Source organism: Miscanthus floridulus, chromosome 3 (genome assembly GCF_019320115.1).
Source record: "Miscanthus floridulus cultivar M001 chromosome 3, ASM1932011v1, whole genome shotgun sequence".
Taxonomy (NCBI): domain Eukaryota; kingdom Viridiplantae; phylum Streptophyta; class Magnoliopsida; order Poales; family Poaceae; genus Miscanthus; species Miscanthus floridulus.
This window is the reverse complement of record NC_089582.1, coordinates 145,797,521-145,868,405: the sequence shown is the minus strand read 5'-3', so window position 1 is coordinate 145,868,405 and position 70,885 is coordinate 145,797,521. Positions and strand designations below refer to the sequence as shown.

The following is a 70,885-nucleotide window of genomic DNA, read 5'->3' as shown; positions in this document are numbered from 1 at the left end:
AGAATAAGCCAGAATTCAATAAGGTGATCAAGGCTTGTGAGTTGTTTGGCCCCATTGATATTATGAGCTTCAGATATAATTGGAATGAGGAAGTGCTAGCCTAGCTCCATGCCACTTTCTTCTATAGTATCTACACTAATGAGATTCACTGGATGACTCAGAGATGGCATTATAGAGTTGATTTTATGACTTTCAGCCGGATCCTTGGTTTTAAAGAGGAGGAGCGGGGCTTCACTTATATTCATGATGAGGCTAGAGCTGAGATCTATGATATTGCCTATATGTGGATTGACAGGAGAGTGTAGATGGGAAGGTTAGTGGCCTGAAGAGCTATTATTACATTCTGAATAATTTGATCAGGCATACTACCAATCCCAAGGATGGAGCAGCTTCTGATCTTAATGGATATGTGAGGAATGTGCTTGCTAGATTTGATCCTAGAGGTGACGGGTTTAATGTCCCTTGCTTCATGTGGCGTGAGCTGAGGAACACCATGGAGGATGGGAGAAAGGGGATACCATATGCTCCTATCTCATGTTTATGATTGAGAGGGTCACTGGCTACATATTTGAGAAAGATAGCCTTCACACTGTCTACAAAAATTGAGAAGACCCAAAGGGTAGGTGCTATCAGGGCAGTGAGACGCTATCCATCAATTGAGGACGTGCCTAAGTCATCCCGCTCTAGGCCTCGTAAGGAAAAGAAGATGGAGAAATTTGGGAAGTGGATCAAGTCCATCTTAACCACATGCACTTATGCAGCAAGGACCGCATATCAGGACCGGTTGGAGAACCGTGAAGCCAACCGAGAGGCTAGAGAGCGTGCAGGGCTGCCACCTCTTTCTCCAGTTTAGTCACCGCTGAGGTTTGATGACCTCCCTAGCCTTTCCGACATAGATTTAGAGGAGGAGGAGCAAGAGCAGCTAGAGCTTGATCCACACACCAGTTTGAGATCCACCTTGCAGTCCATGAGGAGGAGCACTAGGCATGAGCGCCACATTTCGACCACTCATCGCCAAGGGAGGGCGGTGGTGTCTTCTTCTTCCTCCTCTAACGACTATAAGGAAAATGGGCCCTTGGCCCATTTACTTTGGATTTTGGTGTTTGATGACCAACACAATCAAATTGGACTAATAAATTTGCAAGTGTTTGTTTTATAGTTCAATAGGGTGCAAGACGTGACTTGGACGAAGGCGACGTGATGATCCGATGATCAACACCTCAAGCAAGACCTTAGGAGCACAAGAGTAGACCCAAGAGATCAAGCAAAGTCTAAGCATGAAGATTGGAACCAAGCCGTACGTAAGATCATGAAGAAATGAGCTCACTATGGTGACCGGATGCAGGATCGTACGCTGGACAAGCAACCGGACGCTGCGACCGGATGCTGGGCAAGTGGCTCGGTAGATAGGCGACCGGACACTGGACCAGACGCTGGCGGCAACTGACCGGACGCAGGACAACAGCGTCCGATTGATTACAGTAAGGTTCTAGAGCGGCAAACCTGTGACCGGACATGTCCGGTGGTAGGCGACTGGATGCTGGCCAGCATCCGATCAGAGTATTGCCGGCTCAACGGTCGGGACAACTGGACATGTCCAGTCAGGACGATTCAGCGTCCGGTCTGTAGCAGTTTCGTGGGAATTCGATCCCAACGGCTACTTTCTCAGTGGGGCTTATAAATACAACCCCCAACCGGCCATTTTAGTAGAGTGGAGCTGAGGAAACATACCAAGGGTGTTGATATACCATTTTAGTGATCTCCACATGCATAGTGCTTAGTATTTTATTAGGTGATTGGCATAAGTGCTTTGCGAAGTGCTTAGGTTGATTAGACCACCGCTTATGCGCTTGCTCTAGGTGTATGCCTAGTGTTTAGTGAGGTTTGTATACCTCTTGCCACCCTGTGCTTGCGAGCACAAGTGTTGTACGTCAGAGGGGCTTGAAGTCTTGCAAGATCACACCAACCGTGTTTGTGGTGTGGCCGCCACCGTGTACCGGAGGGAACAAGGCCTGCGGCGTTTCGGCCGGAAGCTTGATAGTAAAGACGGCGGGGGGCTTCCGGGAGAGGCTTGCCGAGAGGCACATCAGAGACCCACTTGCGCATGGGGAAGGCCCGAGGCTATCCACGGAGTTACCCGACCGGGAGCTTGGCCCTTACGAGGGATTCCTTGCGAGGGGCTCCAACGAGGACTAGAGGGAAGCTTGCGTGCTTCTCGATACCTCGGTAAAAATACTGGAGTCGTCAACGGGAGTTTGCATATCTCTACCTTGCTCTTTAGCTTCCGCATTTACATAGATTACTTTACTACGTTTGCGGTAGAGATAACAACACACTAGCAAAACCATAATTGCACATCTAGATAGTTTATCTATTGCATAGGTTTTGCTAGGGATAGAAAAAGAGGCCATAGTTTTTAGAAGTTAGATTTTTAAGTTGCCTAATTCACCCTCCCTCTTAGGCGTCACGGTCCCTTCATTTGGTATCAGAGTCGGTTGGCTCATTTTTGGACCCTTGGCTTAACCGTCGTTGAGCCGACACGTTTGTAGAGTGGTTGGGATGGATACCGCTAGGCCTCCATAATTTGATGGTACTAACTTCCTATACTATAAAGCTAGAATGGCTTGCCACCTTGAGGCGGTTGATTTGGGTGTATGGAGAGTCACTCGTGATGGGATGAAACCCATCAAGAATCCCAAAAAACCCACAAAGAGTGATGAAAAAAAAATGCACTTCAATGCTAGAGCTAAAAATTGCTTGTTTGAATCACTTAGTATGGATGTTTTTAACCAAGTATTCACTTTAAATACGGTACATGAAATTTGGTTAAAACTCTAAGAGCTCCATGACGGCACAAGTAATGTCCGTGAGCAAAAACATTGTCTAGCTAAGCAAAATTATGATTCCTTTACTATGAATGATGATGAGCTTGTTCGTGATATGTATTCTCGATTGAATCTAATTATCAATGAGCTCCATTCTATAGGATTATTAAAGCTAGATGATGCGGACATCGTGAGGAAGATCATCTCCGTGCTACCACAAAAGAAATATGCAAGCATCATCACCATCCTTCACAACATAGAGGATTTGAGCAACATGACCCCGAGCATAGCCATTGGCAAGTTAGTGGCATTTGAAATATCACGTAAGATGGGTCAAGAAGAAGCTTCTTCATCAAGCAAAGGCAAAGCTCTCGCTTGTAGCGAGAAAAAGAAGATAAAGGGCAAGCAAGTTGAGACTAGCTCAAACTCAAGTTCCTCAAGTGAAGATGAAGAAGAAGATGAGGACGATGATGATGATGAAGATTCAAGTGATGATGATCAATCTTCCTCCTCCACCTCCGATCTTGATGAAGAATCAATTAAAGTGATCAACAAGGTGGAGAAGATGATCCAAAGGCTCAATGTCAAGGGTGTGCCCATCCAAATTCAAGATTTAGTTTTCACAAATCAAAGAAATGAGCAAAGAAAGAAAGGATGCTATGGATGCGGCGAGTTGGGGCACTTTGTGGAAGTTTGTCCAAATAAGCCCACACCTAAGACAAAGAAGAAGGCATGCAAGAACCAAGCCCTCACATCAATAAGATCATGGGATAATTCTTCAAGTGAAGAAGAACCCCATCACAAAAGGCGAGGCCGCAAGCAATCATCATCAAGCTCTTCTCATGTGTGCCTTATGGCACGAGGTAACGAAAGCTCTTCCTCTAGTGAGAGTGATAGTGATGATGATATGCCTTCTTATCATAAACTTGTGCAAGAAAATCTTAATTATGCTAAAGCTTGCACTAGTCAACAAAAGAAGCTCAAAAGTTTAAAAGAAAAGCTAGATAGTTCACAAAAAGCATACAAAACCTTGCTTGAACAATATGAGAACTTTGCTAATCTCAATGTTGAACTATCTACTAAAATTGAGAAACTTGAGACTAGTGCAACAACAAATGCATGCACAATTAATGATGAGCAACTTTTAAAGAAAAATGAAAAATTAAAAGAAAAGTTAGCTAGCTCACAAGAAGCATATAATAGTTTGCTTGCTAAAATGGAAACCATGTGCAAACATTGTGATGAGCTAACTAATAAAGTTACTAATCTTGAAGCCGTTAGCACAAACCCTACCAAGGCATCTAAAAAGAAAAATTCTATCTTTAACATGTCTAAAAAGGATGCCTCTACTTCTTGTAATGATTTATGTTTAGACTCACCTTTGTGCAACCAAGTTTGTGTTGAGAAAGTTATTGTAGATACATGCACACAAAAGGTTGCAAAGGAGAATGAGCAACTCAAGCAAGAAGTAGCTCACCTCACCAAGGACTTGACTCAAGTAAAAGGCAAGGCAAAGCAAACCCAACTTTATCAAGATAACACCGTCAAGGAAGTGAAGAAGCTTGATGAGGACAAATCGTGGTTTGTTACGTGTGCCACAAGGAAGGTCACAAGTCCTATGAGTGCAAGGTGAAGAATGGGGGAGGAGCAAAGAAGAAGGAGAAAAAGCAAACAAGCAAGCTCTCCAACACCTACACCAACAAGGTGGACAAGAAGGCCTCCACACCTTATCTCTTGAAGAAGAAGAAAAATGACAAGGTAGTGGCCATCAAGGTGAACAAGCAAGCCAACAATGGGGTCAAATGTTTTTGGGTGCCAAAGGAAATCATTTCCAACATGAAGAGCACCAAGAAGGTTTGGATTCCGAAAGAGAAGTAAGAAGTTCGTCGGATCTCGGGGAATTTGGAGACTCGGCAAAGTTTGGGTGCATTTCATGGGGTGCATCATGATGGACAAAGTCATTGCCAAGTACGTTAGTGAATACTATGGACCCAAATTCCCCTTCCCATGTTAGGTAACTAGATGTCATTACTTTCAATTAGTATTCATTTCAATTGGTATTGTTTTTCAACTGATATACTCTTAAAGCATCTAGTTATCTCTCATGCCTAATGTTTGCATTTACATGCTTAAATATTTTGTCATGCATTCAATAGGTATATCATATGGTAGGCTTGCTCGGTTTCATTATCAACCCTTGGAGCAAACCTACATGGTTTAACATTGTTTAGGAGCACGACACATAGCTTGTTTTACAATTAATTATCTAATATATGCCAAAGTCCAAATTGTAGATAATCTCTCCCAAATATCATCTTTCAAGTGGTATTTTGATACTTAAATCAATGTGCACAATTTTTACAAGTATTCAACACTTGTGTGCACAAATTTAGGGGGAGCTTAATCTACAACTTGGATGCTTTGAGACTAGCACTTGTTCAAATGGTATCAATTTTTTCAAACCTATCACATGTGTAGTAGTATCATTGTAAGGAAATTGGAGTCCCCGGAGTTAAGCATCATTCTTCAATTGGCATCTTCATGTTGATTTCATTGCATATTTTTAGGGGGAGCATAGTCTATATAATGTGAGAGTCAAATCTTGTGATCCATTTCACTTTTTACACAAAGGATCATGAAATTTGACCCTCCCTTGTGCTACTAATGTCTTCCTTTTCGGTGTTTGATGCCAAAGGGGGAGAATTTGAAGGACCAAAGACAAGCATTTAGTTACAAGAGGAAATGGTCCGAGAAAGGGAGGAAAGTAAATTATGGATTAGTCTAAGTAATGGGAGAATTTTTTTTAGAAAGCTAGGCTTTAATCCATAATATCATATGGGGACACTTTCAAGGGCAAGACAAGCTTTTAAGTAAAGTTTCAATTAGTATCTATCAATTAGTATCATATAACCTTGCCCTTTGCATTGCATCCTAGCAAGTAGGTAGTTTTTTAACTTCTGAATTCTTATTATTTGCTTGCTTTGGTTGTGTTGGCATCAATCACCAAAAAGGGAGAGATTGTAAGGAAAATGGACCCTTGGCCCATTTACTTTGGATTTTGGTGTTTGATGACCAACACAATCAAATTAGACTAATGAATTTGCAAGTGTTTGTTTTGTAGTTCAATAGGGTGCAAGACGTGACTTAGATGAAGGCGACGTGATGATCTGATGATCAACACCTCAAGCAAGACCTTAGGAGCACAAGAGTAGACCCAAGAGATCAAGCAAAGTCCAAGCATGAAGATTAGAACCAAACTGTACGCAAGATCATAAAGAAATGAGCTCACTATGGTGACCGGATGTAGGACCGGACGCTGGACAAGCAACCGGACGCTGTGACCGGACACTAGGCAAGTGGCTTGGCAGACAGGCGACCAGACACTGGACCAGACACTGGTGGCAACCGACCGGACGCAGGACAGCAGCGTCCGATCGATTATGGTAAGGTTCTAGAGCGGCAAACCTATGACCGGACGTGTCTAGTGGCAGGCGACCAGACGCTGGCCAGCGTCCGATCAGAGTATTGCCGGCTCAACAATCGGGATGACCGAACATGTCTGGTCAGGACTATTCAGCGTCCGGTCAGTAGCAGTTTCACGGGAATTCGACCCCAACGGCTACTTTCTCAGTGGGGCTTATAAATACAACTCCCAACCAGCCATTTTAGTAGAGTGGAGCTGAGGAAACATACCAAGGGTATTGATACACCATTTTAGTGATCTCCACATGCATAGTGTTTAGTGTTTTATTAGGTGATTAGCATAAGTGCTTTGCGAAGTGCTTAGGTTGATTAGACCACCGCTTATGCACTTGCTCTAGGTGTGTGCCTAGTGTTTAGTGAGGTTTGCATACCTCTTGCCACCCCGTACTTGCGAGCACAAGTGTTGTACATCGGAGGGGCTTGAAGTCTTGCGAGATCACACCAACCATGTTTGTGGTGTGACCGCCACCGTGTACCGGAAGGAACAAGGCCCGCGGCGTTTTGGCCGAAAGCTTGATAGTGAAGACGACAGGGAGCTTCCGGGAGAGGCTTGCCGAGAGGCACATCGGAGACCCACTTGCGCATGGGGAAGGCCCGAGGCTATCCACGGAGTTACCCGACCGTGAGCTTGGCCCTTGCAAGGGATTTCTTGCAAGGGGCTCTAACGAGGACTAGGGGGAAGCTTGCACGCTTCTTGATACCTCGGTAAAAATACCAGAGTCATCAATGGGAGTTTGTATATCTCTACCTTGCTCTTTAGCTTCCGCATTTACATTGATTACTTTACTACATTTGCGGTAGAGATAGCAACACACTAGCAAAACCATAGTTGCACATCTAGATAGTTTATCTATTGCATAGGTTTTGCTAGGGATAGAAAAAGAGACCATAGTTTTTAGAAGTTAGATTTTAAGTTGCCTAATTCACCCCCCTCTTAGGTGTCACGGTCCCTTCAACGACGACGATGATGATGGTGGAGAGGAGGACGTTGTAGGTGCTAGTGGAGCTGCTGGTGGGGATGATGTCGATTGGACACCATCCAAGTGGATGAGGAGTGAGTGTTGGTCTTTCTTCTTTTCTTCTCTTTTTGGTGCTTTATGCCAAAGGGGGTGAAAATTAGAGTGTCGATAGAATATCATCGGCAGTCCTCCGAGGGGTATCCCATGAAGATAGATTGATCAGTGGGGGTGCACGTTATTAGGAACCGGATGATGATAGAAGGCGCAGAGACAACGATTTAGATAGGATCAGGCCATCTAATCAACGTAATACCCTACGTCCTGTGTCTTTGGTGGATTGTATTGAGATGTATTCTATATATCTGTCCACTAGGGGACCCCTGCCTCTCCTTATATACTCTAGAGAGATAGAGTTATAAGGAAAGTATCCTATTTAGTACTATACAATAGCTTGCGGTGCACGCTGAGTAGTGCCGTACATGCCTTGATCTTGTGGGTTGGGCCACCTCTGATGGTGCAGCCCATGTCTTGTCTTATGGATACCGAGGGCCATACCCCCACAGCTAGTCCCCGAGCCAAACCGTAGGTGACGTAGTCACGTGGTGTCAGGGCCAGAAAGTAGAAGACCAGCCGAGCAGGCAACCAGTCCCCAGGCATAGCCTTGAGATAAGAAAAGTGCACATTTACTATAAGGTGAAGTGTGCCCACTTAGTCCCTGAGCCTGCTGGAAAATGAAGAATGAATCTTGTGGCTGGGTCAAAGAAAAAGAAGTCCAAAAGCTTATCGATGTCGTATGACATGCGTGTATCAAGACCCTAGACGTGCTGCCCAAGATCAGCACCCTGATCCGAACGGCATGGAGCAGCTTGATAGCACACTGATGAGACGTAGCAAGATCCGACCACCAAGGGAGTCCCCGGCGTAGCTGGCGATGTCCGAGCACCAAGAAGTAAGGAGTCCCCGGCGTCGCTAGCGATGTCCGAGTACCGAGGAGCGATGAGTCCCCGGTGTCGCTGGTGATGTCCGAGCACCGAGGAGCAAGGAGTCTCTAGCGTCGCTAGCGATGTCTGAGCACCGAGGAGCGAGGAGTCCCCAGCATCGCTGGCGATGTCCGAGCACTGAGGAGCAAGAAGTCCCCAGTGTCACTGGCAATGTCCAAGCACCGAGGAGCGAGGAGTCTTCGGTGTCGCTGGCGATGTCCGAGCACCGAGGAGCGAGGAGTCTTCGACGTCGCTGGCAATGTCCGAGCACCGAAGAGTGAGGAGTCCCCGGCGTCGCTGATGATGTCCGAGCACCGAGGAGTCCTTGTCGTAGGTAGCGATATCCAAGCACCGAGGAGTCCCCAACATAGCTAGCGATGTATGAGCGCCGAGGAGTCTCCGGTGTAGACGGCGATGTGCGAACAGCGAGGAGTTCCCGGCGTAGCTAGCAACATTCGAGCAGCAAGGAGTCCTCAGTGTAGGCGGCGATGTTTGAGCGCCGAGGAGTTCTCGGCGTAGCTGGCGGTGTTCGAGCAGCAAGGGGTCCCCGACATAAGCGGTGATGTCTGGGCACCGAGGAGTCCTCAGTGCAGCTATGGCGCAGCTGGCGATATCCGAGCAGCGAGGAGTTCCCGGCGTAGCTAGCGATGTTCGAGCACCGAGGAGTCCCCGACAAAGCTGGCGAGGTCTGAGCACTAGCGTAGCTAGCGATGTCCGTGCGGTGAAGTGTGCCCACTTAGTCCTTGAGCTTGAAGAATCCGAGTGCCGAGGAGTAACCGACGTAGCTAGCGATGTCCGAGCACCGCACCGAGGACCCCCGGTGTAGCTAGCGATGAAGCATGAGCGACGAACAGTCCGGTCAACTGGTCGGCGGTGAAGTGAGCATTGAGTAGAAGCGACCGGTGAATAGTCCGATCAACTAGTCGGCGACAAAGTCGATGAACCTAGCGGTCCGATCAGTTGATCGGTGGAGAAGTTCGAGCTCCAGGTGATCTGATCACCTAGATGATGATCCTGCAATACAAATATGTAGAATGGGTAGTACATGATGTAAAAATATATAAACTCCAGAGAAAAAACAGCAATGATGATAAAATAGCCTATGTAGCTCGGTGATCAGTTGGTGTGAAGATGTATTTATATTTAATATAAACCGCCCGACCAGTTAGTATGTAGCTGAGTCTCTAGCCCTAGCTAGCCCATAGTCCATAACATCGAGCGCGGAGCCCGTGCACGTGTAGGAGGAACAGGCATCACCAAGGAGCCACTGCCGACCACCCAGAACGTAGAGGGCAGACACTCGTGCATGTGTAGGGAGGAGCTGGAGACACGACTGTCTCTAGGGACATCCGAGCATCAACATGACTGTTCAGGAGTTCAGAAAACCGTTTGGAGATCAAACATGGAGAAACACAGCTCGGAAAAACATTATGGTGATATACGGAGATTGGAGAATATTTAGAAGAATATTAAAGCATGACTTAGCTTTAGACAAAAAGTCTGGTCGGTGACGTATGGCGTTATCTGGTCGACGCTGACGGTGAGCACCTGGCGGGCGATGAGTTGTTGGTGAAGACGACCTCGGAGGTGGTTCCGAGATTGGATCTGCTGTCACGGGGGCTGGTGTAGCCAGTGATGAATCGTCATCGTGGACCGACATGGATCTCCACGAGATTGACGACGAGAACGCGTTGTTGATTTGAGGTCCATCTGGCTCGCCATGGGATCAAGCATACACCCCTACTTGGCACGCCAACTATCGATAGAATATCATCGGTAGTCCTCCAAGGGGCATCCCACAAAGGTAGATTAATCGATGGGGGTGCGCGTAATCAGGAATCGGATGGTAACACAAGGCGCAAAGATAACGATTTAGACAGGTTCGGGCCGTTTGATCGACGTAATACCCTACGTCCTGTGTCTTTGGTGGATTGTATTGAGATGTATTCTATATATCTATCCACTAGGGGACCCATGCCTCTCCTTATATACTCTGGAGGGGTAGGGTTATAAGGAAAGTATCATATTTAGTACTATACAATAGCTTGCGGTGCACGCCGAGCAGCGTCATGCATGCCTTGATCTTGTGGGTCGGGCCACCTCTGATGGTGCGACCCATGTCTTGCCTTATGGATACCAGGGAGCATACCCCCACATAGAGAGGTCAACAACTTTTTCGATGCCACGAAGGTTGTTGTAGCTAGAGTCATGTTCGTATCCGTTTAGAGTAGTCTTCGTTAGGTGAGAGTTTGAGTCCTTTAGAAACTCTATTTATATAATAATGTTACTTAAGTACTTTATATATGTGTGGGATATCGACATATATTAATCTATGTTGTCGCTTGTGATACAATTGTGCTAGAATGTATATCTTTATATGTATCACATGTTGTGTGGTGTCTGTTCTGATCTGTGCTGTTAAAGCAAGTTCGGCAGTGCCACACTCTGGTGCGGTAGTGCCGTACCCAGCTACAACAGCAAACCATGTTGCGCATAAAATATTATTTGCATCACGTTTTACATATCTGACACAGTATGCAGCACCCCACAGGAGCATGGATATAGGGGGAGCCCCATCACTTTCACTAAAATATAAATATTGGCTTCTTATGCTAATTTGAGAATTCAATTCTCTATTCACACATTTAGGGGGAGGCTCTACACCCATGGCTTAAAAATCTTAGTATTTAATGTATATCTTTTGTAAACTCTAATTGGGTTATCATCAATCACCAAAAAGGGAGAGATTGAAAGTGCAATAAAGCCCTAATTATGGGTTTTGGTAATAATAACCACGTAATTAGAGAACTAATGAGGTTTATCGAGATGACAAGCAGAGAGTTTATATTCAAGGATGCTACACGAAATAGAGGAGCCCCCAATTACAAATGTAGATGGCTTCAAACTCAAATGAGGTTTAAATTCTTTTATATTTTGAATTTGAGTATAAAAAAAGTTGTACTATAAAGGAGGACACAATGCTTAAGCTAATATGTGCTACCAAGTGCTGAAACAACTATATGCATCCTCAGATTCATAGCCAAGATAGTCTACACTTTACTATTACCCTTGTTGTCTTGCGGGTGTGGCACTACCGCACTTGAAGAGAGGCACTGCCACACTTGAGTCACGACACAAGGAAGTTAGTGTCCATGCTGACTTCCCCGGATGGCTCGAGACGTATTAAAATGTCTCGCTCCACCCTAAGGTCATAGGCTCTGTCTCACCCGACCTTGAGGCCACGGGCTCTGTCTCGCCCGACCTCGAGGCTGCGGGCTTCGTCTCGCCCGACCCCTTGGGTGCGGACTCCATCTTGCTCAACCCCAAGGACACGAGTTTCGTCTCACCCAATGTCGCGGGCTTCGTCTCGCCCGACCTCAAGGCCGTGGGCTCTGTCTTGCCTGACCTTGAGGCTGTGGGTTTCGTCTTGCCCGACCCCTTGGGTGCGGTGCTTGTTAGGGGCTACGGGGTATATATACATTTTCTCGTCCTCCCCAATGGCTCTCTGCCTCTTCTTCCTCACTTCAGCACGCCCAAAATAGAGTAGGAGCTCTCTCTCTCTCTCCCTCCATTGTTGACCTCAAGCCCCCAAGCAAATCTATTGATTTCCTCATCAATACTTGTGGGAAAAGGGTATAAAACTCGATTAGAGAGCAGCTCTATTGATTCCCCAACTCTAAAGAGCATTTAGTTCATGTTTTGCCCGGTGGTTGTGTTTGTTACTCTTAGAGCTTGGCTTCTAGCCGGCTAGAGCGTTGTTTGTGGAGCTTGCCAACTTGTGTGGCAGCCTCGAGAGGTTTGTAACTGTCAAAGACCAATATTAGGGTACCCTAAGAGGAGGAGCTAATGAGCATCCACATTGATTTGACCATGCAATTAAGAGCGTGACTACACCACTTGTCAGGTCCCATGTTGTCTGACCACCGAGACCAGGGGCCCTGCCTCGTCTGCCCCTTGAGAGTTGGCTCTGCCTCAGTGGATGGTGTGGCCATGGACCCCGTCTCACCTGACCCTCGAGGGTTGGCTCTGCCTCAGGCTGACTCCCAAGGGCTGGCTCTGCCTCGCCCGACGTCCGAAGGCTGGCTCCGCCTTGCCTGACATCTGAGGACTGGCTCTACCTCAGCCGATGTCTGAGGGCTGGCTCTGCCTCGGCCGACGTCTGAGGGTTGGCTCTACCACGCCTGACGTCTGGGGGCTGGCTCCGCCTCACCCGATGTCTGCACGCTGCTCCTTCATAACGATGCGCGTAGATAAGGCAGGGCACTCAAGTCAATCCCAAGACCGAGGACCATACCCTGCACGCCTATAGAAAAGTACCATCAGGATATGACAAGAAAGACGCTTTGAGACCTTTTAGGCATGTCAGAGCCCAAATAGTATTGTAGGCACCGACGTGTAACACCCTCGGTGTTACGCCTTAATCAAAATATTAAACCATGTCATAAACATCATGTTTATGTATTATTGCATGTGGTAAATGAGAAATTAAATTTTATTGCACTAATTCTCAAATTAAGCTCTAATTTATTCCTTGTCCAAGTTATCCTTCCAGCACGTCATCTCTCTCCACGTGAGAGCTCCTTAGCCACAAAGTCAAATGATAAATTATTGTCATTCACTAATTATTAGCATACCACTTGGCAAGATTTATATCTCCATCAATCTCGCGATGCGCCACTGTTATCTCTCGTTGTTCTAATTATCCCGCCTTTACTTCGCTTGCTAATCACCTTGAAAAAATTATCAGTGCACGACGCGCTGCCACTGCCATAGTGTGTCGCACACACTACGCATTTATATCACTCACAAGCTCAGCCCTCTGAGCACTCTGCTCACTCACTGCTCAGCCATTTTGCAAATGAAGGACAGGCACTTTTTCCACACGTCGACACTGTAGCAGCAGGGGAGTTTCAATCAGAATGGTACCAGCGTAGATTTTCAACACGACAGACTACAGCATAGAGATTGCTTTGACCTCAGAGCTGCTGAAGTAAATTATTCGGGAACAAAAGGAAGACCTCGAAGAGATTCCTCACATCAAGAAGTTGCTAGCTGAAGGACGTGGACCTCATTTTAGCATTGATGAACTAGGAGTCGTGAGATACAAGGATAGGCTGGTGGTTCCATCCAATGAAGAGCTGAAAAGAAAGATTTTAAAAGAAGCCCATCATTCCAAGCTATCTATCCACCCTGGTAGCAACAAGATGTACCATAATCTACGCCAACTGTACTGGTGGTCTTACATGAAGCAAGATATCACCTAGTTCATTATGGAGTGTGACACTTATGGTAGAGTCAAGGCAGATCATATGCGTACTCCTGGATATCTGCAGCCCTTGCCCATTCCTATTTGGAAATGGGAGGATATTTCCTTGGATTTCATTATGGGTTTACCCCGCACCTCCTCGGGCTTTGATTCTATTTGGGTCATTGTAGACCGTCTCACCAAGTCTGCCCACTTCCTTCCGGTGGACACTAGATATAATGCCAAGAAGTATGCAGAGTTATACTTTGATCGAATTGTGACCCTACATGGAGTTCCTCTCACCATCATCTCTGATAGAGGGTCAGTTTTTGTCTCTCGTTTCTGGGAGAAACTCCAGGAGTGTTTGGGTACTCGTCTTCTCAGAAGCTCGGCATACCATCCCCAGACTGATGGTCAAACTGAAAGGGTGAACCAGGTGCTCGAGGATATGCTGCAGGCTTGTACCATCCCTTTTCCTGAGAAGTGGGATCAGTGTTTGAAGCTGGCCGAATTTTCTTATAATAACAGCTATCAGGAGAGTATCCGTATGGCACCATTTGAAGCTTTATATGGACAGAAGTGTAGGACGCCACTAAACTGGGTTGAGGTAGGAGACCGTGGGTACTTCAGGCCGGATTTCATAAAGGAGGCTCGAGAGAAAGTAAATATAATTCGTGAACACTTGAAGTCAGCTCAGAGTCGACAGAAGGCTTACGCAGACAAACGAAGAAGACCTTTGTAATTTGCAGCTGGAGATTATGTGTATCTCAAGGTATCTCCTTTGAGAGGGGTACATCAGTTTGGTGTCCATGGCAAGTTAGCCCCTCGGTATGTGGGTCCATACAAGGTGTTGCAGCAGTGTGGTCCCGTTGCTTATCGTCTCCAACTCTCTAAAATTCTCTCGGCAGTTCACAATGTATTTCACGTCTCGCAACTGAAGAAATGCCTACGAGTTCCTGAAGAATCTATAGAAATAGAAGGACTTCCGCTCCAACCTGATCTGTCCTACGTGGAGCATCCTATAAAAATCTTGGATGAGAAGGAGAGAGTGACCAGGAATATGGTGATAAAGTTTTACAAGGTACAATAGCAAAATCATTCTGAGGCTGAAGCCACGTGGGAACAAGAGAGTTACCTATTGAAGCATTACCCCCATCTCCTCAATGGTTCTGATAGTTAGTTGCTGCGTCGAAATGTATTTCCTACCTTGTTCTCACACTAGGCACATGAAATCTTGGGTCGAGATTTTATTTTAGGGGGGTAGATTTGTAACACCCTCGGTGTTACGCCTTAATCAAAATATTAAACCATGTCATGAGCATCATGTTTATGTATTATTGCATGTGGTAAATGAGAAATTAAATTTTATTGCACTAATTCTCAAATTAAGCTCTAATTTATTCCTTGTCCAAGTTGTCCTTCCAGCACGTCATCTCTCTCCACGTGAGAGCTCCTTAGCCACAAAGTCAAATGATAAATTATTGTCATTCACTAATTATTAGCATACCACTTGGCAAGATTTATATCCCCATCAATCTCACGACGCGCCACTGTTATCTCTCGTTGTTCTAATTATCCCACCTTTACTTCGCTTGCTAATCACCTTGAAAAATTATCAGTGCACGACGCGCTGCCACTGCCATAGTGTGTCGCACACGCTACGCATTTATATCACTCACAAGCTCAGCCCTCTGAGCACTCCGCTCGCTCACTGCTCAGCCGTTTTGCAAATGAAGGACAGGCACTTTTTCCACACGTCGACACTGTAGCAGCAGGGGAGTTTCAATCAGAATGGTACCAGCGCAGATTTTCAACACGACAGACTGCAGCGCACATTTTCCCAACCACGGCACCGTAGCAGCGCAAAAATCACTGTTCACGTGTGGAAAATACTGTTCACGCGTGGAAAACACTGTTCCCGCATGGAAAACACTGTAGCTCCGCAGAAGGCACTGTCCATCCGCAGCAACCTGTCGTTCTCATGTCGTTTTATTACTTTTAAGCAAGCTAGTTTAGCCACTAACCTTATAACGCGTCGCTATCGCGTCTTTGCTTCTCCATTCCTGCGTCTCCTGTCTTTAAAAGGATACGCCGAGCTATTTCGCTCCGCTGCTCACTTGTTTCTTCCTCTCAAATCAAGTTCTTCTGTTCTTGCCCGAGAGAGCTACGTCTATCGATTTCTCCCCGAGCTATAATCAGCTGAGGTAGCTAGTTTACAATTGATCTTCTTATTCTCTAATGTGTCCTTGACCTGTGATCTCCTCCTCAGTTAATTCCTTGACCTGCATAAATGAACCAGCACCCCACCGCCAAGTACGTTCAGCCCCAAAGCCCACTCCAGTCCTGACATGCTCGTAAGTCCAAGACCACTCAAAGTTCAATCCTTGAATTAATTCTCTCATGACCAAGACCTCACCACCGCACATGGCACGGAGCCAGAGGACAACCCTGCCAACTCGTTTCATGCTTCCTGACTACTCATGACCACCCACGATTAGTGCTATATATGGCTCTGCTCCACTCCACGCAGGGCAGGCATTTGCTAAGCTCTCTGGTGTCTCTCCTCTTGCATTGCCTCCGCACATCGATCACCGTAGGTGGCACTTCATTCAATTCTGAGGTAGCTAGCCTGTAAGAATTCCTTCATTCTTCTTCTTATTTTCTTGACTCGCGGTCTCATCTAGTAATTCTAGACCCACAGTCATGTGCAAGTCAACAAGTTCAATTGCGTGATTAGCCTCCTCCAATAATATCATTTTCTTCATCTCTAGAGCTCATTTGAATTTATTTATTGATTGTGAAATAAATTTTGTTAGATTTCTAAATTCATGATCTATCTGTTAGTGTAATTAGTTCGTATAGTTCAGTGATACCTTTAGTATTACTTTATTATTTTGAAATGCTCGTTATGGTTATTTAGAGAATGAATTTTTGTGATGCATGGTAGCTAGTGCACCTTGTTTATTATATATATAGTAAATTGATATTAACAATAAAGATGCCTTTAGTTGCTAAGATAATACATGAAATGTTTCATACTTGTTTAGTGGGAATAATAGGTAACTTTGCGTATTAGTCATTAGAGTTAGCTTAGTAGCTTGGTAGATGTATTCTTATTTTAAGAGTTGCGGTTGCCTATATATTAATTATTGCATCATCATCACTGCATGCATATAGAGGACGAGCCACTCGAGATCGTGACATTCGGTGAGCAGGAGTACGACGAAGTCATCGAAGAGTACGAGGAGATCCTCGTGCAGGAGGACGTTCCGGAGCCACCCGTCACTGACTTTGCTGACACCGCGCCTACCCAAGGCAAGCCCCGGTGCATAACCCCTATTTTTAAATAATCACTGAATATATTTATATGATATGCATTTACATTACAGGCATTTTATAGAAGCTACATGCATAAATATATCCACCATGAGTCCTACTAGCACAGGTCGAGTAGCTGCTATGCTTAGGATGTCGGTAGCGTGAGTAACCTGTCGTTACTCGCAAATAGGTGTTTAAACTGTGATATCATGATGAAATAATGGAAAGGAAAATGGTGACCGGACAGGGATGTGGATTTGGTACTGGTGGGTGTGAGAGGTTGTGTCCTGCGGCCAACAGGGCATAGCCTGGTTACACTTTTTCCCTGTCTGTGTCGATTAAGGACCGGTCGTTGCATATGACTCTAGGCAAGTCACAGATTATTGTCCTGAGCACATACTTGGGTATGGGCGCAGGGAAGGCTTGCTGCTCTCTTGTCGTGAATCCGGCTCTTTCTGGACCGACTGATGGGAAGAGGAGGTGGTGGAGGTCCTTGCACCGCATTGAGTCCGGGACTCAGGATGTGGGGGCTTGGAGTCCAAGTTTGGACGGGGACCTGGACACCCGGGACAGGAGAGTGGTGGGTTAGTCCTGCTTGTGCCTGGGGTACAAGCGGGGTGTGTGTCTTCGGGGCACCCAGCTGGGCACATTGATTCGTGAATCGCCGGATTATCCGGTACGGCTTGTCTGCGGTTTAGCACCGTAGTAAGAACTGAAAGTTAAAAGGAGAAGAAATGGAACTGATTGCTCAACTCTTGCTTGAAAGTAGAACAGGCTTATATAGATTGACTAGATGAAAACTTAATACGGCTGATGATAATAATGTATCAATAAGGACTCACTATTAGTATTGCTTTTTGCTAAAAGAGAACCAGCAAACCATAAAGCCTAGCATATTCCTTGGAGTCGGGAAAGTATTCCCACTATCGGATAAGTCTTGCGAGTACATTATGTACTCATGGTTTATTTACTCCTGTTGCAGGTGACGCTTGAGGAGTTCCTTGTGTGGAGGATCCATCTGGTGGGCTCAGACGGAATCCTCGTTATCTTATCGCTAGATGTTATCTTTTAATATTCCGCTGTTTATTATTTCGCACTCTATATTTAGTATTGTAATAATGTACTTTTCAAGAAACTCTAATGTATGAGATAGACTTGTGTTGTAACTCGTTTTCATTATTGGATCCTTGGGAAAAATGTGGATCTTTCGGGTTCTCCCTTAGGGTGTGCCCGACGGACACCGCTCGCTGTAGTTACTTTTGGGGTGCTTAGTGTCTGATGGAAGACGAGCGCCTTCGTAAGTACGCTATTTCGGGTGGTTCTGCCACACGATGTTTGTCTTATAGTATTATGGGAGCCACCATTTGCCCTCGGGCATGTATCCTGATGGAAGCTCACGACAACCACTATGGTTCTGGAGGAAACTCACATCAGCTACAGTAATGGACGTGCGGTCACTGCGCCGTCTACTCCCTATATGGCCATGGATCAACATCCTAGTTCACCGTGCTGCCCGCCAAGGTAGGATGGGACATGACAACTTACTGACAATGCCAGGACATGGCATCATCAGCGGACAGATGCCCAGCGTGGCCCTATTAGGATTAGCGGACATGCACCCAGCGTGGAGCTATCCCTAGCATCGCCTGCCATGTCAGCAGGGCCCACATAGAGAAAAAGGAAGACCCGATAGCTTTGAAGGACCTCCTTTGCCTCTAGTTTTTCTTCTTTTTTCTCCCATCTGTAATCCCTGCTCCTCCTTGACCTATAAAAGCGAAAGCAGGGCACCCCGCTAAGGGGATCGATTCAACACATCACGCATCACATCACACATAGCAGAGTAGCAACCAAGCTCTCAGCACCCATTCGACCTTTCCATCAGAGACTTGGGATTTGTCCCTCTCTCGCCCGTTTGTAACCCCTACTATGAACTTTTCAGTGCTAATAACACGAGCAGCAGCCGTGAACTAAACTGTTTACATCAAAATTTAGAAGGAAAGTCACAGAGACCTAGAAGCTCCCATAATCATATCATCAAGGGATCAGTTGCGGGCAGATTAGAAACAGCTAATTCAGACGCGAAATCTAGGAATCAGCTTTCTTCGGACAGCACCAGCAGATAACGACAAGGCTACGATCAATGCCAGGACAAAAACATGTTGGACTCTACAAAAAGGGAAAGATTAGAGTCTAAGTTATCTTAAATTAAGAATATTTTTATGCCAAAGTCTATAACAAATCGTGCTCAAATAGGATTCATGTTTAGGCTTCGGGTATAAATACCAAACCCCGGCTATTGTAAGAGACAACCAATCAATCAAATACAAGTCAATTACTTTTTTCGGCTCCGGCCACCCCTTAGGAGTAGGAGTAGAGTAGATCTCGGCGAGTTCTTCAGCAAGTACGGCTACATCGATCCAGTTGACCTCCACTGCTTGTTGTAAGTACCGTCATGGTTTATACCTCTGTTCGTATGGCTGCATCGATCCGGTCGACCCCCACTGCGGCTCTGGTATAAGCTAGTTATCGACTCTTACCTAATTCAAGTATGGCCTGTGTGATTCTGCCTCACACCCCATTGCTTGAATTAGATCGAGGTCAAGTTATCGGCTCTACCTTTGAATGGCAGTCTTTGGTAGATTCATTAAGTTACCGATATTGCTTATTGCTTTCATTGTTTATCTAATTATAGCAATATCACTCTACCCGATTGAGATTGATCTGGATCGGCCTTATATCTTATTTAACCCATCGTTTGCTAATCTTAAACTGATCTAATCTACATCTTAAACGATGAGTTATGTTTTTATTGGCTGTTTTATATCAATCTTAATCGTGCATAGCGTGTGGTTAAGGCATGTTCGATCTTGAGTAGATCTATTGGTTAGCGAGAACCATTCCATGGCCTATGGGATTCTACCTCTCACCCCACTGTTGGCACCGTGGAGTGGGGATCGTTAGTTGGTAGATCTATTCCTGAGAAGGCATGACCTTAACTATGCGCTATGCCTGAATCGGTTGTTTAGCCGATATCGAATGCTTTCATGAATAGTTCACATCACATGATCGTTGAAGTAGAGATAAGTTGAAAGATGTGTTAGCCCCATGATCTTGTTATTGTATTACGGCCTGCATGATTCTACCTCATGCTCCACTGATATTAGTAATGAGTTAGGGTCATCGAGTCTATTATTGTTTCTATGGCCTACATGATTCTGCCTTATGCCCCACTGGCCATGGCGATAGATGAGATATAACATGTTCATTAAATTTATCTTTATTAGATGGTTGAGCGGTGTTGAATTGTTTCTTTACATAAACAGGAGTTCGGTTACTTGTAATCATTGGCTCAGTATAAACCAATCATCATCGATATCTTATTGTCATTGATTAATGTTTGCTTAAATGATATTTATTTCGAATGATAACCGATTCTTCTTCACACGACCCCATGAGCTCTAACTGACTTATTCTCATGAATATATTAGAATCGGCTATTTAGCCGATTTCCTTCTATATCGGCTCTCATAGCCGTACTTTCAGAACTGTCTGGCAACACCGGCAAGTTTCGCCCTTAATTACTGATGAACTTTCTCTTTTTGTCAATTGTAGGGTCAAATTGACTGCCACGCCTCGGGAGGATTGTGCAGGATCGACCATCCCTACGCTGAAGCTAGGCGGATCTGCTCCATCGAGCGGACCCTTCTAGCTTGCTGCATGTGTCCTTGGCACGGGACAAAATTCTGTGTCGACACACATTTTTAGCACGCCTGGTGGGACACCACAATCGTCATGGCGGTTCACAACAACGACAACATCCTTATGGTATATTATAAAGACCTACCTGATGAAGATATGGATACCATCAACAAAGCTACGGAAGAATTTCAGAAGAAGTGTTTGCTGTCCTACACCAAAACGCGTGATAGCACAATTATTCAAAAATTTCCACTACCTAGAGTTCTACTACACGGACAGACAGATACAGTCGAAGCTGAAGAAAGACGTTTCTTTACAGAAGCCATAGACAAATCTGTTCGTGATGCCCTATCAAGCCGCAATGAAGCTTTCATTGACGCATTTCACAATGTCATGAAAGAGACGATTCATGGAATTCCAGTTAGTCAGGTTGGGTCGACTTGTTACAACATTCTAGATCCGTTGACCCAAGGGACTAATCAAGTCAGTACCAGCCATCAAGAAGCAGCACCAACTGGTAATGGTGAAGTCCAGGCACTTCAAGGTTCATCTGAACAAACTTTAGGTGCTACTACGAATCAAATACAGTATAATCATGGACCGTCAATACAGCATGTGCAACAGCCGGTGGGGAAAAGTCAGAACCAGATGATCAATTTGTGCATATCAGGCCACATACCGTCGTTGGCTTAGAAGATAGCACCATCCATTCAGAAGATCCATAGAGATATAGATCCTTATGTCTATAATCGAAGACTTCAAGTAAGTTAGGAAATTTCTTCGATCTAAGTTTTAGTTTATGGATTTTGAACTGTGATTCGAAGTTATCTACCGGTGCGGTAGTGCCGCTGTTCTGGCCCGACAGTGCCGTAGTCCGATAGTGCCACCCTCTAGAACGGCAGTGCCACAAAGTGAATTTGATAAAAGTTTAAGTGTTTGTTTTGATAGGCTTATTCACCATCTCTAGGCCAACCAGAGATCGTACAGTCGTGTTGCCACTACACTCTCCCTAGCCCTGGCCAACCGCTATCCCCTCTCTGCACTGCACCAGAACGCTGTCGCCTACCTTCCACCCTCTCCACCATAGTTTACCGAGCGCTCACCATTTCACCGCGTTGCCCTCTCGCTGCTCGCCCTTCCCTAGCGCTAGGGCCGCTCACCCGCACAATGCATCCTCCCCCTGCGCCACTGTGGCATTGAGCTTTGAATCGACGAGCCTCCATTCCCGTAAAAAGCAAGGATATGTTATGTTGAAGGCGCGTATTGTAAGCGTATGTTTTAAGTGTTTCAAAGAAATGTTGCAAGTGTTTCGGATGGATGTTGTAAAAGTAAATCAGAATGTTGCATATGTTACAATGTTTTTGTACACGTATGTTGCAAGCACCTATTCCCGATGTTTCATCTGTTCTTCAAACGTATGTTGGAATTATGTGTTATCTCGATATTGCATATGTTTCACTCATATGTTGCAAGTGTTTTATCTCGATGTTGCATATATTTGTAATAGTTTTTCAAGTATTTTTGCAAGTGTTTCAGACATATGTTTTAAGTGTTTCATCTATCTTCTTTGTTCAAAGATCAAAAGTGTTAATTGAAATGCTCTTCGTAGGGCGTTCGGAGAGTCGAACGTTGCCCGTTACCATGGGCCACGATGGCCTGAATGACCCAACTAGAATGTCCGAACTCGCCTCAACTCTATTCGTTCAGCTATCGTCCTTAGCAGTCTCGAGAAGTGTCATTTTCACTCATCGCGAGTTCCTCGCGGCGGCGCGACGTGCTCCACCGTGGCCGCGCTGCCACTACACCCTCCACCGATCTGGCCGACCGCCACAGCCGTTCGCCTTCCACCCTCTCCACTACAGTTTAGCGAGCGCTCGCCATTCCACCGTGCCGCCCTCTGGTCGCTCGCCTTTCCCTAGCGTTGGGCTACTCACCCAGGCACTTCATCCGCCTACTCGCTGACAACTTGTCCCCCCACCCCCCGCCACTCTGCGGCATCGAGCTCCGCGTCGACGAGCCTCCATTCTCCCAAAAACCAAGGAGATGTTACGCTAAAAACGCATGTTGCAAGCGTATGTTTTAAGTGTTTCAGAGATATGTTGCAAGTGTTTCAAATGAATGTTGTAAAAGTAGATCGGGATGTTGCATATGTTGTAATGATTTGTACACGTATGTTGCAAGAGCATGTTCCCAATGTTTTATCTATTTTCCAAACGTATATTGTAATTATATGTGTTATATGGGTGTTGCATATGTCTGCACACATATGTTGCAAGTGTTTTATCTGAATGTTGCGTATGTTTGCAATGATTTTCAAGTATTTTTAGGTGTTTTTACAAATGCTTCAGACGCATGTTTCAAGTGTTCATCTATCTTTTTTTTTGTATGTTGTAAATGTTGCATCTGGATATTTCAAAAGTAGATCGGGTGTTGCACATGGAAAGTGGCTGGCGGCGTGGGCCCACTGTTGAGGCGCTCGGTCGCAAATCCGATGCTACTGGGGCACGGGCTCCTCCTCTTGCGTGCGGGTACCGTCCGACGCTAGCTCAGGATCCGACGTCCGGGTGCTATCAAGTCCCATAAAACTAAGGTGAGGAACCTCTAGCTAAGTTTGGCAACCAAATGTAATCATTGTTTTTCATGAGCCACCCGACGACCCGCTCCGAAAAAAAGAAACTGGTTTGACTCGTCCTGATGTCTTCTGAAATGAAAAGAGAAAAAAAAGAGCAAGATGGACCTGTCTGAAAATGGAAATTAGAATTGGAAACTAAACGGACTGGTTTTAACATGCTTCTAGCAAGGACACATATTTTTCCTTTTGTCTTTTGGATAACTTGCAAGGGCAAATGTTACTGCAATATTGGAGAGTGGAGACACAAATAGTAACCGCTTTTTCAGAATCCTGCATCTGCATGTTGAAGGCTCAGTGCGGAAGTTATTCATCAAAATTTAACTGCATCAGATGCCAAGGTAAATTGATTTCTTGAAACTGGTGATTCAGACACGAAATGCATGGTTGCAGATAGCACGTTGATTGATCTTAACTAAACAAATCAGAAATATCTCTTCAGATTTGGGAAGAGGTCGTCATCTACTCATCTGAGCATTAATCTGACAGTCGCAACTGACCAAGCGACCGGACTCTCCATAAGAATGAAACCTTTGTTATACACGAAAGATTCTTCAGAGTGTATGCCAAGAGCTGTTGCCTGGGAGATCTTCCATCTACTACTCGCCACGCTTGATGGCCAACAACATAAGAAGGGATGAGAGGCACCCAAAAAAAAAAAAGAGCAACCATCGTGCGTAGAGAGTCGTCACTGTTTGTCAAAAAGAACAACGATTGATTGCTCCCGAGTCCGAAAGCGGATTTGACGCGGAATCTTGCCACGAAACGGCCGAGCTCCTTCCTCTTCAGTTTCTTCATCACACGTCAGTGGAGCTGGGCTGGCAATGGCAAAACTTTTTCTCAATCTTTTCCATTAAAAATTCGTAAAGGTTGAGCACGCTCGCCGGCGCAGCGACCTTCCTCTCAGGGTCAGGGTCAGGTTCAGGCTTTCAGCTCTCACATCACATCCAATCCAAGCCAAGGCCGCGCTCCACCCCAGCCCGGCGATGGAATCCGCCGCCGTGGCCATCGTGACGGTGCCGTTCCCGGCGCAGGGCCACCTGAACCAGCTGCTGCACCTATCCCTGCTCCTCGCCGCGCGGGGGCTCCCCGTCCACTTCGCCGCGCCGGAGCCGCACCTCAGGGAGGCCCGCTCGCGCCTGCACGGCTGGGGCCCCGACGCCGCCCTCCCCGCGGCGGTGCGCTTCCGCGCGCTGGACGTCCCCGCGCACGAATCCCCCGCCCCGGACCCGCGCTCCCTGTTCCCGGCGCACATGCAGCAGCTCTTCGAGGCCTACTGCGGCGGCGCGAGGGCCCCGCTGGCCGCGCTCCTGGCGGAGCTCGCCGCGACGCACCGCCGCGTCGTCGTCCTCCACGACCGCATGGCGGCGTTCGCGGCGGCCGAGGCCGCGCGCCTGCCCAACGCCGAGTCCCTCGGCGTGCACTGCCTCGCCGCCTCCTACAACGTCGGGTGGGCGGACCGGGAGCACGCCCTGCTGCGCCGCCACGGCCTCGTCTTCTACCCGCCCGACGCCTGCGCCACCCCGGAGTTCGTCGCGCTCGCCAGGCGGATGGGGCAGGAGCGACGGCGCGCGCCCGGCGCCGGCATGGTCGTCAACACCTGCCGCGCGCTCGAGGGCGACTTCCTCGACGCGCTCCAGCGGATCCCGTCCTCCGACGGCCGCAGGCTGTTCGCCATTGGGCCTCTCAGCCCGGTGCTCCTCCCACTCCCCGGCGCCGGCGCGAGCAGCGGGAGCTCGCGGCGGCACGAGTGCCTGGACTGGCTGGACGCGCAGCCGCCGTCGTCGGTGCTATACGTCTCGTTCGGCACGACGTCGTCGCTCCGCGCGGAGCAGGTGCGCGAGCTGGCCGCCGCGCTGCGGGACAGCGGGGCGCGGTTCGTGTGGGTGCTGCGTGACGCCGACCGCGCGGACCTGCGCGGAGGGGAGGGGGACGCCGCAGCCGAGACCCTCCGCGCCGCCGCTGCGTCCGAGCTCGGACCCGACGGCCCTGGAGCCACCGGTGTGGTGGTCACCGGGTGGGCGCCGCAGCTGGAGATCCTGGCGCACGGCGCGACGGCGGCGTTCATGAGTCACTGCGGCTGGAACTCCACCGTGGAGAGCCTCAGCCACGGGAAGCCCATACTGGCGTGGCCCATGCACAGCGACCAGCCCTGGGACGCCGAGCTCGTGTGCAAGTACCTCCGGGCCGGCGTGCTCGTGCGCCCCTGGGAGCGGCGCCACGACGTGACCCCCGCGGCCGCGATCCGCGACGCCATCGACAGGGTCATGGCCTCCGATGAAGGCGCCGAGATCCGACGGCGGGCCGCGGCGCTCTGGGAGGCCGTCCGCGGCGCCGTGGCCGAGGGCGGGTCATCCAGGCAGGACCTGGACGAGCTCGTCGCGTACGTGACGAGGTGATCCATGGTCCAGGCGGGTGCTGTCTGCATTAACGATTTGATGCTAGTATTTGTTTAGCACACTCTATTTGAGTGTTACGAGATGAAACCGAAGGTTTTGGCCAGGTTATGATTTTCATTTGGGAGTTGGGACCTGTCAGGTGTCACTTGTGCTGACTCGAAAATCGACCAGCAAATTATGAGCTTGATGCTTGAATGTGGGAGTGGGACTGTCTGTAATAAGAGCACCGATTTGGTGGATGAAAGCAACCTTTTGCCCCCCAATCATTTCTGACCAAAATCTCACCAATTTGACGAAACTTTGGTAGGATATAACGGACTAAAAAGCTAATAAAATAGGAGTATCAGATTTTTCATAGCAGATGAAAATATACGCACTCACTCTGTCTCAAATTATAAATCATTTTACTTATTTTTCTTAGAGAGTCAAAACATCTTAAATTTGACCAAGATTATATACAGAATAAAAAAACATGACATCAAATAGGTATATACTATAAAAATATAACAAATAAAGATTCTAATAATACTTATTTAGTATTATTTTACTGAGCTGCTAGCGTCCGGACGCTCGCACCTGCTGCGCCCGTTCGCACGCCTACGCCAGCTTCACGGGGGGGCACGCGCCGCTCCGTCCCCCGTGCATACGCGTGCCTACACAGGGGCCGCGTTTCGGTCTGCGCTCGCTTTGTTTCCCACGCCTGACACTCGCGCCCCCTCCGTTGTTCGCTCCCACACGCGTGCACGAGACCCAGTAGCTGCAAGTACCTATGGCAGGTGAGTCCCGCTACAACGTGTGCAACATTCAGATGAAACATTTATTACATATGTCTAAAACATATAAAATATTTGGGACATACACTTGAAACACCATTGTAATATGTCCAACATCCCGATCTACTTTTCAAACATCCAGATGCAACACTTGCAACGTACAGAAGAAGACAGATGAAGCACTTGAAACATGCGTCTGAAATACTTGAAAAAACACACTTGAAAACACTTGAAAAGCCATTGCAAATATATGTAACGTCCAAATAAAACACTTGCAATATATGTGTACAACATATGCAACCTCCACATAAACACACTTGCAACATACGTCTGCAAAAACAGATAAACATTAGGATAGATGCGCAACATACGTGTACAAACCATTGCAACATATGCAACATCTTGATCTACTTTTGCGACATCCATATGAAACACTTGCAACATACATCTAAAACATTTTAATCGTACACTTGCAACATGCATCGTATCCCGGTGTGGCCTCCTCCGTCGTCTGCATCGGGGCATCGGCTGCGCTGTAGCCATAGCAGGAGGCGAGTCCGGAGGGTTTTCCGTGCCTAGGGCCCGACGCTTCTTCTTACTCTGACAGCAGCTTGTCGACGTCATTGAGTGGGGCGGAGCAGCGGAACCGGAGCAACGGGGTGGGCACGCAGAACAAGAGCAAGAACAACGGTAGCCGGCGGCGCGTGGTGCGAGGATGGAAACCGCGAAAGGATGCGACCGATGCAAATAGAGAAAATATCGCTCTTTCTTTTTCTTTAATAAACCGTGTACTCCGTATGCCGTGGTGAGGGGAGTATGCCTGTGGGCTGGTCCACAGGTCCCAGCTGGAGCGTCTAGACGGATGGATGCGAGATGGACACCTAAGGTAGAGCATTACCAATTATTTTATTATATAGATTTAGTGAAACTTAAGATATTTCTCAAGAAAGTTAAAATAATTATAGTAATTTGGAACGGAAGGGTTACATGCCTAACTAGAACGTAGCTCCCATGATGCCCCCGACCAGGTCGTGCCGGAGCTCGACGTCCGGGTGCGCTCCCAGCTCCCGGCCGTGCTGTCGATCGGTGCAGGCGCCGGCCTGGCGCTCGGCATCTCCCTTCACCACGCCGTCGCCTACATCGTCCACCCCCGCGGCGACGAGATCGCTCATCGCTCGAGCGATTCTCGACAGGGCGGCGCCAAATCTGCTTGTGGTGAGTAGCAGCTAGCTTTTTTAAAAAAAAAATAAATAAACAGAGTAGCACTAGCTGGTTAGCTTCGTGTCGTGTCCGGCGAGGCAATGTTGTTTACCACATATGCATGAAAAACGTTGCTGAAGAAAACTGTATTTCAAGAAATGGTTATTACTTTTGGTGGACCGTCTGCTTTTCAAAATATGCGCTTTGATGGATAATTTCGTGCCGGGTGTTTTCCTTTCCTTTTCCTCTCAATTTTTCTTTTCTTTTTTTTTTCCGCACATACGAAAAGTGCCGAATCTGCTCTAGCTTTCCTGTACGAGGTGCATCTCTCCGTCCGTATGTCGTTCGACCCGTCATCCACTTTGTGATCTTAAATTTTGTGTCAAGATTAATGCTATGTATATGGGTAAAAAAAGGGCTTTTTAGACACACCATTACAATATTTTAAGTTTAGAAATACGTCATTACAATTCGTCTATTTAGAGAACTGTTATTATAATTTTTTTTTGCCTTCATGTATGCCATTTTCAACACGTGCAGTGTATATAGGCTCACCGCCAGACACGTATGCTCTCGGACACATCGATTTTTGCTTATAGTTAGCGCTGGTTTACATTGTTTAATTACAGATACTCTGAAGCACACTCGGTCATCGTAGCATCTTGCAGATAAAAAGTGTAGACCGGCTTTATTAGATTTAAATAATTTTTAAAAATGGGACTTTGAGCAGAATCATCAGCAGATACCCTATCTGCCCAACTCCGTAGCGTGACCAGAGTACCAGACTAGCAGAGGCCGCAGCAAATCAGGAACGCAAACGCCCCAGCCGCAAACAGCAGAACCCCCGGCTCCTCCCGCCGCCGCCGGGGCACGCCGGGATGCCGAAGCCAGTGGCCTCCGTCGCTTCCCTCCTCCCGCAGCTATGGCACCGCCCCTTCCGTCGCGCTCCCATCCTCCCCCGCGCCCGCGGCCTCTCCTCCTCCTCTGCGACCCTCACCGCCCACTCGGCCCCACGCCGCCGCTCCGTACTTCCCCGTTCCACTTCCACTCACCTCGCCGCAGTGTCAACCTCCGCCGCCGCCGTCGAGGCCCCAGCAGCCACACCGTAAGCTCCCCCTCCCCCTTCCTTCTATTATCCCAACAGCTGATATCCCCAAGTGATGCACTGCACCCTGGTGTTGATGTATGCCCTGTGATGCAGGTACCCAGTGTACGATCGGCTTCTGCCGTGCCCCTTGCAGGACGACCCTCCGAGAATCGAGCACCTCGTGGCTCGCGAGGACGAGGTGGCAGCCGATTTCATCTCCAGGTCGCTCGGCCTGCCTCCTCTGTAAGCACACCTCTCCCTCCTGCGCTCTCTTTCTTGAACGTGGACTGAATTGGCTGCCGTAACAGTGAGCCATGCCTAACATTGTGGGTGTGAAGGTATGCTGCAGACCTCATCAAGTTCGGTGCTGTCTACTACGCGCTCGTCGCGCCGCAGCCGCCTCCCTACGCTTCTCCGGAGCATTTTAAAATCTTTCGGGAAGTCACCGAGCCTTCCATCCTGCGCCGGAGGGCGTCCATTAAGGGGAAGACGGTGAGGGAGGCTCAGAAGACGTTTAGGGTGACGGACCCCAACCAGCGCCTCGAGGCCGGCACGTACCTGCGGGTTCATGTGCATCCCAAACGGTTTCCAAGGTAGGATAGGATGGACGCTGTTCTCTCTTATCTGCTGTGGTGAATGACTGGATCAGCTTGTTTGGCTTATGAGTATGTTCCCTTTACTCGATCCTGCCACAGGTGCTATGAAATTGAGTGGAAATCCAGAGTAATAGCAGTCGCTGATGAATATGTTGTTCTTGATAAACCTGCCGCAACATCGGTATGCTTCTCTTATCTTCCACTTTCTCATTTGTTGGTGCTCGTGACTTTATGGGCTCTAAATTTCTTTGACCTTACATGTCATAACCCAGAATGTGTGTCTGCAACATTGGACATCCACTTTGTTGAACATATTGTTCATGTCTTTGACTTGATGTCATTTGAATTCCCTATGAATATGATAGTGATTTTAGAGTATTTTCACCATTAGGTTACCTTCGCAGAATAAAATTCACATCCACTAAAATGCGTATGCACTACCAATGCAACATGGGATGAAGCCAGAAGCATGGGGCTATTCATGAAATAAGATTTGTTTTATTAAGTTCTTGTAGGTGGCGAAGTTAGAAATGTCCAGACAGTCGCTAGTTTATGGTTGAAGTTTCTGAGTTCAAATGGTAACAACCGTTGAATTTTCAACCTTTAGGTGGGCGGAGCAACTGATAACATCGAGGAATCCTGTGCAGTGTTTACTTTGCGTGCATTAGGATTGGAAACACCATTACTGACGACTCACCAGATTGACAACTGCTCTGAAGGCTGGTTTGTCACTTTACTTGATTATACTCAAATGTGGAAAATAGGTAAGTAATGTCATCCTTTTTCAAAACTTTGCAGTGTGGTACTATCTAAAACGAAAGAGTTCTGCTCAGTTTTCCATGGACTGATAAGGGTATGTTACTACGTGACTGCAGTGCAGTGTGTTTTTGCTCCATGAACCTATCGGCAATGATCCCTACTTTTATTTTGTATTTTGTAACAGGAGAAACAGGTTAAAAAACTTTATCTTGCACTTACTACAGCACCTGTGTCAACAGGAACGATTACCCATTATATGCGTCCAGTTAATCGCGCTCCTAGATTAGTTTCTGAAGGTAATTTTGAACTGAAATTTGTTGCTTCTATATTGTTACTAATTCGGCCAATTTTGTTTCGTCGTTTGATGCTGGCACTGTTGTCCTGACTTCAAGCGTGCATATATCTGGGTCAGGAATATTATTCGTTTTTGGGTGAAACTGTGAACTTATGTGCACACTGACCACCTTTTGTTAAGTTGTGGCCATTACTGAAGATAGTGAAATGTGAATCAACAGTTTATATCTAAAACTCGTCCATTCTCCACCAATCGTCTGTGCGTTGCCTTGTTATTATGTTCTTAACCGCTGTGTGGATGTTAATAAACTCTAGAAGATGAGTGCTGCATAAGACATGAATGCTGGAAGAACTCATGGCCTGAATGCTTGCATCAGAAGTTTTAAATAACCTTCTTGTTTTAGTCTATTGGATCTTGGTTGTTACTTACATTCAAATCCTTTATTAGTACATTAATTAATGTTTTCTTTCTTCTTACCTAACCAGACTGTATTGAAAGATGGCATCTCTGTCAAATGGAGGTACTCAACTGTAGAAAGGTACCATGGCCAAGCTCTTCGATCAGGAAAGCTTACAATGTAAATGGTTGTGGGTGGCCACAGCAAGAAGCTGCTTATGAATGTAAAATCAATCTCTTGACAGGGAAAACCCATCAGGTATCATGTGATTTCGGTCAAATATACATCACCAGAGGCTTGATTATTCCCCTTCTATAATAAAAAGGTTTCTGAGCTAATAGCCTGCCAACTTGGAGAACCTTAAAGCACTGTTTGCTCATTTTGTCAACACTGTTTTTAGTTGAATGAGCTATGCATATGCAGTTTTTTTTTTTTTTTGAGGAATCAGGAGGAGCCAGTGGCTCCTACTGCAAATTTATTAAGACAAAATAACAGCAAAGTACAGAGTTACAGAGATTGGAGAAGCAAGAAGGAAGCTATGCATACGCAGTTGTTTTGTTTTGCGTTTTAATCGTTGCCAGTAATGTGATTGCTTGCTTATAGTACATCACAATAGGATCTAACTTGGAATCGATTATGTTGCAGATAAGGGCACAGCTTGCTGCTATAGGTGCTCCAATTATAGGGGATTCTGCATATATGACTGCAGCAATGGCAGTGATGGCCAACCCAAGCATAAACCCATTCGGTAGAGAGAGGCTTAGTTACAACAGTGAAGAGGAGAAAGAAGCCACCATTGAAGCATGGATTGCCTCCCACGGCAAGGAACCAAAATCCGTGATTGGCCTGCAAGCGTCGGAGATCTCTTGGGATCACGAAGGCGAGCACCATTCTTACAAGGCTAGGGTTCCGTGGTGGCAGCAGGATTCTGTGGAGTCTGACTTGGTATGAGTAATGGTAGATGGGAGTTCCATATGGACCCTGAAATTCTACCCTCTGAAAGGTCAAAGGTTTTTGCCCTCTGGTGAACCTTGTCTCCCTGTCGAAGAGGAATGTCTGTCCAGATTTATTCTACTGTTATTACAGCGATAGCATTTTAGCATGGGATGACTGACAAGCACCAACAGGAACCTAACAAACAAAAAATGTTTAGACAGAACAGAATTGTCGAGGAGGAACACCCACTGATGTCGGGCATGTTACTGTTCCCTTATTGTTTTTGGAGTTTTGTCGGATTTAGACAGGTGATGTAAATTATGTAAGTGCTTTCGGCATCATGCTCTGTACACTGTACTTGCCTTTTTAGAGGACTGAGATGCTTTTCTACTTTGTTCTGAGTGCTGAGCGAGACTGAGAATTTGAATATGGTTGGTTGCTGCGCAGAAGTTGTTGGGCCGCCCGAATGGCCAAAACTAAATTTGGGCTTTAGAAATGAAACGAAGCCCAAGTCTGAACTCGGCCAGGAGCCCATGCCAACATGATCAGATTGAAGGCGGTTCACACGAGGCAACATGGCACAAAGCACTGCTTATGTTTTGCTGTTCATTCTAGGAATTGCAACATCTTCTGTTTTTATATGGCTGTTTGGTTGTGTGCAAGGCTTATTTTCTACTCAGACATTCGGCAATCAATCTACTCAAATCCTTTTCTTATAACAGAACAAAAATCAATCAGCTGTTCAGAATTGATGTTACAACAAATGCTTTCCACTCAGCCAAACAGAGAAACGCACCCTATATACCCATTCGCCGGAGCCGGGATTCCAAAACTGAAAATAGATCAGAAATCCCAGCAGTCCAAAACTGAAAATTGATCAGGAATCCCAGCAACCCATTCGGCACAGCCGGGATTCCAAAACTGAAAATAGATCAGAAATCCCAGCAAAGGAGCAAAACTTCATCTGCGGCAACGCCTCCATTGTTCAAAAAGATTGTTCAATTTGCTAAGCCGCGCAGCTTGTTCCTCTCAGCCAGAAGAGCATCCTTCCATGCCTCGTACAACACCCAGGTGATGCCGGAATGTGGCATGACCTTCAGGCAGCTTGCCCCCCACCCACGGTAAAGCCCCAGGAAGCCCTCCCCCCGGATCACCTCTGACAAAGCAGCAATCATGTTTGGCGGGCACTTCCCCTGCAGGGCGCCGACCATCAGCCGCTTCCTTGCTACCTCCAGCGGGAAGCTGATTGTGCTTGCAGTGAGACCTGTGGATCCAACGGATGTCAGTCCTGTTTGCTCAGACTCCAAGTAACCATTAGACGGCATGGCCCTGACTTTTTTATCTCGTCGTCAGTTTGAAGACAAAATGTTGAAGCGGTAAGCAACAGGTGACCGACTGAAACTAGATGCAATGGGATGCTGATTCATTTACCTGAAAGAGCCCCGATAAGTAGAAGCTCAGGGCGACTCAAAGATGGCTTCTTATGCAAGCGGCAGTAAGAGGTCTTGATTGTATCATACATAAAAAAGTAGCATGTGGTGTAAGGAATCATGCCAATTAGTGTTGGACAGAGGCCAGCATAGAAACCACCTATACCATCAGTCCGATAGATCCTGCTGAAGGCAAGGTTAATGCTTGGATAAAGCTCTCGATTGATAGTCAAGCGATCCTGTCAGAAAATCAATAATGTGACATTAAGTAACAATGTAATATGACTTTCACAGTTGATTGTGAGGATGAAGAAATAGCGCTGACTGTCAACAAGGCCTCAATTCAGCAATTACCTTGATAACTTCGAGAGGATGGCACGCCAATGTGGCAGCTATTCCAGCAGCAGCACCGGCAATAGCAACGGGAGATAAGAAGTGAAGTGGAAGCTCGATTTTCATATTACCAAGCTGTATCTTTGGGTATCCGTCCTTTTTCCATTTCTCTTGTGCTTCTGTCATGCTCCTCTTGACACATTCAAATGTTCCGAGTTCAACTGCTTGGGTTGGAATAACACGGAGCATATTGATTGTATTTCCTGCCCAAAGCCCTTGCCACCCACTTTGTTCGATGATCTCCACCAAACTACCAAAAATATGCCTAGATCCTACTCCTACAACCATTCTTGTCCTGAAATTTGTACACAATGATATATGTGACCATTCCTTCTGCTTTACTCACTAGATAATTATGAAACTATTCAGCCATCAGCATTTGTTGAACTACATGTTTCAACAGCACAGTTGAAATAAGCTTGCATAATTTTTAAAAATAATATATTCTGCTGCGCACAAAACAAAATAATATATTTATACACGTCAAGAAACTCCTCCCTTTTCACTGATATCCCCTTCATCCTGAAATAAGGTACTGAAGCATTCAAATTTGTCCCAAATTATAAAGGATTGTAGGTTAATTAACTCCCCCTCCTCACTTATCCCCAGGCCCCCAATCACATGCTTACCTGCCATTAATGTCTATTGTCAACCCAACCATTAGGCTCAAAGTACGGTAAGCACAATCAGCCTGTTCGGGAGGCCGTATCGTATCGTGGATTATTTACTGCTGGCTGGTTTGATGTGAGAGAAAAACACTGTTTCTGGCTGGAAATTTACGATCGTTTACGAGCAAGCGAACAGGCTGAATATCTCCCCACGATTAAGGGAGGTTGCATGCGTTATTTGTTTTACCCCATAATCTCAGGATAGAGAGAGTATAGAGTTTTGGTTATATGCAGCAGTAATATAATGAGAAACTGCATGGAAAGAGAGAGAGAGAGAGAGATAGTTGTTTTCCAAATTCGATGTATTAGGGGACCAATACCAGAAAAATCTGTAGCACATCACTAAGGTAGTGCTCTGGAAAAACTAAGTAATTTGTGAATCATCAGTATATGTCATATTCAGAACACGCCATCATGCAAAAGATAAATGTGCTATGGGTAATTATCTGGTTGGTGGGACATCTCATCTCTGAAGTGCATGCAACCTCGAATAAGAAGCAATGAAAACCAAGCGTAAAGTTTCAACGTTCTGCAAACTAGCTGTAGCATTTGCATCTACAGTGTAATGTGTAAATAAATTAAAATGGACAAGTGCAAAGGTTAAAAGTAGAGATAAAAGTTAGTGACTACCTGAGAGTCTCTAGAGGGGCAAGGATAGCCTTTGACATAGCACCAGCTAGTGCCCCACTGGCAAATTCTCTGGCCTCTCTGCTCTCCAAAATAGTCTGTGGTAAATTGGATAAAAGGGAAGCCCTCAAACAATCAGTCAAAAATTCATCACTAGCTTCAAAGTTTAGATTCATATGGCATCTATGAGAATTGAAATTGAAGCAACTTCTCTAGGTAAAGCGTACCTGCAACTGCAAGTGCTTTGGCATTGTATGGTTGTCAATGTACCGAAGATTACAGAGTAAGATGCTTCAAGTTACAAAGTACATTTAATAATTCTTATTATGTTTTTCAATAGTGTAATGAATTAGCAATCACATTATCTAATCCATCATATAAACAAAAAACATTTCAGTATTTATTAAAGACACCATACATTATAGTGTAATGTACATTGAACTATGTGCTTCTGTAGGGGCCCAGAAAATACCACATCCTATAGCCCAAAGGCTGGTTTCACAGTTGCAAAGCGGTGGAAAATTTCTCGCTTGATCAAACACAGTTCGCGTATTAGCACTTTAGCAGCAAAAAGGCTTGTCCTTGTGACAAAACATAGGAATCTGAAACTCTGTGACGAATCATCACATCAAAAACCTGAAACTAAACCACGCGACCAATTGGGGAAAGCACAGTACGTCAGTTTCTATTAGTTCAACCAGCCAAAACCGAAAGCCGCGTCCCTTTCATTGCCCAGACGACATCAAATCAGGTGGAGATTTCCTTACCCTTACGGCCCCTCCGAAGTCCGGTAGCCTGACGCCGATGGCCTCCGCGACCTTGGCGCCGTCGAGGCCGTCGTCCTTAGGCAGCGCCATGACGAGAAGCTCCTTGTAGCCTCCCACTCCTACCTCCGTGACCTTGGCGCCGTCGAGGCAGTCGTCCTTAGACAGCGCCATGACGAGAAGCTCCTTGTAGCCGCCCCTCCTGCCTCCACTCCAGGGCCGGAGAAGCCCACCTGACGAAGCTTGCCGCCGCCAGCGGCGGACCCAGAATTTGCTCAAAGAGCAGGGCCTCTACCTAGTAGAGGTATAAACTACTCATTATTATGCTCCTATCAGTAGCGACCCGTTAATTTCTACATGAGTACAGCTACAAATGGATCAGACATTAGAGAAATACCAGAATGGAGTGGCAGGATCCAGACTCCAGAGGGATTGAGGCTGAGGGAGGGCGGGATTGAGGGACGGCCGGGCCGCCGGGCTAGAATTGCCTCCTCGGCTGCTCTGCTCCCACCACCGTGCAGCCGTGCCCGTGCGGACGAGTGACGAGGGACGAGCGGAGCCATCGAGCCTCACAACAGACCCTCCACATAGCCCAAAGGCGCACCACACGACCCGGGCTCTGAAGAAAACGAAGTGGAATTGCATTTCTCGTGGTGCAGGTTTTTGGTGGATTATTAAATAGAAATTTCTATTCATTTGTCGGCTGTTTATGTTGTGGACTGGCTTGGTTTTTCGGAAAGAAGGTTTTCTCCGCTTTACTGAGAATAAAGCGTTCCGTAACATTTAGGTGTCGGATGGCTTACATGCTTTTACATGTATATCATTAAGAAAGTTTGTAATTACATATAAGTTATTAAAAAATTTGACCGCACACGAGTGTCATCGTTCTGAACTTCTTTGCTCTCCAAACTATTCCGTCGGTGTTCTGTTGGGCCCGGTTAGTCAAAACGTCCATAATACCCCTCTCATCCCTGTCCTCTCTCTCAAACTCTCTCACAGCAATGTCCAGCATGGCACCCTCACGGCGGACCGCGCGGCGGCGCTACTGGTGGGCTGCGCGTCCGTGCGCCGCGCCTCGGAGCTCCACGCCGCGGCGGTGCGCGCCGGCGAGGACCAGGACAAAGTTGTGGCCTTCCGTCTCCAGCGCGCGTACGCCGCGTCCAGCCGCCTGGACCTCGCCGTGGCGCTGCTCCGCCGCACGCCCGACCCGACCGCCGTCTTCTACACCTCCGCCATCCACGCGCACTCCTCCCGGGGCCTCCACCGCGCGGCGCTGGCGCTCCTCTCCGAGATGCTGCTGTCCCCCCACGGCCTCCTCCCCACTGCGCACACCCTCTCGGCCTCCCTCCCGGCTTGCAGCGGCCTCGCGGTCGGGCACGCGCCTGCACGGGTACGCCGTGAAGCTGGCACTCTCCGGCGAACCGTACGTGGCCACCGCGCTGCGGGCATGTACGCGCGAGCTGGGGACGCCGTGTCGGGCGCGGGTGGTGTCGCTCGCGGCCGACGAAGCCTCGGGCGCGCGTTTCGCGGTCAAGTCCGCGCCCGCGGGGACGGCGGCGGCCGAGCACCTGCAGTGCGAGGGGGGCATCCTGTCCGCGCTCCGATCCCCGCACGTCGTCCCCTGCCTGGGCATCCGCGCGCGCGCCCGATGGGGGCTGCCAGCTGCTCCTCGAGTTCGTGCCGGGGGGCTCGCTCGCGGACGTGGCCATCAATTTGGACACCGAAGACGCCGCGCACGGCTGCGAAGTCGTCCGCCGTGAAGTACGGCGCGAAGACGTAGCCCGGCACGCACCCGCGCCGCAGCGTCCTGCACACCCCGCACGGTGCCCCCGCCACCGCCTGCTCCTCGTCGTCCGGCATCTCCTCCTCCGCTCGCATCCACGCCCGCGCGAAGCTCCAGCCGCCGCGAGCGCGGGCACGCGCGGGCGAGCTCCGCCCCGGCCAGCCGCCGCGGGCGCGGGTGCGGGCGAGCTCGGCCCTGGCCATCGCGGGTGCGCGCGGGCGAGCTCCGCCCTGGCCGCACGCACGAGAAGAGAGAGAGAGTTTGAGAGGGAGAGGATAGGGATGAGAGGGGTATTATGGACGTTTTGATTGACCGGACCTACTTGTCATGACTTCCAAACGGTGAAACGAACAGAACACCGACGAAATAGCTTGAAGAGCAAAGAAGTTTAGAACGATGGCACTCGTGTGCGGTCAATTTTTTAATGGCTTGTGTGTAATTATAAAGTTTCTTAATGATATACATGTAAAAACCTCTACATCTAATTAGGCTTAAGAAAGAACCACTCTCAAGCCAGGCACCAGTAAAACGCAGAGCGTAGTCGTTTTTTTTAGAGCCAGGCTTGATTTAGCAACGGTGGCCGTTCTTCTCACCTCCTATCTCACCCGCACTCACCCCTGCAAAGTCATCGACGACGAGCTCCGCACCTACTCCAACTCCGGCGGCCTGCATCTGCTCCTCCTCCGGCAGCCCGCATCTGCTCCTCCGGCGTGCTCTAACGTATGCCGTCAGAAAAGAAATATGGCCTAAGTTCACAAGGATTGAGAGATCAGATAGCTCCTCTACTTTCTCACTAATATGCCGAGTTGCAGCTGCTGAATACTGAGCATTCAATGATTCCACCTTGACGAGCCCGTTATCCTAGGATTTGTCCAACATATATTCTTGATGGTTGGTTCGCTTGCACTTCCAACAACTTCACCAACGTGTCCACCTAGTCTCCGGTTTCCTAATGGTAAGAAGATCATATTTATCATAATTGATTTTCATTCCAGACATGTGTTCACAACAAATAACAACAATTTCAAGTTATTAGCTTTTTCAAAATTGTCCTAAAAAACAAGAGGGTATCATCTGCATATTGGAGACTGATAATACCACCTTCAGTAACTTGAGGCATCAAACCTGAGATGAGATTATGTCTAGCAGCTTTAATAAGCATTCTGGTGAAGATGTCAGCAACTAAATTAAAAAGCAGAGGAGATAAATGGTCTCCTTACCTTAAACCCTTATCATGTTTGAAATAAGCACTATATTCATCATTGATTCTCACACAAATAGAACCCCCTGATTAACCTCAAAATCCAACTTATCCCCTTTGTCCCAAAACCCCTAGAATATAACATATCTTCCAGAAAAGACCAGCTAACTCTACCATACATTTTTTCATAGTCCAGTTTCAAACTAATCCCACTCTCTTCGTTCTTATGAATGTCATGAATAATTTTAATGGCAGCCACTCCACTTTCCAAAATAAGCCTAGCTTTTAAGAAAGTTGTCTAGTTAGTAGAGATTAATCTATCTGCTACCTCGACAGGTCTATTATTAAGAGCCTTGGCAAAAAATTGTGGGCTGGGTTGGATTGTCACTGTAGGTTGTCTCGTCATTCAACCCAATTATTTTATGAGACTATGTGCTTTGTTATCGATCTAAATCCATGTTTGAAGAACCTGTATCCCATTATTATTTTGAAATATGCGCCTCTAGAGTTTGCCTCTCTTTGTTATCCAATTCTCTCTCTGCCTCTCTCGAAATATCCAGTTGAATCCGTCTCTTTGCGCTTTGCTGTTCATCTTCCAGATTCGGGGGAGGCGCTAGTTGTCGGATAGCCGCGGGAGCACCTCTCCTCTGACCACCAAATCGAGTTTTGGATTTTGTCATTTTCAATTTTTCTGTATGTGTTATGCTCGCTATTGATTCGTCGCCTGATTCAAATCGTCCGGTGGAAGAGTTCGCTCGTATTGTTGTTGCGGTGGGTGCTCCTCCCTTACCCTAATGCTATATGAAGGTCATTGTCCTTCGTTCAATTCTGTTTGTTATCTGAGTGGATTGTGTTTTCATTTTCCCCATATGCAGGCATCGTTTTCTTCATTTGTTTTGCAGTCTTCTATCGTTTAGAGCCTTGATTTTGCAGGTATTTGGTCTCGATCAGATTCTACAGGTAATTGGTCTTGATTCATCAGATTTTGCAGGTATTTAGTCTTGAGTTGTCAGATTCTACAATTATATTTCGTGCGCTTTCAAAATTAATCACTTGAGGATGAGAATCACTGACATATGTTGACATGTCGTGTGCGAAAGTTCCTCATTCTACTAATCCGCTACAAAGTTTTGTTTGTTTATAAGATTTAGAAACGTTTATTCATCCCCTCTAAGCGATATCAAGTTCCTTTAGTATTTATGTCAATCTTCTTTGAGGAGAACGTGGTCTATCCAATTGATGAATATGATATATCCACTGAAATCATTGTGGCAGTGCCAAGCTAGTTTCCTTTTTTTTTTGAGAAAAAATGTAACCCAGAAACTAGGTGGTTTTATTAAAAAAAACAAAACATGAATTCAAATTCGAGTCAGAGAGGGGACCGAGCCGTAGCTCGGTTGGTGAGCGCTTCGGGTGCGGACGCCACCGGTCGCGTGTTTGAGCCTTGCTCGGCGCGTGATTTTCCACCGGGGTTTTCCCCAAAATAAATATTAGCGTCCTCTTTCGTGTGGAGCCACAATAGGATTGCGACGTGCCCGTCGTCTATGAAGCCATGGATAGTCTCGGTGATCCTAAGAAGGACGCGGTTGTTATCTGTGTGTAGTTGTAGATCTAGTAGTGCACATGTGGTGTGTGTGATGGTGTGCGTGCATAGCGTGAGTGTGTATCTGTACATGAACATATGCTACAACTGTACCTAGATGAGAGGCTTTCAAAAAAAAATTCGAGTCAGAGAGAACTCAAATTTGCATGGTTAGGTGTATGACCGTATCTCTCACCTAAACAATTGAGTTATGCTCACTTCCTATAATTTTCCTCTGAACACTAGGGCAATCGATATGATATGAGTAAATGCTCAAAGTGGGATGCATCTCTCTGTGTGACTGAAAGTGCATCTATCCTGTTTATGGGTTTTTGATGGATTGAATGACAACATAATTAAAGGTCTAATATTAATTTTATAATTTTGTTTTGGACATTGAAATAGGATATGGGTAAATGGTCAAAGTGGGTTACATCTGTTAGTCGAACTGAAAGTGAATCTATCCCTCTAGCAGGTTTTGGTAGATTGAATGACAACGTGATCAAAGGTTTAATATTTTGATAACTGCTGAGCATGAGATTGCCTTTACCTATTTTCAAGATATGCTTTATTGAATAAAACACTATAAATCAATTCTCGATTGTATGGCAAACAAGAATGATATTCCATATGTGATTAATATTATGATGAAATGGCAAATCAATGTGTAGAAAGGAAAAGAGACACGATTTTGTACAGACATGTGGTATCATTGCATCGAGTCATCTTGCGGCAAGCTGGTGAGGACATGCAAGGTCGTCGCCTTGGGGGCCGTCTGTCTATGCGCCTCGAGAGGTTGCCGACTGTCGGTGTTTCGAGTAAACACCAACGAGTAAATTTCTAATATTGCGCGTCTGGCTCGGATGGTGTGCTTAAAGGACACGAGGTTTATACTAGTTCGGGCATAATGTCTCTACGTCCAGTTCGTCGCCGATGCTCGTATTACTAGCACTGAAATTTTGCAGTAGGGGTTACAAACGGGCGAGAGAGAGGGACATGTTCCAAGTCTCTAGTGGGGAGAATGAATGGGTGCCGAGAGCTCGGTCGCCGCTAAGCTGTGTGTTCGAGGTTCGATGGGTTCGTTGGTCAGATGATCAGATGAGTCGATCGTCCGTTGATCCGATCCCCTTAACGGGGCGTACTGTTTTCCCTTTTATAGTCCAAGGGAAAGCAAGGGTCACCGTGGATGAAGAGAGGAGAACGAGAGAGAGAAGAAGTCCTTTAGGGTCGTCGGGTCCTTATTTTCCTTCATGTGGATCCCGCCGCCCCTGTAGATATCAACAGGGACAGCTCCACGTCGCGGCCTTGTCCATCACTGGCGCCATGCGCAGGCATTGTCTCCTAGTCGTGGTGCTCCACTCCGTCCTGGCGGACATCATGGTGAACTGACGCGCCTGTCGGTGTTCGTACAAGGGTTAGGCAGAACAGTACCGGTACGTCCGATGCTGTTTCTGATGTGAATCCCTAGGTATGGCCTATCACGCCATAGGTTATATCGAGGCATGCCAGTCATCTCCCTGGTGTCAGAGCTTTAACCCAGGCCCATTCGCTGTGACCTGGAGTGGTTGGCGGTGGTATGGGTCTCCGTCGGGCAAGATAGATCTCCCGACCTTGGGGTTGGGCGAGGCGGAGTCTTCCCCGGAGGCCGAGCGAGGGGGAGTGCAAAGAGCCAGTCCTCATACGTCGGGCAAGGCAAAGCTAGCCCTCAGTCATTGAGCGAGGCGGAGCCTACCCTCAGACATCGGGCAAGGCAGAGCCAACCCTCAAACGTCGAGCGAGGCAGAGCCTGCCCTCGGACGTCGAGCGAGGCGGAGTCTTCCTCGAAGGCAGGAGCGAGGCAGAGGCCACCCTCAGATGTCGGGTGGGGCAGAGCCCTCCCTCAGACAGTCAGCTATCAAGCAAGGCGGAGCCAGCCCTCAGACGTCGGGCGAGGCAGAGCTAGCCCCCCCGAGGTCGGGCAAGGCAGAGCCTACATACTCGGGGTCGGTTGGAGCTGTAGTCACACCCTTGACTACCTAGAGGAATTAATATTTAATGACCATTAGCCCATCCTCTTCGGGTATCCTAGTATTGGTCCCCGACAGTAGCCTCTGAGCCTTCAGAGGAGTAGAATACTCCTTCGGAGGCTTTTCCAAACGAGCGGACTCTGAGGGCCTTGGCCTTCTTTTGTCACCTACGGCGTGACCCGAGGACGGTGATTCTCTTTCGTCGAGATAGGACCCTTCACGGGTATGGCTGTGAGATTTGGTGGGTTTGGAAAAGGTCTTTCCTGATTGGGGCCCTAGCATCCCATTCGTGGGGATCCAGCTAGAGTCAGTTGGTAACCGACTCCAGATTCTCAGCGGTCAATCCATATAGTTCTCGGGTCTGTTCGAATCGGTCCTGAGGGCTCTCTGTCTTTCTTCAAGGAAAAACTATGGATCGTATCCGCCCGAGATTTGAACGTGGGCCAGGATGCCCGCAGCGCTTGTGCACCTAGGTGTTGGTCGCTAGCGCACCCATCCCTTTCCACTTCCTTACCTTGGAGCTGCCCGGAGCGGTTGTCAAACCCGTCGATGGGCCAACCTTTGAACTCATGGGCCCAGACAGGCCATAGAGGTGTTTTTAGATCCGTATTCCTCGCACTTGTGATGAGTCATGGCCCGTCCGGAGAGGCAAAACATCCGGTGAGTTTTTTGAGGGAATGGACAGAGATTGCGTGCATGTGTCCCCGCAGCGAGACATCATGGTGGATCATGGTAAGCGTGGAGATCTAGGTGGGCGGTTGGTTTCCTCACGCCCATCGCCCCTATAAAACCAAAATGGTTTGCCCCCTAGGTTCCATACCTTGCCTCCGCATCTACAACCACCGTCGCCAATCGCTTAGGCTTCCTGCATCCATGTTCTCGCCACCATCGAGCTCGCAGACACCTGCCCCTATCTTCCAATGGATCCGTGGTGCCGCTCTGACATCGCCTTCCAGCGCATGGAGGGCCTCATCCATCGTGGTCTTCTCCGCGCGTGGACCACGGCTGAGGAGTGGCTGCTGCCTAGTGAGGAGGACATGCCATCATCGCCCGATGGCTACATGGTGTCGTTCACCCACTTCCACGAGTAGGGGGTTCATGACCCCCGCCCACAGATTTCTTCGGGGGCTACTACACTACTACAAGATTGAGCTACAACATCTTAACCCCAATGGGATCCAACACATGGTGGTGTTTGTTGCCCTATGCGAGGGATTCTTGGGGGTCAGCCCCCACTTCGATCTATGAAGGCACTTCTTTGCCATCACCCTCTATAAGAAGAGGGACAAGAGCGGCAGGCAAGAGCTACACATGCTGATGGGGTGCACCGGCATCTAGCTCCGGAACAACCAGGTCGGCGAGTACTCACCGATGCAGCTATCCATGTCCAACAAGGGGTGGCATTCATAGTGGTTCTATCTCAAGAACGACGTCGCCGCCCCTCTATCGGAGTTCATCAGGTGCCTGATCGAAGAGGCCCCAGAGTCGTGAAGGAAGTGGGACGTTCTGGAGAAGGACAAGAAGAAGATCTGAGACCACATTACCGCCATCCACATCCTGAAGGAGAGTGGCCTAAAGGGATCGGGCATTATCGGGGCCTACCATGCCAGGAGGGTGGCGCCATTGATAATGCACGCACTCCCACTGTACGTGATGGCGCCCGAGGCGTCATTCGATGGAAAGGCGCTCACTGAGGGGTGTTCCCCAACTCTGAGATCACGCAAGGCATCAAGGAGGCAATGGAGCCCTCGTGGGACAACGCGAGTGCCCCCCTCGATTTCATCTACCTAGTGCCGGGAATCCTTCAATGCGACCAGAACTAGGCCACATCGTCTTCGTAAGTTTCTGTTCTCATGCCTTCTCTTCAATTGATTTCCTGACCTCTTGATACTAACTTTTGAGAGGGGTGGGACCAGCCGAGGGACCTCATCTTCATGGATCACCTGGCTCCATTGTTGAGGGATTCGTCTGTGAGGGTGGTGAATCGTGCTGAGGGAGAGCGGCTGAGGAAGGCAAAGGAGGACAAGAAGAGGAAGAGGCAGCGGAAGCTATAGGCGTGGGAGCGAGGGGAGAACACTGATAGTGATCATGATGATGACGATGATGATGATGAGGTAGCCGACGTCATTGAGTGGGATGACATAGAGAACTAGAACGTGCTGATAGGTATCGGTCCATCCTTATAGGAGTCGGGACCCTTCTCGTTCCACGGAGGGAAGGGCATGTCCGAGGAGCCGGCGGAGGTGGGTCGTACCATCGGCCTGCCCAAGGAGCCAATGGGGGCGAGTAGCTCTATCGCCGCACCCCAAGAGTCAAGGGGAGCGAGCCCCTCTACCCAAAAGCAGGGGGTGGGCTCGAAACAGCCTCATCCCTCAATGAGGCGAAGCAGAGATCGGGGGGTTCACCCCCCAAACGTATATGTCGCCTAATGGCGCTGAGGTGAGTCATCAGTTCCCCTATTTTCTCTGTTTTTGGATGGATTTCATCGTGACTTATGCTTTTTCGTCTCTTGCAGCGTTGGGAGGCAGTGTAATCCTTTTGGCGCTGGTGTCGAAGAAGAGCATCGCCCTTCAAGCGAGGCGACATTCGTCAGCTGACGCCACGCCCGTTTTGGGCGGGAGCGACATCGGTGCGACTATGTCTCCAGCCAGACAAGCACTGCCCTCGGCGACGCCCGTGCCCTTGGTAGGATGAGTGGATGCGGGGGCTCGAGGGGTGCCTTCGGAGGTCACCGAGCAGCCAGCGATACTACTGCCGATGATAGGGCAGACGAGGCTACCGACCGCGCTCATGGCGCTGACTATGGTGGGAGCGACGTAGCCAACCGAGGCCCCACCGATGTAGGTGGAGGTGGCTGTGGCTATGATAGGCGGACCACAGTTGGGCGCAATCGTGGTGGCGCCTGAGGCACCGGCATGACCCACGCCGTTAGCGGCCCAAGCGACGGCGCCTAGCATGGGTCGGATGGAGGGGGACGTGATCGAGGGGTCCCCAGACATCGTGGTGCTAGGAGAGGGGTCAGTGTCCATACCATTGGCCCCTTTCATCATCGGAGGGACTGCCCCGACAGGGAGGTCACGACGAGAAGGGTCAGCGACGCTTGGAGCCGACGGGGAGCCATTCTTGGCCATGATGTCGGTGGGTAGCGACTCACCTGTGTGGGGTGAGCCTCCGCTTCGGTGGACAAATCCGTAGGAGTCGATGTCAATGCTTTTCACCCTCGATGATGCCACTGAGAGCATGGAGCAGGAGAGCCTTAACGTGGGGGGTCACATCCATGCTCGAAGCCCTGGACCATGCCAAGGGTGCCTTGCACGACATTGCCGTTCCCACCGACCGGGTATTTGTTTGATCCTGCTTTTCACCCTTTCCTTTCTCCATATGTTTTTGTATTCTGACCATTGTCTCCCTGTAGTCCCTCATCGCTCGTAGCCGGGGGAAGTCTCGGTTCCTTCATGAATAGAAGGAAACCTAGGACCACCTCATCGAGGAGGCACGACTATGTGGGGAGGTGACCGCTCAGCTTGTGGCTGCCCAGTAGAGGGTGGCCGAGCTGACCCCCCTCGCCAAGGATGCAAATAGTCTTCGGTCATGGGTGGCCAAGGCCCACCGGCATGCTAACGAGGTTGAGAGGGCGTTCGAGGCCCTATCAACGAGGTCGTAGAAGGACAACGAGGAGGCCACCAAGGTTAGAAAGGAGCGGGATGAGCTACTCCGGAAGGACACCAAGGCTTGCCAGAAGATCCTCAACCTTTTGGCCAAGGATGAGAAGGAAAGGGAGCTAAAGCTGGGGGCCAAGGAGAGGCTCGTGGCTCTAGAGAAGAGGGCGAGCCTAGATGCCACGGTGGTCGCCCGGCTGTGCAAGGAGCAGGATGAGCTGCTCCAAACCATAGAGAGGCTCGGCTCGGAGCCTGGCGCGGCTCGTGAGTTGGACTAGGCCATCTGAGAGTGTGACTAGGCCTACCAAGAGTGCAACGACGCACAGCAGAAGGTTGGCTCCCTCCAGCTTGAGCTTGGAAATGTGACAACCCAGAAGCTGGAGGCCGAGAGTGTTTCTGTTGGGCTAGCCATGGACCTCGCCGAGGCGAGGAGGAATCTTTAGGCATAGAGCGATGCGCTCAGTATCCTATGCACTACCCTAGGAGTGGTCTGCGATGGCCTCGAGGTGGTATGGTCAGAGGGGACCAGCTCGCTCACGGCCCGTGCTATCGAGATCATGGCTCGGGTGCGCCAGCTTGAGAGGAATGCCCTTCGCACCGGGGTCAATCAATCCTTCGCAATTGCTTGTTCCCATTATGGGGACAACATCGATCTAGAGATGATGAGCCATGGCTTCGTGCCTAGCTATGAAGCCCATGAGCTAGAGGAGATGGAGACGGCGGTGGCTCCCCTTTTGCAGGACCTGACAGACAAGATAGAGAGCATAGTTCTCCCTTAGAGGGGTTAGTTAGCCAGATAGGTTGGACAATCATTCTTGTAACAAGCGGACAAGTTTTGACCTCTCTATATTATTTGAACAAACTTATCATTTTATTTTGTTTGATCGAGTCTGAATCTGTTTTTTTCTCCCTTTTATGTGTGAAAGGGGTTCATGTGTTCCAACCCTTCCATTTGTTAAGACCATAGAGCTTGAGGTGTAGGATGTAAACTCTGATCATGCTGGTAAGCAAGAGTGTCATAGCCGCTGGGGCGTAGGTTTCTTGTAGTCCGACTAGCCTTGCTCAGTTGTTTGTTTCCATAGACCTTGTCACTAGGTTTAACGTGAGGAAGAGGCTGGGCGCTATGATTGTTTCAGAAAGGGTGTATATATACCCTTATCAGCCCCCGAGTGAGAGACGATCCCTTGCCATTGCTGGGGTTAGGTGTCACTAAAGATTGAGGAGAGGCAGTGGAATTAGTAGGAGAAAACATCTCTTGTTTTCGCTCGTACCCCCTTCCTAGGATCTGAGCCATCGTTCTGCGACTGCGCGTTTGGTCTCCTTGTGAGTCCAACTTTCCTCGAGCCCCAGCGCATAGCAGGGGTTCGGTTGAGGGTTGGCTCATCTTTTGTATTTGTTGCCCCATCCACGGTTTCCACAACCGAAGGGGTTAAGCTAACGTCACTTGCCTCAATGGCTCGAGTGACGTGCTCGGTGAGCTCGCTAATGGGCATGTTTGAGTGGAATCCAGGTTTGTCGTTCATGACAGAGTTGGCATAGCCCTCATGTGGCATTCCACTGCTCCTTAACCTGCCTCCCGATAGATGCCCGTGTCGCTCTAGAGAGCGACTCAGGTGGCCCGCTGGCCTCTCCTAGATGGAGATTCTATGGGTTTGGCTCGAGGTCAGGATCGAACGAGAAGGTCGAGATGACCATGTCCACTTCTAAGTGGGTCGGGCGAAGGTCGTTGGGGCTCATCTGCGTTTTCTCCCCTGGCTCTGGTAGACGCAAGGCGGCCTCGAGCCCTTCGCGGGTCAGCCTTTGAACCTCAGTCTAGTGGATTCCCGAGTTTGGGTTGGGCGGCTCGAGCCCCCAAGCCCCGTGGGGCTCGGTAGGGGTCAGCCAAATTTCATGCATCACCCCATCCTCGATTTCCGCAATTGGAGGGGCTGAGCTAATGACACTTGCCTCGATGGCTCGAGTGTCGCACTCGGTGAGCTCGCTAACGGGTATGTTCGAGTGGAAGCCGGGTCCATCATCCGCTGACGGGGTCGGCATAGCCTTCATGTGGCATTCCACTACTCCTTAACCCACCTCCCGGTAGATGCCCATGTCACTCCAGAGAGTGACTTAGGTGGCCCATTGGCATCTCCTCGATGGAGATTCTGTGGGCTTGGCTCGAGGTTAGGATCGAACGAGAAAGGTCAAGACGTCCTTGCCCGCTTCTGAGCGGGGTCGGGCAAGGCCGTTGGGGCTCATCTCAGTTTTTTCTCCACTAGCTCTATTTGCTGCGAGGCAGCCTCGAGCCTTTTGTGGGCCAACCTTCGAACCTCGATCGGTCGCTGCTCATATTGAATGAGACGGCTATCGCTTCATGATGCGACGCGAAGCGTTGTGATGTAGTAATTGCATATGCAATGCTTGGATGTATGGGATGAATGTATGATGAATGGATGAATGAATGAATGGATGAATGGATGAATGAATGTTCATGCATTGGAAAAGAAAAGTGGGGGTTGGTAAAGTTACCTCAATGGCTCGAGTGACAGGTTCGGAGAGCTCTTACCGGATATGTCCGTGTAGGGTCCGGGTCCGTCGTTCATGACAAATGTCGCACCCAATTTTGCATAGCAAAATCAAGTACTCATATATGTGCGCCCAGGATGTCCAAACACATACATACCATCAAATTATAATAATATCAAAGTAAAGTACTTTATTACATCGCATATCTCATCATACTGTTATCACATAGTCTTGCTCATTGGCAACATTATTACACGAAGCGAAAAACTAAGCCCAAACTGCCATAGGGACTCCAACTGGTGAACATCAATCTAGTAGTCCTAGACATCTTCTGGAAACTCTTCATACACGTTATCTATTACCCATCCAGGATTTTCATTGAATGTAAAACAAGTGTAAGCTCACCATGTGTCGGGTTCATAAACCTAGGGTCCCTCATGGACCAGCTTCCCAATAAAATCTCAGCCCAACAGACAACGTTGCGAGCAACACGCAACTTATGGGCTAGCCCAAATACCTAGACGATAGGCCAGAAGGACGATCCAATATCCGATCAAAAGGCCTGGCCGAGGAGGAACGGCGCCCGTTTCTGACTCCGGCCCACCTCTCCGACCAGACCACTCTCTTCGGTCTCTAGCCCGCCTCCAGACAGTCTCTTCGACCAGAAGGCCTAGCCAAAATGCCGCTTTCGACTCTGGCCCGCTTCTCTAACCAGGAATGTACCAGACCCCTACCTATGGCTCCTCTTCGACTGGCGCAATCAGAGCTGACTGGGACCAACCGACTGGAGACACCCGCTCGGTAAGGACCAGGAAATAGATGGAGAAAGTAAGGCAGCACACTCAAGTCAACTGTAATACTAAGGACCATACCCCGTACACCTACAGGACAGTACCCTGCGACCTCCCTGATATGATAGAATGCAAGCAGTGTTGTAGGCGCCGACATTTTCCCTACAGTGTTGTGGGCGCCATCAACTCCCATACTAGACCAGTACGGTAGGGCTCCCCCCATGTGCCTCTGAGGCATCGACAGTGTTGTGTGTGCCAGCATTTACCATGCCAGGTGAACATGGTAAAAGACCCCTACATGCCTCTCGGCATCAACAGTATAGCAGGTACCGACATCTGCCATACCTAAAGAAGACGACGTAACCTCCCACGTGCATCTGACATTCAACAGTATTGTTGGCGCCTACCATCATCTTATACCCGCCGATGTGGGTAGCAAGACTTAGTAGTAAACGTACTCCCTCCCTCTCACTTGTAAGGCAATCCCCTTCATCTGTAAAAGGGGATGCATTCTCTTCCAACAGATAAGTTCATTCAGATAGATCAGTTCACTAGTTCACAACAACAGAACCGCCAGGTTCAAACCACAAGCACACGCTCGAACACATAGCACATAGTGGATCTCTTATCACTCTTGGCCCCTCTGACTAGAGTCCGACCGGACCTCTTGTACCCCCCATCTTTCTCCTTCTTATTTGTAACCCCACTGCAAACTTCGAGCACCTGGGCTCAGGAATAAAGTCACCGACCGACTCAAACTGGACGTAGGGCACATTGCTTGAACTAGTATAAACCCTATGTCATTGAGTGCTAGGCCACCTCTGATCACAACATATGGCAAAACTATAAATATTTACGTGTTGGTCACTTTCTGCATCGATAGTTGGCGCCGTCCGTAGGGAAGATGTTGTACGTTCAACACTTTTTGGTCATCAGATGGCCCACTTTTTCACCACCTTCGCCATGGCGGGCTCAAGCGATACAACTCGCTTTGGCTCACTGGAGTTTCCCGCACTCCCACCTATTGGGATGTGGGTTCCACCCATCTTCGAGCCATCCTAGGCCTTCCTCTTCGGAAGTCTGGACTTCGTCATCGACCGACTCGGCATACTACACCTCCGCAAGGAGGCACTCATTCCGACGCCCATTAGAGGGGCACCCTCCATCGGCTCTGGGATGCATGATGACTTCAACGATAAGGCATTTGTGCTTCATTCCGAGCAAACTCTCTGCTCAAACCCAACTATAAGTAATGTGTATACTGTTATTTACTCTCTATTTACTATCTTCCGTCAATTATCCAGAGGGACCGTATTGTCCGCACCATAAACACCGTATGATCGGTTCCCCTATGGCCTCGTGTCCCCTATGGACGTGTGCGCTTGGAGGCTCCAAAGGATGCTAGCGCCATCCCCTCTCACATCCGAATTCGTGGGAATGGCGAGCTATGCTCCTACCACTTTCCACGAACTCCTAGATAACGAGGGTGAGAGCGACGGCTCTAGCATCGGTGATGTTGCATATTGCCACCATCCGTCCCGGGAGTACGCTATGGCGAATGCTTTGGGATAGTCATCGGTGGTTGTGGAGTCTGTGCAGACTCACACCGCTCTAGACCTATGTATGGAGGCCCTCGCGCTCGCACAAGGGCACGTCGAGGAGCTACGACAATGATGGTAGAACCAACCGCCGCCTACGCCGGCGTGCTCGGTGCAGCATGTTGCGCCCCATGTGCATGACCTGGTGGGTGGCGCCTGGGGTCACGCCCGCTAGGTCCAACATGACATCATGAACAAGGGGAACGACCCCCACAGTTCACTTGGGCTAGCCAGAACAACACCGCTGTGGCAATGCTTCTGCGCGGCGTTCCCGAGCTCATCAACCCCTAGGAGCGGGTGGTCTACCAGAACCTCCGGGCACTAGTAGAAGCCACCGCCGTTCAACAGGCAGAAAGCTCCACATCGCGACTCTGACACACACCATCTCTCCCTACTCAGGGAGCGGAAATGTGCTAGACGGATAGCTCCATCCGATCACCGCTATAGCCACCGAGCACGGCTCGGGAGGCAGCTGCTGCGCCATGGTCTGACCTGACGCCTGCTCTACACCGACCGCTGGTACGCGAATAGCCTGGTCTACACCAAGACGCTCACAGCGTCATTAGCAACCAGCATCAGGCCCGGCATAATGATGACATCCATCGGGTGGCGGTGAGGGCAGGCGACATGGATCCTGACCAAACCATCGAGGGGAGCGGTGAAATGCGCCCCAGGCATGGTCGCCAGCCAGACAACCGGAGTCCTTGCCCTAAGGGCCTGGGACCATAGGCCTTTGACCGGCATATCCGGAGAGCACTGTTCCCACAGCGCTTCCGACCGCCCACCAACATCACCAAGTACACCGAGGAGACAAACCCTGGTATTTGGCTCGAGGATTTTCGACTCGTCTATCGAGCCAGAAGGGTGGATGATGACTATTTCATCATTCAGTATCTCCCCATCTGCGTGGGGGAACATGTTTGGGCATGGCTTGAATTCCTCCCATACGACAGCATCCGCATCTGGGCGGACCTCAAGAGGGTCTTCGTTGGAAATTTCTAGGGGACGTATGTTCGCCCTGGTAACTCATGGGACCTCAAGAGCTGCCAGCAGGAGTCCAGCGAGTCCCTATGGGATTACATCTGTAGGGTCTCCCAATGATGCAACTCCCTCTCTGATGTCGTCGACGCAGACATCATCAGTGCATTCCTCTCTGGGACGACCTGCGAGTCCCTAATCCACAAGCTAGGTTGCCTGAAGCCTCGTACCACCCACGACCTACTCAACGTCGCCACTAACCATGCCTCCAATGAGGAGGCGGTTGGAGCGGTCTTCAACGGAGGCCAGTATAAAGACAAGGCCAAGCGCATGGACCAAGACATGGGCCCCTCCATATAGAGGGGCAAGAAGAACAAAAAAGATTGGTGGCGATCGAACAACACCGCGTTAGTTGCCACGACTGATCGCATGGGCAAGCAGCCCCAACAGGGACTGCCTGACCACTTCAACAAGCTCATGGATAGCCCATGTACCAACCATGCCTACCCCATCAAACAACTCTACAAGGACTACGAGCTCCTCAAATGTTTCCTACGATAGGTCGGTGGGTCGAAAGGAGACGACAAAGAGGCGGCAGCCAAGAAAGGAGGCGCGGTGGGCAAGGACAGAGATGGCTTCCCCAACCTTGAGGAATGCATCATGATCTTCAGCGGATCCGATGCCATCTAGTCCAAGTGCTAGCATAAGGTGCGCTATAGGGAGGCATGCACCGCCGAGACGGTCATCCCCTCCTTCCTCAGCTGGTCAGAATCTCTGATCACCTTTGATTAGAGGGACCATCCCTCCCACATTGCGAGACCAGGACGTTACCCGCTCGTCGTTGACCCCATCATCCGTAAGAAGCGCCTCACCATGGTGCTGATGGATGGAGGCAGCGGCCTCAACATCCTCTATGTCGACACCCTCAACGCCATGCGCATCCCCTAGTCGGAACTCCGCCTTGCAGGCTCTCCCTTACATAGGGTAATCTTAGGAGCATAGGCATACCTGCTCGGGCAGATCGACCTGCCCGTCACATTTGGAAACCGAGCCAACTTCCGCTTGGAGGTCCTCACCTTCGAAGTGGTGGACTTTCCAAGGTCCTACCACTCCATCTTGGGGTATCCATGCTACGCCAAATTTATGGCAATCCCCAACTACACCTAGCTCAAGCTAAAGATGCTGGGACCGAACGGCGTCATCACCATGAGCAGCACCTTCCCACATGCCTTCACGTGCGACCGCGAGCATTTCGAGCTCGCCACCGTAGTCATCAACTAGTCCAAGCTTCTACGGCTCGAGAAGTCATCGACCCTAGCAGTCCTAGACTGCAACAAACCAAACTCCTCGATGGCCTTCTGGTACCTCGAGGAAACCAGGGCGATGGGAATCGACCCCACCAACCCAACCAAGATGGTGCAGATCGGGACCCAGCTCCTGGTCAAATAGGAATGCGAGCTCATCGATTTCCTGCACACCAATTGCGATGTCTTCGCATGGAAGCCTCTGACATGTCGGGCAAACTGTGGGATGTTGCTGAGCATGCGCTATGCCTCATCCTAGGCTCAAAGACCGCTAAGCAATGCCTGCGCCATTTTGACAATGAAAGGCGCAGGGCCATAGGCCAAGAAATCATCAAACTCCTAGTAGCCAGATTTATTATAGAGGTATTCCACTCCGACTGGCTTGCTGACCAGGAAATGGAGAATGTGCGTTGATTATACTGGCATCAATAAGGTGTATCTAAAGGATCACTTTCCTTTGCCACGCATAGACTAGATAGTTGACTCCACCTCGGGTTGTGAGATCCTATCCTTTCTGGATGCCCACTCGAGCTATCACCAGATCATGATGAAAGAGTCCGATCAGCTCGCAACCTCGTTCATCACCCCGTATGGTTTGTACTGCTATGTAACCATGCCTTTCAACCTAAAGAACACTGGCGCCACCTACCAAGGGTGCATACAGCAATGCTTCACCGACCAAATCGACCCGCTCGATCAGCCTGATCAAGCCGAGCGGCCAAAACCAACAATCGCCATCTATGTCGATGACATAGTGGTCAAAATGGCTTAAGCTTGCGACCTGATCGCAAACTTGGCTGCAACATTCATGAACCTCCGAAGGCTCAACATCAGATTGAATACCAAGAAATGTGTTTTCGGGGTTCCAAAGGGGAAGCTGTTAGGATACATTATATCCGAGCATGGCATCGAGGCCAACCCCAAAAAGATCATGGCCATCTCTAACATGGGCCCTATACGCAACATCAAGGGCGTACAAAGGCTCACTAGCTGTCTAGCCACCCTGAGCCGATTCATCTCCCGGCTCGGTGAACAGGGGATGCCACTCTACAAGCTCCTCAAAAAGACGGACGCCTTCATCTGGACTAAGGAAGCTTAGTAGGCTCTGGAGAGCCTCAAAGCGTCCCTGACATCAGTCCCAATCCTCGTCGCTCTCAAATGAGGAGAACCACTCGTCCTCTACGTTGCGGCAAGCAACCATGTGGTGAGCGCCGCCCTGGTCGTCGAAAGGGAGGAGCTAGGACACCACCTTAAGGTCTAGTGGCCTGTATACTTCATCGAGAAGGTCCTCAATAACCCTAAGGTCCAGTACCCCTAGGTGTAGAAGCTCCTATACATTGTGCTAATGGCGACCCGAAAGCTCCTGCACTACTTCACCGACCACGAAGTCGCGGTCGTCACTTCATGCCCGCTCAGAGACATCGTCCGCAACCGCGACGCTGCGGGATGGATCTCCAAGTGGGCACTCGAACACATGGGCCACAACATCAGGTATATCCCCCGTACCCCATTAAGTCTCAAGCTCTCGCAAATTTTGTTACCGAATGGACAGAGGTCCAGCTACTGACCCTAGATGTCACCCATGAGTACTGAACAATGTACTTTGATGGGTCCATCATGGCGCTCGGATCATGGGCTAGAGTGGTTCTGATCTCCCCAGACAGGAGTAGGCTCTGCTACGCCATCCGCTTCCACTTTTTGGCCTCAAACAATGCCACAGAATACGAGGCCCTCATCAACAGACTACGCATCGCTATCGAACTTGGTGCTATGTGACTCTATGTTTGCGGCGACTCAGAGCTGGTCGTCGATCAGGTCATGAAGGAGTCCTCCTGCAAAAGCTCCCTCATGGTAGCATACTTCCAAGAGGTGCACAAGCTCGAGGACAAATTCTAAGGAATCGAGCTGCATCATGTCTCCCAAAAAGGACAATGATGCCATCGATTTTCTCACAAAATTGGTCGCCAGGCGGGATCCATCCCCGAGCAGGATCTTCATCAACGAGTGTCGTTGATTGGGCACTAGAGCGGGTAGACTATGGTGGTAGTGTGAGCTCGAGCGTGGACGAGGAAAAGGGAGAGAGGGAGGGGCTCCATGGTGGGTTTTATAGGTGAGCGGTCGTGGCAGAGATGGGAAGCAAGCGCGGCGCTACGAAATCAGTGGATTCCGAATCCCTTCCCTGCCTAGCGTGGTGCGGAGGTGAGTTGTCGTAGATGGTAGCACCATCACCAGGACAAAGGAGGAAAGTGAGACAAGCGGCTGATGAGCGGGTCTCGGTTGCCAGAGAAAGAGGAGGGAGAGGCAGCGCGCGATGTGGGCACGGGTAGGCCTCCACCTAGGCTTAGCAGCGCGTCGAGCTGGGCCACGTGTGTGAAGGAGGGAAGGGAGGGGAGGCATGGGGCTAGGCCGCCAGCAGGCCAAGGCCAATTCCGATGCAGGAAGGGGCTAGGCTAGCTCAGGAGTTGGGCTAGAAAGGGAGAAAGAATAAAGTTTTTAAAAGGAAATACTTCCTGTTTTCAAAGCTTTGAAAATTGATCAAATTCAAATGAAATTTGAATTCAACCTCAAACAACCTAGCCCTACACTCAACCAAAAACAGTACGCTTTGGCATGAATGCAACAAACATGTTTTTGAACCTTATTGTTAATTTTAATTAACCAAAATTTATTATTTTGCCTAGGTTAAAATGCATAGAAAATCAAATAAATGCTCAAATTTAATTACTAATTTGCAAATGAAATTTTTGGGTGTACAACAGAGTTGGCATAACCTGCATGAGGTATCCCACTGCTCCTTACCCGTATCTCGGTCGCGACCCGAGCCGTCCGATCAGCCTCGGGTGACCTGCCGACCTCTCCTCGATGGAGACTCCGAAGGTGGGCCTCTCCAAATCCTTCCTGGGAAGGTGGAGGCTAAAGTTCGGGATGCGGGGACAAAAACTCTGATCATGTTGGTGAGCAAAGAACGCCATAGCCACCGAGGTGTTGGTCTCTCGTAGTCTGACCAGTTTTACTTAGTGTTTGTCTCCTTATACCATGCCTCTAGTTTTTTTATCATGAGGAGGGGTCGGGCATAGAGAATGTCTACTGAATAGACACTCTTGCCAGCCCCCAAGCGAGGCCTGACCCCTTACCATCACTAGGATTGGAGGCTCAATAGCAAAATTAATACGAGAAAACATGCATAAAGTAAGAGTGACCCATCTCTCGGCAGTGGCCCAAATCGTTCGATCGACTTGGGGTGACCCGCTGGCACAAGACTTACCCCGATGGCATGAGCGATGGGTTTGGGGAACTCTTACTTGATAAGTTTGGACAAAATCTAGGTCCGCCATTCGTGACGGGGTTGGCATAAACCGCGTGGGGCATCCTGCTATTCCCTACCCGTCCCTCGGTAGCGGCTAAGCCGTCCGATCGACCTGTATGACCTACTGGGATAGGACTTACCTACGGAGATAGAGGATGAGAACATACCATGCATGATTTTAGTTAGGCAGATAAGCCAGGTGGCGAACTTGCAATAAATGAACAAGCTCTTAAATTTTGTTATGGCCAAACAACTTTTTAGCCCTTCTCCCCTTTTCGTATAAAAAGGTTAGTGTGTTCTGACCTTTTCCATCATTAAGGCCATAAAGCTTGTAGTGCGGGTGAGCAAATTCTAATCATGCTGATGAGCAAAGGTGCCATAGCCACTGGGGCATAGGCTTCTCGCAGTTTGACCAGTTATACTAAGAGTTTATTCACATGACCCAAGCTCCTAGGTCTTAATGTGAGAGGGGTCGGGCATAGAGAAAGTTGGCTAGGTGGATAAACTCTTAGACGCGCATCGACACTTCTCGTAGCTAAGGCCAAAAAGTCTAGGGTGTGGAAGAAACTCTAATCATGCTGGTGGGCAAAGGCATCGTAGCCATTGAGGCATAGGTCTCTCGTAGTCCGACCAGTTTTATTCAGCTTTTGTTTCCACAAACCTCGCTTCTGGGTCTTAACGTGAGAGAGGGTCAGGCGTAGAGAATGTCTACCGGATAGGTATGCTCTTATTAGCCCCCGAGTGAGATCCAACCCCTTACCGTGTGCTAGGGTCGGGTGTCACTAAAGATTGGGGAGTTCGACAGCGAAACTGATAAGAGAAAATGCGCGTTTAATAAAGGTAGAAGCGATGTAGCTGCTCGATGTTCTAGGCAATAACGAAGACTTCGCCATCAACGGTTTTGAGCTTGTAGGTGCCTGGTCAGAGCACCTTCACGATGACATATGGTCCCTCCCATGGTGGAGTGAGCTAGTGGTGATCCTTGTTGCTCGGGACGAGGCAGAGCACCAAGTCTCCGACATTGAAGGCCTAACCCCACACTCGACGGTTGTGGTAACGGTGGAATGCTTGCTGGTACTTGGCCAAGCGGAGGAGGGCGAAGTCATGCACTTCGTCTAGCTAGTCCATGGCATCCTCGAGGGACGCCACAGCTCCCTGTTTGTCGTACGCCCTGACCATTGCCACTCCATAGTCAAGGTCGATTGGGAGGATAGCTTCGGAACCATAGACCATGAAGAATGGTGTATAGCCGATGGCCTGGCTAGGGGTCATCCTCAGGCTCCAGAGCACCACGGGAAGCTCCGCGACCCATCGCGCACCAAACTTGTTCAACCGATTGAAGATCCTAGGCTTAAGGCCTTGTAGGATCATGCCGTTTGCGCGCTCGACCTGCCCATTCATGTGGGGGGCACTACGGTGGCCCAATCGATGCGGATGTGATATTTTTTGCAGAATCAGAGGAACTTCTTACTGGTGAACTACATGCCGTTGTCCATGGTGATGGAGTTTGAGACTCCAAAGCGATGGACGATGTTGAGGAAGAACAACATGGCTTGCTCGGACTTGATCACGAAGATCGGCCGAGCCTCTATCCACTTTGTAAAGTTGTCTACAGTGACAAGCAAGTGGGTGTAGCCCCCGGGTGCCCTTTTGAGGGGTCCAACTAGATTGAACCCCTAGGCCATGAACGACCATGTGATAGGGATCATCTAGAGCGCTTGGGTTGGTAGGTGGGTATATCAAGCATAGTACTAACACCCTTTGTAGGTGCGCACGATGTGCTCAGCATCGGCCACCATGGTCGGCCAGTAGAAGCCCTATCAGAATGCATTTCCAACTAGGGTTCTAGGCGCATCATGATGACTGCAAACCCCTCTATGGATATCACTCAGCAATTACTTCCCTTGTTTGATGCGGATGCAGCGCTGTAGGATCCCGATGTGGCTTCGCTTGTAGAGTTTGCCCTTAACAAGGACAAAAGACTTGGTGCAATGAGCGAGCCACTGAGCCTCCATCTTGTTTGTTGGCAGCACCTCATGGAGGAGGTAGTCGAGGTAAGGCGCCCTCCAGTCGACTAGAGGGTTAGGCTCTATCGCTGGATCCTCGTTGAGCTCCATGACTTCAGGGTCGGATGGAGCCAACGGCTGGTTAGCCCTCGAGCCCTAGGCAGGCGGTCCACCACCGGCTTATTCTAGCTCCTCGTAGCGAACCGAGGGCTTGTGCTGATCCCTGGCGAAGACGCCTAGACGCTGCTTTTGCCAGCGCATCGGCCACCTCGTTGAGACACCATGGGATGTGATTGAGCTTGAGGCCGTCGAACTTGTCCTCTAGCTGGCAGACATCTCGGTAGTACACAACCATCTTGGTATTGTGGCAGCTTGACTCCTTCATGACTTGGTCAATGACCAGCTGGGAGTCGCCTCGGACATCGAGACGTCGGATGCCCAACTCAATGGCGATGTGTAGGCCATTGATGAGCGCCTCATATTCGGCCACATTGTTGGAGGAGGGGAAATGAAGGTGAACCATGTACCTCATGCATACCCCAAGGGGCAAAACAAAGACCAGCCCCATGCTGGCGCCCTTCTTCATCAGCGATCCATCGAAGTACATCATCCAGTACTCTTGGTCAACGACCGTTGGCGGTATTTGGACCTCGGTCCACTCTACAATGAAATCAGCCAGCACTTGGGACTTGATGGCCATCCGGGAGGCATACAAAATGCCTTGACCCATCAGCTTGAGTGCCCACTTCACGATTCTTCCCATGGCATCCTGGTTTTGGATGACCTCACCGAGAGGGAAGGATGTCACGACCATTATCAGATGTGACTTGAACTAGTGGGATAGCTTCCTCTTGGCGACGAGGATGGAGTACAGGAGCTTCTAGATTTGGGGGTAGTGGGTCTTGGAACCACATAGGACCTCGCTAATGAAGTACACGGGGAGTTGTCCTTTGAGGGCGTGCCCTTCTTCCTCTCGCTCCACCACCAGGACGATGCTGACTACTTGCGTGGTGGCCACAATGTAGTGCAGAAGCGGTTCTTCGTCAGTCAGAGGAACCAGGATCAGGGCCTTCGTCAGAAGCTGCTTGATCGCGTCATGTGCCTCCTAGGCCTCGGACATCCATTCAAAGTGGTCGGCCCTCTTTAGAAGCCAATAAAGGGGAGACCTTGTTCGCTGAGGCGCGAGATGAAGCGGCTGAGCATGGCGAGGCACTCGATAACTCACTGTACCCCCTTCATGTTTTGAATCAGGCCCATTCTTGTGATGGCCGAGTTCTTCTCCGGGTTGCTTCAATGCCACGCTCGGAGACGATGAAACCAAGTAGCATACCCCTCGGGACCCCGAAAACACACTTCTCAGGGTTGAGCTTAATGCTGTTTACTTAAAGTTTTAAGAAGGTCTACTCAAGGTCAGCTATGAGCTGGTCAGCCCATTTGGCATTGACTACGATGTCGTCCACGTAGGCCTCAATGGTTCGCCCGATGAGGTCCCCGAAACACTTGAGCATGCAACGCTGGTACATAGCCCTAATGTTTTTAGACTAAACGACATCATGACGTAGCAGAACAATCCAAATGGGGTGATGAAAGATGTCATGAGCTGGTCGGACTATTTCATCGTGATTTGATGGTACCTAGAGTATGCATCAAGGAAGCAAAGGGTTTCGCACCCTGAAGTAGAGTTGACTACTTGGTCTATGCTTGGCAAAGGAAATGGATCCTTTGGGCATGCCTTGTTGAGACCCGTGTAGTCAACATGCATTCTCTATTTCCCACTCTTCTATCGTACAAGAATGGGATTGGCCTACCACTCGGGGTGGTATACTTCCATGATAAACCCGGCCACCAAAAGCTTCGCGATGTCCTCATTGATGGCCCTACGTTTCCCCTCGTCGAAGTGACATAGGCACTATTTCATAGGCTTGGAGGCTGGCCTTACCTTCAAGGCATGCTCGGCGACTTCCCTTGGAATGTCTAGCATGTCCGAGGGTTTCCACGCGAAGATGTCTCTATTGGCATGGAGAAAGTCAATGAGCGCGCTTTCCTATTCAGAGGAAAGCGTGGTGCCAATGTGCACCACTTTGCTCTTGGAGCCATTGGGTCTATGAGGACCTCCTTGGTGCCCTCCACTAGCTCAAAAGATCCGACCGACCGCTTAGGGTCGGGTGCTTCATCGATGACCTCTTTCCTGATGGTCGCAAGTTCCTTGGAGGTGACGATTATCGTAGCATGATCGTAGCACTTGACCTCACACTCATAGACGTGCTAGAAGAAGGTGCCGATGGTGATGACCCCACCTAGGCCTAGCATCTTCAGCTTTAGGTAGGTGTAGTTGGGGATGGCCATGAACTTCGTGAAGCATGGACGTCCTAGGATGGTATGGTAGGTTCCATGGAACCCAACCACCTCAAAAGTGAGGGTCTCTATCCTATAATTGGATGGATCCCCGAAGGTGATAGGTAGATCAATCTGCTTGAGTGGCACAGCCTGCTTTCCAGACACAATGCTGTGGAAAGGCACTCTGGTCGGTCGAATGCGCGATCGATCGATGCCCATAGCATCGAGCGTCTCGGCGTACATGATGTTGAGGCCACTGCCTCCGTCCATCAGTACCTTGGAGAGCTGCTTCGTGCCGATGATCGGGTCAACCACGAGCAAATATCTCCCTGGTTGCAGGACTCTCTTCTGGTGGTCAGTTCGATCAAAGTTATAGCGGACTCTGACCACTAGAGGTAGGTAGGCGAGGCTGACTCGGCCATATAGACCTCACGGCGCGTGAGCTTCTAATGACGCTTGGAGTCATAGGCCACCGACCCTCCGAAGACCATGAAGCAGCCATCTGACATCGAAAAGCCACCGTCATTCCCCTCGGCATCATCCGCGATCGGGTCAAGGTCCTTCCCGTGCTCCCCTTTGTTGGAGCCTCCGAACAAGAACCACTTTATGAGGCCGCAGTCCTTGTACAAATGTTTGATGGAGAAGGCATAGTTTGGGCATGGCCCCTCAAGCAGCTTCTCGAAATGGTTCGAAATACCCATCGTGGGCTTCTGACCCCTCCTACGGTCGGTGGCGGCCACGAGTAAGCCCTCATGCCGCTGCTTGCTCTTCTTCTTGCTAGGACGGTTGGAGGCGCCTTCACCAGCATCCTTGTCCCACTTCACCTTGCCCTTAAGGCGGTCAAAGATCTCCCCAACTGCCTCCTTGCCTCAGGCATGGCTGGTGTCAATGTCAAGGAGCTCCTTAGTGGTTCGCGAGCCCTTACGTCATAGCTTGTGAACCAAGGACTTGCATGTGGTCCCAGATAGGAAAGCTCCTATAACATCGGCATCGGCGATGTTAGGCAACTCGTTGCACTATTGGGAGAAGCATTGGATGTACCCATGTAGGGGACCGTGACGCCTAAGAGGGGGGGTGAATTAGGCAACTTAAAAATCTAACTCCATAAACTATGGCCTCTTTTTCTAACCCTAGCAAAACCTATGCAAAAGATAAACTATCTAAATGTGCAACTACGGTTTTGCTAGTGTGTTGCTATCTCTAACGTAAAAGGAGTAATACAATCAATGTAAATGCGGAAACTAAAGAGCAAGATAGAGATATACAAACTCCCGTCCATGACTCTGGTATTTTTATCGAGGTATCGAGAAGCGCACAAGCTTTCCCCTAGTCCTCGTTAGAGCCCCTCGCAAGGAATCCCTCGCAAGGGCCAAGCTCCCGGTCGAGTAACTCCGTGGATAGCCTCGGACCTTCCCCATGCGCAAGTAGGTCTCCGATGTGCCTTCCGGCAAGCCTCTCCCGGATGCTCCCCGCCGTCTTCACTATCAAGCTTTCGGCCAAAACGTCGTGGGCCTTGTTCCCTCTGGTACATGGTGGCGGCCACACCACAAATGCGGTTGGTGTGATCTCGCAAGACTACAAGCCCCTCTAATGTACAATAATGGTGCGCGCAAGCACCGAGTGGAAAGAGGTATGCAAACCTCACTAAACACTAGGCCCAACCTAGAGCAAGCGTATAAATGGTGGTCTAATCAACCTAAGCACTTCGCAAAGCACCTACGCTAATCACCTAATAAAACACTAAGAACTATGCAAGTGGAGATCACTAAAATGGTGTATCAACACCCTTGGTATGTTTCCTCAGCTCTACCCTCCTCAAATGGCCGGTTGGGGGGTCTATTTATAAGCCCCACTGAGAAAGTAGCCATTGGGGATGAAATCTCGCTTTTCTACTACTGACCGGACGCTGATCATGTCCTGACCGAACATGTCCGGTCATCCCAACCGTTGGAGCCGTGAACAACTAATCGGACGCTGCCAGCGTTCGGTCGCTTGCCACCGGATGCGTCCGGTCGCAAGTTCGTCGCTCTGGAACCTCTCTGTACTCGATCGGACGCTGTTGTCCTACGTCCGGTCAGTTTGCCGCCAGCGTTCGATTGCTGCTGCTGTTGCCGAGCCTCCTGATCGAAGCGTCCGATCGCTTTCCATCAGCGTTTGGTCCAGCGTCCGGTCGCTGCTGCGAGCTCATTTCTTTGTGATCTTGCATGCGGCTTGGTTCCTATCTTCGTGCTTAGACTTTGCTTGATATCTTGGGTCTTTTCTTGTGCTCCTAAGGTCTTGCTTGAGGTGTTGATCATCAGATCATCACATCGCCTTTGTCCAAGTCACGTCTTGCATCCTATTGAACTACAAAACAATCACTTATAAATTCATTAGTCTAATTTGGTTGTGTTGGTCATCAAACACTAAAATTCAAAGTAAATGGGCCTAGGGTCCATTTTCTTTACAATCTCCCCCTTTTTGGTGATTGATGACAACACGACCAAAGCAAGCAAATAATATAATTTTGAAATTTAAAAACTACCTACTTGCTAGGATGCAATGCAAGGGGCAAGATTATATGATGCTAAAAGATACTACTTGTAAGACTATATAAAAACTTATCTTGCACTTGTAAATGTCCCCATATGGTATTATGGATTTAAGCCTTACTTCCTATAAATTCTCCCCATTACATAGGCTAATCCATAATCCACTATCCTTCCTTTCTTGGACCATTACCACTTGTAGACACCACTTGTAGACCATTACCACTTGTAAATGATCTAGCTTTTGGTCCTACTTGTTAATGCTTGCTTTTGGTCCTCTAAATTCTCCCCCTTTGGAATCAAACACCAAAAAGGAAGACATTAGTAGCACAAGGGAGGGTCAAACTTTGTGATCCTTTGAGTGTAGAGTGAAGTAGATCACAAAATTTGACTCTCACATTATATAGACTCAGCTCCCCCTAAATATATGCATACATATGGTAGAAGACAAAGCATAATTGGCAAATTTTTTGCTCAAGGGAATTTAATCTATATAATGCATGGATAAAGCATATAAATATTAAAATGAAATCAACATGATGATATTGGTTTAGAAATACCACATGTAGAAATCAATTTGATTTCTACCACTTGCAATCGGTGGTGGATATTTGAAGTATGATGCTTAACTCCGAGGACTCCATTTTCCTTGCAATGAGACTGCTATACACATGATAAGCTTGAAAAGGTATTAGTCTCAAAGCATCCAACTTGTAGAGTAACCTCCCCCTAAATTTGTGCACACAAGTATGGAATACTTGTAAGAAACATGCACATTGATTTTAGAATAAAAATACCACTTGAAAGATGACATCACATGAATGTGAGAGTCATTTTCGAAGGCGATATTCAGGAGAAATTATCTACAATTTGGACTTTAGCATATATTAGATGAACAATTGAAGAACAAGCTATGTGACATGCTCCTAAACAATTTTAAACCATATAGGATTGCTCTAAGGAATAAGAATGAAACCGAGCAAGCCTACCATATGAAATACCTAGTGTATGAATGACAAAATATATAAGAATGCAAATGTAAACCTAGGCATGAAGAGTAACTAGATGCTAAAATATTTCAATTGTAGGAAAATTTAAATCTAATACCAATTGAAATAAATTAAATCTAGTTACCTAACATAGGAAGGAGAATTTGGGTCCATAGTATTCACTAACCCACTTGGCAATTCTTTTGTCCATCATGATGCACCCCATGAAATGCATCCATACTTTGCCAAGTCTCCAAATTCCTCGAAGTTCATAGAACTTCTCACTTCCCTTTCGGGATCCAAATATTTTTGGTGCTCTTCATGTTGGAGATGATTTCCTTTGGCACCCAAAAGCGTTTGACCCCATTGTTGGCTTGCTTGTTCACCTTGATAGCCACCACCTTATCATTTTTCTTCTTCTTCAAGAGATAAGGTGTGGAGGCCTTCTTGTCCACCTTGTTGGTGTAGGTGTTGGAGAGCTTGCTTGTTTGCTTTTTCTCCTTCTTCTTTGCTCCTCCCCCATTCTTCACCTTGCACTCATAGCACTTATGGCCTTCTTTGTGGCACACGTAGCAAACTATGGTTTGTCCTTCATAAAGCTTCTTCACTCCCTTGATGTGTTATCTTAATGAAGTTGGGCTTGCTTCGCCTTGCTTTTCACTTGAGTCAAGTCCTTGGTGAGGCGGGCTACTTCTTGCTTGAGTTGCTCATTCTCCTTTGCAACCTCTTGTGTGCATGTATCTACAACAATTTTCTCAACATAAACTTGGTTGCACAAAGGTGAGTCTAAACATAAATCATTACAAGAAGTAGAGGTATCCTTTTTAGACATGTTAATAATAGAACTTTTCTTTTTAGATGCCTTGGTGGGGGTCGTGCTAACGGCTTCAAGATTAGCAACTTTATTAGTTAGCTCATCGCAATGTTTGCATATGATTTTCATTTTAGCAAGCAAACTTTTATAAGCATCTTGTGAGCCAGCTAACTTTTCTTTTAATTTTTCATTTTTCTTTACAAGTTGCTCATCAATGATTGTGCATGCATTTGTTGTTGCACTAGCCTCAAGTCGCTCAATTTTAGTAGATAGTTAACATTGATATTAGCAACGTTCTCATATTGTTCAAGCAATGTTTTGTAGGCTACTTGTGAACTATCTATATTTTCTTTTATTTTTCCGAGCTTCTTTTGTTGACTGGTGTAAACTTTAGCATAATTAAGATTTTATTGCATAATTTCTTCATAAGAAGGTATTTCATCATCACTATCACTCTCACTAGAGGATGAGCTTTCGTTACCTCATGCTATAAAGCACACACGTGAAGAGCTTGATGATGAGTGCTTGCGCCCTCGCCTCTTATGATGGTGTTCTTCTTCACTTGAAGAATCATCCCATGACTTTATTGATGTGAGGGCTTGGTTCTTGTACGCCTTTTTCTTTGTTTTAGGTGTGGGCTTGTTTGGACAAACTTCCACAAAGTGCCCTAACTCGCCGCATCCATAGCATCCTCTTTTTCTTTGCTCATTTCTTTGATTGGTGAAGATGATATGTCAAATTTGGATAGACACACCCTTGAAATTGAGCCTTTGGAACATCTTCTCCACCTTGTTAATAAGTTTGATTGATTCTTCATCAAGGTCAGAGGTGGAGGAGGAAGATTAATCATCATCACTTGAATCTTCATCATCCTCATCATCCTCATCTTCTTCTTCTTCTTCACTTGAGGAGCTTGAGCTTGAGCTTGTCTCAACTTGCTTGCCCTTCATCTTCTTTTTCTTGCCACATGCAAGAGCATTATCTTTGCTTGATGAAGAGGCTTCTTCTTGACCCATCTTGCGTGACATTTCAAATGCCACTATCTTATTAATGACTATGGTCGGGGTCATGGTGCTCAAGTCCTCCATGTTGTAAAGGATGGTGATGATGCTTGCATATTTCTTTTGTGGTAGCACAGAGATGATCTTCATCATGATGTCCGCATCATCTAGCTTTGTTAATCCGATAGAATGGAGCTCATTGATAATTAGATTCAAACGAGAATACATATCACAAACAAGCTCATCATCATTCATTTTAAAGGAATCATAATTTTGTTTAGCTAAACAATATTTTTGCTCACGGACATTACTTGTGCCATCATGGAGCTCTTGAAGTTTTAACCAAATTTCATGTGCCGTATTTAAAGTGAATACTTGGTTAAACACATCCATGCTAAATGATTCAAACAAGCAATTCTTTGCTCTAGCATTGAAATGAATTTCCTTTTCATCACTCTTCATGGGTTTATCGGGATTCTTAATGGGTTTCATCCCATCATGAGTGACTCTCCAAACTCCCAAATCAACAGCCTCAAGGTAGCAAGCCATTCTAGCTCTATAATAGGGGAAGTTAGTGCTGTCAAAGTACAGAGGCCTAGAGGTATCCATCCCAACCACTCTAATTAGCGTCGGCTCAACAGCAGTTAAGCCAAAGGTCCAGATTGAGCCAACCAGCTCTGATATCAACTGTAGGGGACTATGACGCCTAAGAGGGGGGGTGAATTAGACAACTTAAAAATCTAACTCCATAAACTATGGTATCTTTTTCTAACCCTAGCAAAACCTATGTAAAAGATAAATTATCTAAATGTGCAACTATGGTTTTGCTAGTGTGTTGCTATCTCTACCACAAAAAGAGTAATACAATCAATGTAAATACGGAAGCTAAAGAGCAAGGTAGAGATATGCAAACTCTCGTCGATGACTCTGGTATTTTTATCGAAGTATCGAGAAGCGCGCAAGCTTTCCTCTAGTCCTTGTTGAAGCCTCTCACAAGGAATCCCTCGCAAGGGCCAAGCTCCCGATCAGGTAACTCCATGGATAGCCTCGAGCCTTCCCCACACGCAAGTGGGTCTCCGACGTGCCTTCTGGCAAGCCTCTGCTAGATGCTCCCCACGGTCTTCACTATTAAGCTTTCGACCGAAACGCCGCAGGCCTTGTTCCCTCTGGTACACGGTGGCAGCCACACCACAAATACGGTTGGTGTGATCTCATAAGACTACAAGCCCCTTCGATGTACAATAATGGTGCGCGCAAGCACCAAGTGGAAAAGAGGTATGCAAACCTTACTAAACACTAGGCCTAAAACTAGAGCAAGCGCATAAGCAGTGGTCTAATCAACCTAAGCACTTCGCAAAGCACCTACGCTAATCACCTAATAAAACACTAAGCACTATGCAAGTAGAGATTACTAAAATAGTGTATCAACACCCTTGGTATGTTTTCTCAGCTCCACCCTCCTCAAATGGCCAGTTGGGGGGTCTATTTATAAGCCCCACTGAGAAAGTAGCCGTTGGGGATGAAATCCTGCTTTTCTGCTACTAACCAAACGGGTTCGGTCATCCCGACCATTAGAGCCGCGAACAACTGATCGGACGCTGCCAACGTTCGGTCACTTGCCACCGGACGCGTCCGGTCGCAAGTTCGCCGCTCTGGAACCTCTCTATACTTGATCGGACGTTGTTATCCTACGTTCGGTTGGTTTGCCGCCAGCGGCCGGTCCAGCATCCGGTCGCTGTTGTTGTTGCTGAGCCTCTTGATCAGAGCGTCTGGTCGCTTTCTATCAGCGTCCGGTCCAGCATCCGATCACTACCGCGAGCTCGTTTCTTCACGATCTTACGTGTGGCTTGGTTCCTATCTTCATGCTTAGACTTTGCTTGATATCTTGGGTCTTTTCTTATACTCCTAAGGTCTTTGCTTAAGGTGTTGATCATCGGATCATCACGTCGCCTTTGTCCAAGTCACATCTTGCATTCTATTGAACTACAAAACAATCACTTGCAAATACATTAGTCCAATTTGGTTGTGTTGGTCATCAAACACCAAAATCCAAAGTAAATGGGCCTAGGGTCCATTTTCCTTACAACCCATGGAGGGTTTCTCCGGCCTTCTACCGGAAGTTTCCCACGAAGATCTCTTTCAAGTCCACCCAACTTTAGAATATGTTGGGTGGAAGGTGTTCCAACCATGTTCGTGCCGAATCGGCCAGGAACAATGGAAGGTTGCGGATAATGAAGTCATCATTATTCATCCCACCAGCTTGGCAAGCAAGCCGATAATCCTCGAGCCATAGTCCGGGGTTTGTTTCCCTAGAGTATTTTAGGATATTGGTGGGTGGTCGGTACCTTGGCAGGAAAGCGGTGTTGAGGATGTGTTGGGCGAAGGCCTGAGGTCCCGATAGGTTGGGGCTCGGGCTTCGGTCCTCAATGTTGTTGTAGCGTCTGCCCTGTCGAGGGTGGTAGCCATGGCTAGCCCCCTCCCCCGCATCGCTGTGGGTACGCCTATGGGCATTGAGGGTGTTGTGTGTGTCATGGTCACGTCCGAGATGCTCATGCACCGGAACCATGATGCGTGGCCTGCTGCCTTGCGGTGTCTGGTGGACTGATGTGTCCTTGTCGGGTCACTCTAAGGGCGTGCACTGGCTGACATCGAGCTTATGTCATTGAGACAGTGAGCTCTCACCCTGCCGCGTAGTCGTACACTCAAGTAGTGTGCGAATCTCCCGATGGGCTCGATGCTCATAGGGCGTCATAGCCTCCGGAAGCCCACGGAGCAAGGCCGCCGCAACAACGATGTTTTGGCTCGCGCGGGTGAAGTGTAGGAGGGCTTCATCGTCCTCGACGATCCTCCAGTTCACGTCATGGGCCACGACACGTGCGCGCCCACTGTCTCCGTGGCGCTTGATCTCTCGATCAAGCTCCGCGCGCTCCTGCTCGAGCTAGAGTCACGCTTCCTCAAGCTCGTGGTGTTGGGCCTTCAGCTGTTCCACCCGTAGGCAGGGTGGGGCCCCTGTCTCCCCTCTAACCTCATTGTCGAGGTCGTTCGTCTAGGTAACCTCCTCTTCATGGATGCTTTCGACGTGTCCCTTAGGGGTACCTACAATAAAACACTCACGAGAGGGGTGATGGCTCCCTCTGCTAGAGTCAGAGCCGGAGGACGACTCTGACTCTCCTACGAGGAGGTCGTGGAAAGACTCTGTGACATATTCGATCACCCCCATGAACTTGTTGTTCACATCGGATGGAGACATGCGTTGCGCCATAAGGTTGCCAACGGTCTCTACAGCGTTGCGGAGACCAAACAGGAGCGTTATCGGGGTGCTCCGGATGAGGTATTCTTGGGAGAGCGGCTCTCCCCTAGCAAGCTACGCCATAACATTGGCGAATGAGAAGGTGAGGTGGCGTAGCTCCTCTCGGGATGGTTGGGGTCCTAGGAAGACGCCGAGCAGGTGCTCTAACCTCCCGTAGTTGAAGTCGAGGAGCTGGTTGCTCTCGAGGGTGTAAGCCTCTGGCGCATGCAGCTGCAGCTCCTCAAGCACCTCGGTGATCGCGTCGAGGCTAATGGAGTGGAGAGGTTGGATGGCAGTGGGAGCCAGCGCTAGCTCTCCTTCCGCCATGACGATGAAGTCTAGGTCCCCAAAGCGCACGTGCGTGCCCGGGACCCAGCTGATATTGTGACTGGCCATCCGAAGCCTGGTGTGGGTGTCGAGATGAGCAAAAGGCCCCTACCTGGCGCGTCAACTGTCGGTGTTTTGAGTAAACACCAATGAGTAAATTTCTCATATTGTGTGTCTGGCTTGGATGATGTGCTTAGAGGACACGAGGTTTATACTAGTTTAGGCAGAATGTCGCTACGTCTAGTTCGTCGCCACTGCTCATGTTACTAGCACTAAAAAATTGCAGTAGGGGTTACAAACGGGTGAGAGAGGGACATGTCCCAAGTCTCTAGTGGAGAGAATGAATGGGTGCTGAGAGCTCGGTCGTCGCTCGACTGTGTGTTCAAAGTTCGATGGGTTCGTTGGTCAGATGATCAGATGAGTTGATCGTCCGTTGATCCGATGATCCGATCCCCTTAATGGGGGCATACTGTTTTCCCTTTTATAGTCTAAGGGAAAGCAAGGGTCACCGTGGAGGAAGAGAGGAGAATGAGAGAGAAGAAGTCCTTTAGGGTCACCGGGTCCTTCTTTTCCTTCATGTGGGTCCCGCCATCCTATAGACGTCAACAGGGACAGCTCCACGTCGTGGCCCTATCCATCACTAGCGCCATGCGCAGGCGTTGTCTCTTGGCCGTGGCGCTCCACTCCATCCTGACGGACGTCGTGGTGAACTGACGTGCCTGTCAATGTTCGTATGAGGGTTATACAGAATAATACCGGTATGCCCGATGCTATTCCTGATGTGAATCCTTAGGTCTGACCCATCACGGCCATAGGTTATATCGGGGCATACCAGTCACCTCCCTGGTGTTAGAGCTTTGACCCAGGGCCATTCGCTGGGACCTAGAGTGGTTAGCGGTGGTATGGGTCTCCGTTAGGCGAGACGGATCCCCCAGCCTCGGGGTTGGGCGAGGCGAAGTCTTCCTCGGAGGCTGGGCGAGGCGGAGCGTAAAGAGCTAGCCCTCAGACGTTGGGCGAGGCAGAGCCCACCCTTAGACATTGGGCGAGACAGAGCCATTCCTCAGACGTTAGGCTTGGTGAAGCCCGCTCTCAGACGTCGAGCGAGGCGAAGCCAGCCCTCAGACGTTGGGCGAGGCGGAGCCCGCCCTCGAACGTCGGGCAAGGTGGAGCCCTCCCTCAGACGTCGGGCGAGGAGGAGCCCGCCCTCTTCGGGTACCATAGTATTGGTCCTCGACACTGCCCCATGAGGTCCTCACCGTCCTAGGCGTCAACTCGGCCACATGAGACCGCTGCGCCCACCCTCGATGCGCCTCGCACCGTGGTCGTCCTTTGAACACGAGCTTCCCTCCCTATGCACGGCTCTGGATGGCCGGGGAAGAGGGTTCGGGCAAGAAGGAGGGATGAGGGGCCAGACAAAG

General features: G+C 48.7%; 3 protein-coding genes across 7 annotated transcripts; 2 read left to right on the top strand and 1 right to left on the bottom strand.

Annotated features, from left to right (window-relative positions):
• The first annotated feature begins 23,299 nt into the window (after positions 1-23,299).
• LOC136547402 (cis-zeatin O-glucosyltransferase 1-like) lies at positions 23,300-25,791 on the top strand. The gene has a single exon (XM_066539353.1). It carries the CDS (start codon positions 24,125-24,127, stop codon positions 25,535-25,537), a length of 1,413 nt encoding a protein of 470 aa, XP_066395450.1. The 5' UTR covers positions 23,300-24,124; the 3' UTR covers positions 25,538-25,791.
• A 2,360-nt stretch (positions 25,792-28,151) lies between these two features.
• LOC136542751 (RNA pseudouridine synthase 6, chloroplastic) lies at positions 28,152-32,126 on the top strand. Of its 2 annotated transcripts, XM_066535325.1 has the most exons (9): positions 28,159-28,615; positions 28,712-28,840; positions 28,936-29,190; positions 29,293-29,374; positions 29,801-29,916; positions 29,992-30,046; positions 30,137-30,248; positions 30,733-30,902; positions 31,290-32,126. In XM_066535325.1, the coding sequence occupies exons 1-9, from the start codon at positions 28,389-28,391 to the stop codon at positions 31,593-31,595; spliced, it is 1,452 nt and encodes a 483-aa protein (XP_066391422.1). In that variant the 5' UTR covers positions 28,159-28,388; the 3' UTR covers positions 31,596-32,126. The 2 variants fall into 2 exon arrangements, with proteins under 2 accessions (XP_066391423.1, XP_066391422.1); XM_066535326.1 differs by lacking the exon at positions 29,992-30,046 and having other exon boundaries at positions 28,152-28,615; positions 29,801-29,957; positions 30,192-30,248.
• A 151-nt stretch (positions 32,127-32,277) lies between these two features.
• On the bottom strand, positions 32,278-36,092 carry LOC136542752 (probable mitochondrial adenine nucleotide transporter BTL1). 4 transcript variants are annotated; one of them, XM_066535329.1, is made up of 6 exons: positions 35,860-36,092; positions 35,466-35,773; positions 34,702-34,796; positions 33,365-33,698; positions 33,012-33,249; positions 32,278-32,844 (listed from the first exon to the last, which is right to left on the bottom strand). In XM_066535329.1, the coding sequence occupies exons 2-6, from the start codon at positions 35,634-35,636 to the stop codon at positions 32,579-32,581; spliced, it is 1,104 nt and encodes a 367-aa protein (XP_066391426.1). In that variant the 5' UTR covers positions 35,637-35,773; positions 35,860-36,092; the 3' UTR covers positions 32,278-32,578. The 4 variants fall into 4 exon arrangements, with proteins under 4 accessions (XP_066391426.1, XP_066391425.1, XP_066391428.1 ...); XM_066535328.1 differs by having other exon boundaries at positions 35,466-35,757; positions 35,860-36,091; XM_066535331.1 differs by lacking the exon at positions 35,860-36,092 and having other exon boundaries at positions 34,926-35,608.
• Between the last annotated feature and the right edge of the window lie 34,793 nt (positions 36,093-70,885).

What these genes read in the sequence shown, in the direction of transcription:
- LOC136547402 (XM_066539353.1), top strand. Translation starts at nt 24,125, where the DNA reads ATGGAATCCGCCGCCGTGGCCATCGTGACGGTGCCGTTCCCGGCGCAG.
- LOC136542751 (XM_066535325.1), top strand. Translation starts at nt 28,389, where the DNA reads ATGCCGAAGCCAGTGGCCTCCGTCGCTTCCCTCCTCCCGCAGCTATGG. An exon ending in GACAACTGCTCTGAAGGCTG is followed by an intron (nt 29,917 to 29,991) that starts GTTTGTCACTTT and finishes AAAACTTTGCAG; the next exon opens with TGTGGTACTATCTAAAACGA. An exon ending in TCCTAGATTAGTTTCTGAAG is followed by an intron (nt 30,249 to 30,732) that starts GTAATTTTGAAC and finishes TTACCTAACCAG; the next exon opens with ACTGTATTGAAAGATGGCAT.
- LOC136542752 (XM_066535329.1), bottom strand. Translation starts at nt 35,636, where the DNA reads ATGGCGCTGTCTAAGGACGACTGCCTCGACGGCGCCAAGGTCACGGAG. An exon ending in GCCCCTCTAGAGACTCTCAG is followed by an intron (nt 33,699 to 34,701) that starts GTAGTCACTAAC and finishes TACAAATTTCAG; the next exon opens with GACAAGAATGGTTGTAGGAG. An exon ending in ACTTATCGGGGCTCTTTCAG is followed by an intron (nt 32,845 to 33,011) that starts GTAAATGAATCA and finishes TTGGATCCACAG; the next exon opens with GTCTCACTGCAAGCACAATC.